The 64,051-nt window shown below is 34.5% G+C and overlaps 3 protein-coding genes across 3 annotated transcripts; 1 reads left to right on the top strand and 2 right to left on the bottom strand.

Moving 5' to 3' along the window:
* The first annotated feature begins 7,953 nt into the window (after positions 1-7,953).
* On the top strand, positions 7,954-15,322 carry LOC145587395 (protein-tyrosine-phosphatase IBR5-like). Its single transcript, XM_081644131.1, has 5 exons — positions 7,954-8,365; positions 10,273-10,372; positions 13,332-13,389; positions 13,846-13,952; positions 14,858-15,322. Exons 1-5 carry the CDS (start codon positions 8,129-8,131, stop codon positions 15,109-15,111), a joined length of 756 nt encoding a protein of 251 aa, XP_081500257.1. The 5' UTR covers positions 7,954-8,128; the 3' UTR covers positions 15,112-15,322.
* A 1,546-nt stretch (positions 15,323-16,868) lies between these two features.
* On the bottom strand, positions 16,869-25,956 carry LOC145589387 (uncharacterized). Its single transcript, XM_081645930.1, has 11 exons — positions 25,560-25,956; positions 23,745-23,993; positions 23,100-23,309; positions 22,828-22,908; positions 22,654-22,740; positions 22,442-22,537; positions 19,838-19,891; positions 18,752-19,737; positions 18,497-18,545; positions 17,414-17,453; positions 16,869-17,299 (listed from the first exon to the last, which is right to left on the bottom strand). Exons 2-11 carry the CDS (start codon positions 23,985-23,987, stop codon positions 17,148-17,150), a joined length of 1,998 nt encoding a protein of 665 aa, XP_081502056.1. The 5' UTR covers positions 23,988-23,993; positions 25,560-25,956; the 3' UTR covers positions 16,869-17,147.
* Positions 25,957-58,950: 32,994 nt separating this feature from the next.
* On the bottom strand, positions 58,951-63,813 carry LOC145587394 (putative lipid-A-disaccharide synthase, mitochondrial). The gene is made up of 9 exons (XM_081644130.1): positions 63,679-63,813; positions 62,812-63,057; positions 62,300-62,399; positions 62,079-62,184; positions 61,766-61,989; positions 60,861-60,933; positions 60,368-60,606; positions 59,717-59,943; positions 58,951-59,241 (listed from the first exon to the last, which is right to left on the bottom strand). Exons 2-9 carry the CDS (start codon positions 63,054-63,056, stop codon positions 59,070-59,072), a joined length of 1,386 nt encoding a protein of 461 aa, XP_081500256.1. The 5' UTR covers position 63,057; positions 63,679-63,813; the 3' UTR covers positions 58,951-59,069.
* Between the last annotated feature and the right edge of the window lie 238 nt (positions 63,814-64,051).

The following is a 64,051-nucleotide window of genomic DNA, read 5'->3' as shown; positions in this document are numbered from 1 at the left end:
ATGAGCAGTAATGCAAAGAAAAGGTTCGCCCATACTAGAAGTCCATGTATCACTTGTAAAACTAACACGACCATCAAAAGTACGAAATAATTCAATCAAACCACTCCTATATTTATAATAAGAAGTTTGTGTATAACGTCTTAGGGTGTTTCGGGGGACACGAGTAAATGCAGGTTGTAATGCAACTTTATTAAAATGCTCAACATTTGCATTTTCACCATAACTAAAAGGGTATTCATTAGCAATAACTAAAGTACTCATTTCATCAATCATTCTATCTTTATTATAATGGAAAGGTGTACCTCCGCCTGGTAGATGGCTCATGTATCCACCCAATTGTGTTTGGACGGGCAACTTACCCCCCGAAGGACGGGGGCCATTTTCGAACAAGTCGTGTTTATTTTGCAAATGCCGACTAAAGGTTTCGGTTCCATCTCCCGTTTTCCAACTATATGACTTGTCATTTGCACCTAGCGCCTTGCAAACTAGGCATGTATACGTGAACCTCTTTGGTTGACCGGGTTGCCATCCCGGGGGTGTGACGTCAACACCGTCAAAATGTTTCCACACCCAAGAAGTGTGTCCTCGACCTCTACTTTCACCGCCACCACCTTTCATAAATCAAATTATTGAAATTAATTTTTAAACGCTATTCATGAAAATAAGCTTTTAAATTTTAAATATTTTAATTATAATTATTTAAACGCATTTTTCATGGTAATTATAAATCATAGAAAATTGGAACTAAACGAACTTTATAATCATTAATAATAGTTTTTTTCAAATATTCATAACAATAAAAATTAAATTAGAAATTACCTTGAGATGAAGGTTGAGATGTTGGTTGTGATGGAGGTGGCATAGTTGAACTCGATGATTGGTGGGAGAAATGTTGTGGTGGAGACGTTTGAATATTTTGCCCATCTCCTAAACCATAATCTCCATATTCATTGACAAATTGGTTTAAATTTTCCGTATTAATTTCATACGAAAAATTTGCACCACCACTCCTTTGGCCACCACTTCGACCACCACTTTGACTCCTTCCCATTCCTCCTCTTGAGCCCATTTTTTTTTTTTATGATTACTAATTATAATATGGAGAAGAACTTTTTTTTTTTTTTTTTTTTTAGAATCTTAAGAATACTAATAATAATAGTAAGGAGATTTTTTTTTAACAAAAATAAAACTCTATATAACACTAAATAACACTTGAGAATTTGAGAACAATTAAGAATTTTTGAGTAAGAGAGAAAGAAAGCTTGAGTTGTGTGGAAATTTCAATGAAATGGAATTGGTATTTATAGGAAAAATTGAGGGGATGATCATACAATACAAAAAAACTAGCCGTTAACATTCTTCATCAAATTCAAAAAAAAAGTAGCCGTTAGTTTTGAAAATTATTTGGAATATGGCTGTTAGGCTAGGCGGGTTGGGCGGGTTGTGCGGGTTGTGCGGGTTGTGCGGGTTGGCGGGTTGGGCGGGTTGTGCGGGTTGTGCGGGTTGGCGGGTTGGGCGGGTTGGTGGGTTGTGCGGGTTGGCGGGTTGGGTGGGCTGGCGGGTTGTGCGGGTTGGTGGGTTGGGTGGGCCGTGCGTGATGGGTCGGGTTGGGTGGGTTCGTGGGTTGGGTGGGTCGAATCACGTGGGTCGAAATGGGTTGAACGAGTTGGGCCGAATCATGTGGGTCAAAATGGGCTGGGTCGAAATGGGCTGGCCTAGAATTTTTGGACCCATGACGCACCCACCTTTTCAAACGGGTTGTGCCGGGTTGTGCCGAGTCGGATCCGGGCTGGACCCATTTGACCCACCAGCCGTGCGGGTCAGGGTGGGCTGGGTCCAACCCGGCCCACTGGCCACCTCTAGTAAGGGGGACTACTTTTGCTGATACCTTGGCCTGCAACTTCGATACAGCTTGACGAATATCCTGAAATTTGGGGGAAAAGGCTCTCAAAGAGTAGTACACACAAAAAAAGATGAGAATTTAGCTGTATTAAGACTGGTCCGTAATGCCTCCAGTATGACAGATCGTACAGACTACAGAGTTACAAAGCTAGGATGCAAACAACAAAATGAGTGCATTTTAGAGCAAAGTTTGCAAGCTGATAGCGGGAAGAGAAATGCGACAACAAAACTGTTTTGTTTCGTATCCACCGGGCATGTTCAATAAGTTGCATTTTAAACATCAGAAAAATTGGATTTTAAAACGAATTAGCTGAATGCAACGAACATTGCTCCCTCCACTTATGGTCTGCTTTGAAATAACAAAAAAAAAAAAAAAAAAAAAAAAAAAAAAAAAATTGGTTTTAACATTCCCTCCTCCCTGTGAACTATTTACTTCTGTTATCATTTGGAGTACGATATCCTTTTGGAAATATGCATATATAGATGCTAAAAATCACCATTAATAATTTAGATCCTAGAAAAAGTATCCTGCAACATATGCTAAAAGTCTTAATTGATCCATAACCAAAGCAGGATGCTGCATACAAGTATAAACTAAACTCGAGTACATGAAAGAAAATCGTAACTAAGCAACTACTCATGAAGTGGACGAGTTTGTTCTTATATCCAATCCTGTTGAGATAGTTTCTTGGAAATAAAATCATCCTCAGAAGCCTCCAATAACACAGTCTTTCCATAGCATTTAAGGCATTCCAGTTCTTCTAACCAGATTTTCTTGTATCGCAAATAGGGATTCACCTCGAGCATACGAATAACCTTGCAAAAATCAGGAGCAGATGGAGGGGCTTGGTCATCAATACTATCACAACGTTTGAGCTCACGCAACTGAGAAGGCCTCAAACCAAGCCAGGCAATGTCCACATACTCTATCCCATAAATAAAGCTTGTATCATCAACATCATCCAAGTCTAGATCCCAGCCATAACAGTCACGTACAGCGAGAGGAGGGGTGTTGAGGAATGTTAAAGAGGTGAAGTTGGTGGGGGTCTAAATCAGTGACTGCAACAAAAGGCAGTTCAGGGTAACATAGCCTGAGCTGCCTAAGAAACGCATAGGATAATACGTCCCAACTGACACTAACAATCAAGTATTCAGACTTACGGTCGCTAGGCGACGAAGACAGCAAAGTCTTAAAAATACGGTCATTTGGAGCTAGAAGTACAACAGAAGCAGCAGTGTAAAAAGGATCGTCGTCAATTGTGTCAATCTTAGAGACAACAGGGACATGAGTCCCACAGATATCAAACTCGAGATGACCATCAAATTGCAGGCCTCCAAACTGAGCAAAAGGGAGTTGTTGATGTGAATCATAGACTTTGGGTCTCTTTTCTGTAGACGAGACCCAAAAGTCGTTGTTATCCTCCTCTTGTGCTTCCTCTTCCTTTCGTACCTGGAAGCACTTGGTCAGCCAAAGTCTCTCATCATAACGAGCCTGTTCGGATGCTGTTGTAATCCATGGAAGAACATACATATTGTCAAAACTGGGCAAAGGAAGAGATCCTAGAGTCATGTCATCCTCGAAGTGTCTCGAATCCCACATCAAATTTGCTTTGTCAGGATCAATTTTCACAATCCCTCTTAGTCTTGCTTTGTTGCAGGCCTTCAATTTTAGTTCCTTAACAGTAGTGTTATCGCTCAACCCTTCGACAATAACTGGTTCCTTGTACAGATTCGGATTCCAAGAACATGGACATACATTTACCTGCAATTCATTCATTTTTCTTTGTTTTGATCAATTTGCTACAACTCCGAGTATCCAAAAACATTATCACTAATTTTGAATGTTAATTTAATGATATGATCGATGATAAACATGCATAATCCTTCCTAACAATTATTAAATCAATAGACATACATTTACCAACAATTCATTCATTTTTCTTTTTTTTTTTTGATCAATTTGCTTAATTATCACTAATAAACATGCATAATCCTTCCTAACAATTCTTAAATCAATAGCCTAAGCATATCTAATATCTCTAGTAAAATATAAATTATTAAGTAATTTAATAGCAATAAGAAAATAAAAAATCAACTCACCTTCATCTTGATTGAGTCGTCCTTGTTCATATCCACGGTCATTTGTTTTTGATCTGATCATAAAATTTACACAGAAAAAGTGAATATCAAACAATTTTAGGCTCATAATTTGATTCGAAAAATACATTCGCAACCAAATCTGATTCGAATTATACATAATTTCAGGGATATTTGATTCAATAATCAAATTAGGCTCATAATTTTCTTTTCTTTTGGATATGAGGGTTTTATAATATTAAAATTTAGAACCAATATTTGAGATTTTAGAACCCTACACTTAATGCATTGACAATTAAATTAGATTGTGAAATTCAAAAACAAACAATATACCTCAGAAGCTGCTTCAATGGGGGGATACAAGAAGGCCTCAATGGAGAACGTTGAGAGAGGTAGGGTTGGAGGTCTTATAGAATGAGGCGCCCTTAATATTTGAAAATCTAAATATGTCAAATTTATTAATTCAATAAAATATATTATAATATTTTGTTGCCTATCATATTAGTAGCTAAAGATTCCAATAAAAAAAACTTTCCAACTCTAACTACTTATTATTCTCGTCAAAACTACAATTAATTAAATTATTTTAGAAAAAATAAGTTCAGATCAGATCAAATCAGAAAAAATAAGTTCAGATTAGATCATCATTTTATGTGCAGTTTTTTATCGCTAAATATTTTTAATTTCGTAATGAAAAAAATTCTGAAAATCACATATTAATAAAATACACATTATTACAAATCTAACAAGACCCCACTTGATATATTTTTTTCGTATAGATTATTGTATATTTAAGGTCAAAGTTTGGTCAAATCTGACATTTAGATCAGATAAGTTCAGATAAGCAAATATAAGGCGAACTAAACAGAGCCTTAATTTAACATTTCATTAGGGAGAGACACCATTATCAAAGCTTTACCGGTATTAACTATCTCTAAACTTGTTTATTAATATAATTAATTTTATTTATTTATCAAGCCCTTAATTAGTTTGTAACTGACTATTAGGCCATGTTCACTTCACCTTTAAAAAAACAATATTTTATAAAAATAATTTTAGTTCAGTAAAAGTAAGTTTAGTTCAGTAAAAATAATTTCAGTTCAGTAAAAATCAGTAAACTTAAAGAATAAATATAATAAAAAAAAATCAGTAAAAATAATTTCAGTTCAGCAAAAATAATTTCGGTTCAGTAAAATTAATTTCAGTTCAGTAAAAATATTTTAAGTTCAGCAAAAATAATTTAAGTTCAGTAAAAATAATTTAAGTTTAGCAAAATTAAGGTGAAGTGAATGAGGCCCTAGTAAAAGTGTTTTTATGTCAATTAAATATGTACTGATATTCTACATTTATTATTAAATTTTCCATTGAAACAAACTTCATAATTACTTTTTATGTGTAAGAAAAGTTTTTTTTTTTTTTTTTTTAAAAAAATAGCTTTGTTATTAACGTGGGATACTTCAATTCTCAAACTCTAATTAAAATCGAGTTGTTGGCTTTCTTAAGGATTGGTAGACTTTAAACATTGCATCTTAATGTTGTGCATGTTGTGTTTAGTACACAGTATCAAACTCGTGAAGAACTCCTTGATGTTGTTAAAAGGTGGTATAAATCAAAGGGATATGCCATCTCAATTATGGACTCTCGAAAGGACTAGACGCAGCGTATATTGAGATAGGCGAATACGAGGTATGTAAGAAACAAAATGATTGATTTTGGTTTCTTTAATTGCAAAATAATTGACATAACCACGAAGCTAATGCTGATATGTCTGGTCATCCTTCTTCTCGTCGTTTTACAAATGAAGAAATTTTAGATATTGATAATATGTGTATATCGGATAGTATTCAACCTCGTCAAATTTAAAATTCTTGGGCTTAAAGCAATAATAGCTGGAAATGTGTATAATATGAAGGCTAAGATTCAGAAACATAAGTTAGATGAACGTTCAATGTTACAAGCCTTGTTTGATGAACTTGGTCAAGAGAGGGAAGAAGATTACATAAGGGCTCTACAAATGTTTGCTAGTATAGCATTAAGGGTTTATCATGTGAGCATCTTGTTATTATCATAGATAGGGTGCTAGCTTTAATGCATGCAATATGTATTGTTTTTTCTAAGGCCACTCATATTTTATGTATGTAGCATACTAAAAAAATGTGGTCTTCAAGTGTAAAAGCTATTTTAAAGAAGTTGAAGATCGAGAAGATTTTATGTTGAATTGAAATACTATTGTATATGCCAAGACAGATGAAGTATTTGGCAATGCTTGGACTTCATTTAAAGAGTTATACATGGACAAGAAGGATGTTATTGATTACATTGGAAGTACAAGGACACCATTGAGTGCTTGGATCGAAAAACATAGTTATGACATGTAAAATTGAAAAGTTACCTACAAGTTTCAACCAGAGACTTTCGACAAGTAAGAGACAAAATCATTCTTGCTATTGATAATGAATTTCAAGAGATCGATAAAGACTATACTTGAAATTGAGAAAATCCGTGTACCTCACAAGTATCACATTCCTTTCTTCAAAAATCTTGTTTCTCATGTTTCGAGTTTTGCAATGAACATGCTCTATGAGCAATATGAAGTGGCTAAATTTGGTAAATCAAAAGCCATTTGTATAGACCATTTTCAATGTACAATGAGACTACCTTGTGTTCATATAATTCAATGCAATTTTAGTTATTTTATTTTATTTTATTTTATTTTTTAAAAATTTATATAAATGTTGGACCATTTTTTAAGTTACTGGAAGTTTTGGTTTATAATCTTTATATCCATATCAATCATCGATTCAACTTTTGATATGTTTTGATTCTCCTTATAGTGATTACTAGAATGCATTAGTGAACAAAAAAATCTATATGAACCCAAAGTAAGGCCCTGTTTACTTCACCTTAGAAAAATATTCAGTAAAAATAATTTCAGTTCAGTAAAAATAAGTTCAGTTCAGTAAAAATAATTTTAATTTAGTCAATTTCAGTAAAAAAATTATTTCAGTTTAGTAAAAATCAGTAAACTTAAAGAAGAAATATAATAGAAAATCAGTAAAAAATAATTTCAGTTCAGCCAAAAAATTTGAGTTTAGTAAAAATAATTTCAGTTTAGCAAAAAAATTTCAATTCAGTAAAAATAATTTCAATTCAGCAAAAATAAGGTGAATTGAACGGGACCTAAGAATACTCAAAAAAAAAAAAAAATTAGGATACTAATATTATAGGCAACAATATATTACAAAGTATTTTATTGGATTAATAAGTTTGAGATATTTAAATTCTCAAAGGTTATGACAACGGGTAGATAATTTGTCTTGAAAGTTTTTTTTTTTTTTTTTTTTGCCTTGGCAATATCATCGCCATATAGTTTAGTACGAGTTTTCCTAGTTTATATCCTATATAAACATAAGAGTGTTAATATCACCCCTGATGTGATGTGGATGAGCTGACCGTAAAAAATTAATGTTCAAATATTATTGCCGTCAAGTCACATCGTTAAACGTTGTACGGAGTGAAATGCCCAAGCTTTTGTCCTCAATTGAAGATACCTAAGCTTTCGTCCACCATTGAAGATGTTCAACCATGTCCACCACCACCATTTTCTGGCATTTTTAATTTTTATTAACCATACACTCTTATATTATTTTACTCTTTTGTCTCCCATCAAAAAAAATACGGAGTATTATTTTACTCTTTTGTCTAAAAAAAAACTACGCACACATCTCAATAGAATACTTAAAAAAACGGAGAAAGTATATACAGAGTAATAACTACGGTGTTTTTTGAAAAATAGGTACGAAACTATGAGACGAATGGAGTATTATTTTTAATAAAATCCTAACTATCCTAACTTAACTATAGAGTGACTCAAAAAAAAAAAAAAAAAATTTACTACAGAGTAAAATACCTCTAGTGAGGATCTTTCCAATAGGAAGACTACAAAAACATCAAACCGAATCTATAAAAAGAAACCCAGTAAATGATCACGCAATCAAACATTCAATTAACACCCTCCTAATTCCTAACCAACAATACAATTTCACAACAACAAAAACAGAGATTCTAATTTTAATTGAAGAAAGTTTAAATCTTTGATTTAGGGTTTTTGCTAAATTAGGTTGATATTATGAGAAAGAGGGAGAGAGAAAACCCATGTTTGATTTGTGGGCATTACCACAAGTATGAAGAAGGTGAAGTTTGTGGGATTTGCGGGCACCGAATGCCGGAAACTTCCGATAAAAGTTCTGTTCAATCGGGTGCTTTTCCTTCTGAGATCTTGCCTGATTTTCTCTTTCTGGGTAGTTATGATAACGCTTCTAGGTCTGAACTTCTTAAGGCTCAAGGAATTTCCAGAATTCTCAATGTAAGTTTTTATTTTTTGGATACCCTTTTGATTAATTTGTCCTTTTTCATTGATTTTTGTTTTTAATTGTATTTGTTTGCTTCTTGATTTGATGGGTAATTTGAATTTAGGGTATTCTTGGTAAATAATTATTTTTGGTTTATTGGGTGTATGATTTAAGTGTTGTTTTATAATGCTCTTGAAAATTCAATGCTAGAAGATAGACCTGTACTTTAGCTTAAAGGTTGGGCCTTTACTCGAATTAGAGGATTGGGGTTTGTATGTAGCACTTTGTAGGGCTCAGTGTTGAGGATGTAATCAATGGTGAAGGCGAAGTTTGACAATTGTTCATATTTTTGGTAGATAGAATGATATATATAATTATGTATTCGAATTGTTGCCGACATTCGTGATGGATGATGTTGCTAAGAGGGACAAAATTTGGATGAAATAGAGACCAAGATTTGGGTACATGTATGGAAATTATTTATCTGTATAGTCGTCTTATTTCACTTCTTTGACCTAATTAATGCTATCTGTGGATTCTTTAGGCTTATTATGTTGCCAAATTGATCCTAATTCACTATTACATGATATACGGTTCAAGTGCTGTTAGGTTCTCATGTCTCAAAGGCTTCATCTTTTTGTTTCAAGGATGCATATGAATTCCTGAGGATGTTATGAGATTTATTGACAATGTAAACAGGGATTGGCTGAATTAGTTGTGATCCAAGGGTACCTTGAAGGTGCCAATATTATTTGTGATGGGAAGGCGATAATTATCTTAGAGGGGGGTAGAGGTAAATAGGTTGATAAAATTAAATGCAGTATACAATTACAATGATTATGCAACTAATGAAGATGGACAGAGACAATAAAACACCTTAATCTATTGAGGCAAATCAATTGGCTACCCTTGTACCTAAGGACCCCTCGTGTGGATTGTAGAAATTTTATGATGGTTGACCCTCGTGCTAATATCTTTTTACCCAAGTAAAGACTTGCTCTTTGGCTGTCTGATAATTTAATCAATAATGGAAGTAATGAAACTAATAGCAAAGACTATTGAAATTGGTGGCATTGTGGCAATATGTAGTTCTCAAATGGATCCTCTACATTTTCCTTAATCTGAAAATAGGTATATTCACTGTTGAATTACTTAAGCTAATTTAACGGAGTGATTAAATAAAGGCTCTTTGATGATTGGCTTGTGTAACTAATCTGTGTGAAAGTTTAAGCTCAAAACTCAAGTGATGCTTAAGTGAACTTCAGCCCAATACCCAAAGGCTTCAGAAACACCTGGCCTGTGAAGGAAAATATTTGGGCCATTGTCTTTCAATTAATAAGCTGTTAATTCTGAGTTCAATACAGTGTTTGAAAAAGCGCGCCTAAGGCGCGCCTAGGCGCTGAGGCGCAAGGCGTTAGAGGGCATGCGCTTTTTATGGTCTAGGCGAGGCGACTTCAATGAGGCGTAGCTAAGGCGCACCAAGGCGCAGCTTGAGGCGCACCTTAGGCGCAAGGTACTCCAAAACGCCTTGGTGCGCCTTGAGCCTTTTTATACATTGGTTCAATAATAAGGAAATATCTTGCAGGCCATAGAAGTTCGTAGTTTTTTCTTATTTATTTTTACAGTGTAGAAAAAACGCTAATGTTCAAATAATGAACTCAAACTTTAAATCTAACATGGAGTAACTTTTTAACATAATTTAATATCCTTTTTTTTTTTTTAATGCTTAGTCAAGCTAATTCAAGATTTATTTTTATTTTTGCTGTGTATCCCTTTTGATCCAAAGTTGTTGTAGATAACCAGGACTTCCATCTCACTCAGAATCTGATCTGACTCTTTTTCTACATACTATTTGTTTGATTCTAATGTTAATTTCAAAGTTGTTGCATTTGGTAATGGGTTTTCTGCTTTGTGGATGTAGACCGTTCCTTCTTGTCAAAATCTCTACAGAAATTCGTTTATTTACCATTCCCTTCAAGATGACAAAAGCTTACAGTTTGATGATGCTATCCAATTTTTAGGTGAGTATACATCGTATCGGCTATTTGTTGTTCCTTTAGTAATTTTATGGACTATCCTGTTTAATACATGCTTTAGTATGACATGAAGTGTTCATGGCCATTTTTGCTGTTTGCCTTTGTTTAAATTGAGAGGATTGAATGTTGTTCTATAACATAAACCAAAAACATGTCAGAGAACTGCTAACCTCGGTAGTTTTAACATATATTTTGAATGTTTCAAAGAATAACTGACTGAAAAATAGTCAAACTTCATCGCTTTAATTTTTTTTCCTCCTTTTTATTATTTTTTTATTATTTTTAATTCTAACTTTTTTTGTCAGCTAAATTGAATCACCCCAGTGGGAAAGCTCCTGACCTATAAGGCCCTAGTCATGGAAAAAAAACTCGGCCGTTCCGTTGTATAACGGCCGCTTTGTAACGGGTTTTAGAGTTGCCGATCCGAAAAAGGCCGTTATATAACGCCGAATTGAAATTCACACCCAAATCGCCGAGTTGGCCGTTACGTAACGGTAGAACGCCGTTCTGTAACCGTTACATTCGCGAGTAATCGTTTTGGGCATACTGAGATGCTTGGAATAACCTTCATCTCTGTGAACCAGTGCGCCATGGCTATGGAGAAGTCAGAATTTTTTTTTTGACGGGAGGTTGAAGAAGAAAGGAAGTACAAAAAGAAACTGAAAGTAAAAAAAGTCACATGATGCTTTACAGCTGTCTCCCTTTTCCCCCTTTTATTGGTTCTTTTTTTAAATCCTTTTTATTGTAACATTTGTGTCCCATCACTTTTTTACCCCTTTTACTTATCCTTTGTGGTAAGTTACTGACTTACTTATTAAGTAGTCATCTTTACCCTTTTTCTTTTTTTAAAAAAAACCCAAATCAGTAAGAAATCAAAACCAAATTAATAAGTGCTTCAAAAAAATAAATTAATAAGTGTAATTGTCATAGCTTTAGCATAATATGGTATATTTAATTAGGCAACAAGTAAACAAGCTAAAATTCTACTTATGTGTTTTTTTTTAAAAAAATTCACGCCGCGAAATCCGCGATCCGTTCTATTTAACCGTTACAAGCCGTTTCCGCGACAACGCGACCGTTACCGCAAACGCGACCGCGACCGAGTTTTTTTTCCATGGCCCTAGTATTAATTTCTTCGGATGCTACAAGTTTTTAAGAATTTTGGAGGCAATTGGTAGTTCCCATGCTTATTACTAGCTTGTTATTTTGTTTAAGCATCAAATACTTAGGTTTCAACTTTGTAAAATGTTTTCAGGAGATTCTTTGATGGTCTTTGATCTTAGAAGAATTATCTGTGATTTTTAGAGGTCATAACATGGCAAATTTGGATATTCACATTTAAAGTATGTGGAAAGGGTCAGTAAGAATGTCTATGCCTTTAAAAATAAGAGTGAGATTGGTTATTTACCCAATTGGAAGTGTTAAGGATATGGATTTTTATAAAATAGCTAAGAGATTAAAAATTACCAATTGGGTGCTTCATTTTTTTCATTTCGACTAGTATCTTACTTAGAACTTTTAAATGGCAAATCAGTTGCAGTGTTAGATTGATGTGGTTGAAAGATCTCTGAGATTATTTGGAGGTTGAAAGATCCTTATGAAGCTGTTTCTTAAGGGTAGCTGTGAAGGAAAAGATTCCTGCAGAAGATGAACTCAAAGAAAGAGTTTTCTATATTTTTGTGTTTTCGTTGTGGCACTTAAGTGAGGTTCCAACTGGCCTAGCTAAAGATGTTTAAGTTGCTGTGAAAGTGTGAAGAGGAGTCAGGGTGATTTTATTTCTCAAGGAATTTGGAATCTAGTGCTTTTGACTACTTGATCGCTTGTGTAAATGAGAGGAATTAGGCCAAGCATTTATATATTATTAATTTAAGGTCTTATGTAGTTGGCGTTAAGTACCTTAGCGGCAAGGCTGGCTGCATCCACCTTTCTTTAAATTTTCTGTGAGGATCAAGCTTGATTCCATGGATTGAGTGCGCTAGTTATTGTCTATACTTTTTTTTTTTTTTTGCTTAAGAAATTTAATCGACTTCGGGACATGATTTTTTTTAAACCCTAGATGGCTGTCAATAGTGGGTTTGCACCCCTATGGCGACCTTTCAAATAATAATAATTCAGCAAAAAAGTGTGCCAAAAAGTGGATGGTTATAATAAGAACCGGAGTGTAGTAAAGTGGATGGTGTAAGAAAATGGCGGATAAAATAAGAGAGTGGAAAGGTGTAAACATTGTGGGTAAGAGGGGGGTAAGGGGGTTTGCCAAAAATGAAATAAATGAAAGTGTTAAGAACTTTTAGAAATTGACCATAATTGAAATTTGGAAAGTGTTAAGATCATTTAGATAAGGAGGTTATTTTAAAAAGTGTTCTTACTTCTTAAGCATGTTCATGTGCCATGTGAGCGCTCTTAATTTAGGAGTCTTTCATTTCATGTGTTAAAAAATATGAATTGTTCTCACCGATGGAAAGTTATTTTATAAGCAATTTCCATGTTTTCTTCGGGACTTTAACTAGTGAAAGTGATTACACGTTACTGGAGACTGGTGAATATTTGGCTTCTACCCTAAATTATGTATCTTCTCAGGGTGTTAACGTGTGACAAGTGTTTGCTTATTGACTTGTTTCTTTTCTTATTGTGATTCTAGTAAATTTCTCCCGACATGTCCATTCGGCCTTCTCCCAACACCTCCTTTTGCTGTACTAGATACTCCTTAGTTGAGGAGACACTAATTCTTAGTAGTTTTTTCTTCTTAGGATTGATTTGGAGCATATCTTTTGAATGATGAGTTTAGATGGCCTTTTACATCTGCTGATTATGAAGCATGATATACTATGTTGCTCACATATGAATGTCTCTTTTTAATTTCCAGTTTTTTTCCTTCTTCTATAAATAATGTATACTCTTATTTAATTGCATGATATGAAAACTAATTATTCTGTTTGTCTGGCAGAACAATGTGAAAGGGAGAAGGGTCGTGTTCTTGTACATTGCATGACGGGAAAGAGTAGGTGGGTTCTCAGAATTAACAGTATTGTATAATGATTGTATTAACCCTGTTTGCCTATGCCAGCCACACTGCACTAGAAATTGTCAATAAGAACATTTGATGAATAAGGACAATAAGATTTATGCAAATTGTGGTAACTTGTTTCTGTCATCAGTTCAGTCTTTCAGTTCCTCTGTACCTGGAGCTGATATCCAAATAAAATTTTAGAGGCTGATGAGGTGTCAATCCTCAATTTTATGCTAATCAGTTAACTTTGTAGCATGCCAATGGCTTCTATTTGTATTCTAGGCTGATTCACCATAAGTCCATAACTGAAAAATCTTGGACGTTCTCACCCCTATTGGTTCTGAATAAACGCAACCCCTTTATTTCCCCACTTCATTACACGTGCTATGCACATATTTGCGTCCCTAATTTTTTATTCGGATACTAGATTGTGAAGTTTCTCATATTGCAGGTCACCCGCTGTAGTTATTGCTTACTTGATGAAATGCAAAGGCTGGAGGCTTGCACAGAGTTACCAATGGGTGAAAGAGCGGAGGTCATCTGTTGAGCTTACTGAAGGTTAGTGCGTATCCTGGTGCATTGTTTTGCTATTTTCTATTGTCAGTATTATATTTTTGAACTTGAAAAGGAGGGAGCCCCAGTTAATCTCAGAGATTAACATTTCAGTTTATCTCCTTTCACAACTTTATCCATTAATTTATGTGCCAATTAATTATTTCACTTTTATCATTTAAAAAAAATAAAAGAAAATGATTAGGTTGTGAGAGGAGATATATTCACAGATTTATCTCAGAGAGACTTGAATTTACCCCTTGAAAAGCGTATGAGCTACTTATTTATTAGTTCATTTTAGCTTCCTGTGGCCTCCCAGTCTCCCACACTATGACTGCGAAATAATCACTTTTGGTTCATGTAGCCGACCCACTTACGGGATTAACTGATTAAGGCTTTGATTGATTGATTGTGGCTTCCCACACTTCAATTTAATTTTATAATATGTTGCACTGGACCGCTGAAAGCAAGTTCTATATAAATGTGGAATAAAGAATTCATTGCCAATGAGTTTTTAGTCTGCAACTCAGTATGCGTTTTTAATCAGAAAACCATCTAACATTTGCACTCATTTCTTAAATTTTAATTTTCTTTTCTTTTTTTTTTCGGGATGATTGTAATTATGAGGCAGTCTGGTTTTGCGTACATTACATATATATGCATGGTAGTTTAATGCTTTGTGGAGATAATATTCCTAATATGGTTGACCTGCCATAATAATTTGGTTAAGGTGATGATTAATTTATTGTAGATTCAGGCTGGGTTGGGTCGGTCTATTACTTATTGGGTCGGGTTGGGTCTAAATCAGGTCATATAATTTCTGTTACTATTCAGGTATGGATCAGTGCTTGGTCTATAGGAGATAAGCTGGTCTTTACAATACTGACATCTTTTCTTAATTATTTATTTAGCTATTTCGCAGCAATTGCAAGAGTACGAGCATAAGGTCTTTGGGTCTAATGAGAATACAGTTCCAGCCGAGTCTTTCAGCTTTGGGTTTGCAAAGAATGATGCAGTTCCTATACCAGCTTTCAACACAGGAACTGGTTCCTCTATCTTTGACCGTCCTTTAGAAGTTCCTACTCAACAATTTGCCTTTGGAGCTGGTCAGGGTATGAATCAAGCCAATCCCAGTGTCAGTGATGTTTCAATGGGTGGTCCTTGATACCAGAGCTAGATTTACCTTCTAGAACTTTGTTTTTTGTGATACAAAAGCTTCATTCAGACATCAAATACATTTTGATGTGTTACATTTGCTACCCTTTTTTTTGTTGGCATTGTTTGATGTCGAAACCTCCTGGTGTAAAGCTTGTGGTTGGTTCACTGATGCCCTAATACTATATAGATATTACCAATGTCCGAAAAGGTTATTTTCATTCCCTTAACATTGTGGTGCTTGTATATTTAACATTTGTATGATAGTACATCCAATTAGTACAAGTAATATTATCCAAAATAGGTGCTGATCCCCCATTCTTCGGGACTAGAGGAGATGAACATGGGCATTGAGCCATTGAGTTCCAAATGATCAGTAATTCAATATGGATACTATCATTTAGTATATGCAAGCTCACTCAACATAAACTATTGAGGAATTGAGGTTTTTCTTTTGGCCCAAAAGACGGTCCATGATTGTACCGACTACCGACTTTACTAGCTAACAATATTCTGCCTTTGGCCCTTACCTAATGTGATTTAACACACTTTGTATTGCTGATAAAGTGATATGAGATGCATTCTCTTGTTTACCCAAATCCGTAGTAATCAATGTACAACATCATGATAAAATGTTCACCTAAACCATAGCAGACACCAAGTCTTCTACTGATCCAACACCGACATCGGTAGCTCTTTTTGAGCTTGATGGTGTACAAATATCAACCTAATATTCAATGCTCTCGGTTTCATGTGTGAAAGCATTAAGCTTCTATTCAGAAAACCCGCATCTTTTGGAATAAAAGACGATATACTTGTTAGAAAACTCATTGCAAGTTTCATCATCTGAGGTCCAAATTACCGTGAAAGATTTAATGCAAATTAACTCTTTTACTATACTACTAAGAAAAAAGGTAAAGAATGTTTTGATGCAAGAGAACCAATCGTGGTTGACATTCAAATTTACGCATCTTTTGATAGTTTCGTTGTTTCGTAAGTAATCAGATTTTATTCAAATCTCATGTTGCAGTGAAAAAATTATATTGCATTCATGGTTTGATACATATTCATAGACATCATAGTTCTAAAACAATGCTTACTAAAAAGGCTGTAAGAATTTTGTATGGAGGGAACTAGGGAAAGCCATTCGATGCACAAGCTTTGATCGACTTATCGCATGGAAGGTGCTTGGTGTGCATCTAGAAATGAGTTACCGTCAACACAGCATTTCATCATTGCCCCAGATTGTTCCCTGCATTACATTCTGATACAATTTTGTATGCGACAGCAGTTTTGTGTATTTTGTAAAAGCCAACACAAAATCATAAGCAACTTCAGTCACTATTGCTACCCATACATAAGCATATGAAAATTGAAACATCTTGATGAACTGGAAGTTCGGTCCTCCCTGCAATTGCTACTCAAATTGTAGTAATGCAATAAGAGTTTGATAGGAAAAAAAAAGTCAGGGTTAAAACTCCTGATTGTAAGTTTATAACAGAACCTCGGCCCTTGCTTGCATCTTAGAAGTGCTGTTGATGCTCTATCCTAAAATTCAAGAGATGTATCATCACCAAACTCAGAGATCAAGGGCTCTCTCCTCAAACAAAAGATAAAAGAGCTCCAACCCAAAACAATGTCGTAGCAAGTTGGACATTATAACTTTGTATCATTTCACAAAAGGGTTGTAACTTGTAAGGCTGTCCTCAGTCTGTATTCAACACAATAATGAGTAAATGATTCGAAAATATATGAAATATACCTAAGTCACCAACCAAATAATTATCTTTTATTCAAAGACTAGGCATCTTACATACTCAGTGTTGCATCGGTTACAATAGACTCAGAAGGAACTCTGATAGGGGGGCAAGCAACTATATGTGAAATCAATAGTGAACAAATTACAGGTACATATAGCTTAACTTGTTAATAGATCAAATGTACAAGAACATGCAAGCAGGATATTTGCACAAACACTTGACAGTTTTCATGTTTTGAAACTTGTTACAAATGCTGATGTGTACATGTAGGCACGTCGCTCAACAATTACTTAGCAATGCTAGTCTCAAGAGAGGATTTTGCAAGCCACAGCAAACCTGGATCATTCCTTTTCAACACCAGGTAACTTTCAGCCTTCCCCATTTCATCAGTGACAACTTCTTCACTGAAACCAACCACTTTGAGAACTTCCATGGCAGCTGCACCCAAGACAAATACCAATTCAATATTTAAGATTATATAACAGAAACAATTCATTATAAACTTCATAGAAAACCAGGCAATAAGAAACTTAAATTTTTTGGAGAACAAACCTTCATGATATGCGACATTCCTTTGGAAAACAGGATTGGCCTGCAATATTAAGGGAGAGTGGCAAGGGAAAAAAGATTGTTAAGTAATTGAATACAAAGTATTACAATCCAAACTAGTTTAACATTATTTTTGGGTGAGGGCTGGGTGATTTTATCTCTAATCTGTCCCAATTTTGCATTGCTAGTTTTTCAGCCCAGTGATAGGAGTTTGCATCAGACCTTCCTTTCTGATGTTTAGAAAGCCATTAAAACTATCTACATAAACGCTGGATAAAAGGATCCCCCTCCTCCCCCCCCAAAAGAAAGGTAACCCTTTGGAGGTTTTGAGGTGGTGTAGTAGTGGAATCCCTCCCTGCCTCAGATCCCTATGGTCTAGAGATCAAATTCCTTCATCAACATTGTTAATCAACATATATACTTGCAACAGCACCACATACGCATATATCCAAAGGTCACTAAGTCTATTAAATGTTATGTTTCAGCACCAATGGCCAGTTGGCCACTGACAGTAGAGGAAGAAAAGGAGAGTAAAGAGAGAAAGAAGAAGAGGCAAGTAGAAATGTTGGGTCATGGCAACTTAAATCCGTTCGAGTATTTCCATTAGAGGGAGAAGTTATAATATCACATGTCTAGATTTAATATATTTATGCATGGGCCTCACAAAAAAAATCTGGAATTTCATTTCTTAAAGTTATCGATATAAGCCTCATTTATCTCATACAAAAGACAAATAAATAAATGAAATTTGAATAGAAAGAAAGCTTAACACAAGAATTTCTCAGAGATTGATTGATACCATAATCCTACTAAGTTAACTAGATGATGGAATGACTAATTCTTTTGCCCTTAATATATATATTTCTAATCATCCAAGATCATTTTCTTCCTTTTAAGTTCAAAAGCTGTTATAATTCTTATTAATCAAATTGCTTTCAGATGTCATATTTCATATAAACAGGTGATGTTCAAGACAATTCCGTCAATGGTTCATACACATGAGTTCCAAGGATTACACTAAAACTCAGAGTGCCTGAAAGGAAAAGGAAAGAGAATAAGAATATTCACAGTATGAAGGGACCATACCTTGCGAAGTTTTTTGTACTTCATTTCATTAGGATTTTCAGATACATTTCTGCAAATGAATAACATCATTCAGTCAAGCATAATTCCTCTGCAAGCATGAAAACGAGTGAGTCAATATTAGTTTTGATTGACTCACTCGGTATCTTTTTTTTACCAATAAATTAATTTGGATAAGATCCTTCCCATGTTCTCCATTAAGGATATGGGGCCTATTGGGACATGGATGATATCCTTCTTACAAATAAAAGACGATACCTGATTATTTTAAACAGAGTCTGTAGGACTGCCACAGCCTCCAAGGGGTTCAGTTCAGTACGCAGCAACTCAATGGCTTTGTTAAGTCGATTGAAAAATACAGCTGCAGGGTCTTGGATCCTCCTTAATTCATCATCTGGATCTGACTCATCAGCCGTGACTTCTAAAGGTTGCAACAGATGGTCAACCTTATCATCAGATTCAGGTTGGGTTTGCCCTGTAATGTTTTTTAGACAATCATCTGGATCTGGTTCCATATGAACCTGGATTAGTTGTGATTGATTAGGTGTTATGACATTTCCTAAATCATGTTGTGCTTCAGAATCATCTGGATCAGGTTCATCATTATTCCCCAGTATCCTATTTTCATTGTTATCTATCTGCATTGACGTGAGGGAAATAGTAGAAGCAGCCACTCCTTTTTCAGTAACTTCTGAATCATCAGGATCAGGCTCCTCACGTGGATTTGCATTATCAAAGCTTCTCCGTGCAGTAGATTGGGAGCCAACTGCTTCCAGTCTAGTATCATCAGGGTTGGACTTCACCATAGGTATCCCTACCAACATTTCAGTATAAGGCTCTGAATTCACAGTTCCTCTCACCTCAGAATCATCAGGATCAGGTTCCAGCTCATCTTGATGAGAATAATCATCATGTTGATTCCAAATAAACAACTCTTCCTTATTCAAGGTATCAACCGGGCTTGGGATCCCAGGAGCATTACCTGTATAATCATTAGAATTTTGCTGCCCATTTGCAGATCCATGAGAAATGGAAGAAGGATCTGTCAAACGATGAAAGGCTGCAGCCACAGAAGCCACACGAGCACCAGCAGACATAAGAGAAGCTTCTCCTCCAAGCTTGTGAGGCAAATTGCTATCCAAATCAAAGTCCACATCCATATCATCATGCCCAGAAAATCGAGAATCAGCCAAGGTATGACTCCTTGATTTCGTCCAGTCTAAAGCAAAAGCTTCTTGATTCAGCTGCAGAAATTAAATTTTTGCAAGAACAAATCTCTTATGCGAAGCTGCAGAGGACCACCAATTCAGCAAATATATGAAATGCATTGAAGAAAGACTTTACCTGTTTATCAAGAGCATAAAAGTTTGCATCATGTTCAGAGTAGACCATGTGAGCCTGTAATAATGTAAAACATAGTAACATCTAAGTTCCATGCATTAAGGTACGACAGCAAGTATGCAACTCCAATTCAAACTACACATGCAAAAATTGCAGTGGAAAAATTTTTCTTACTAACGCATTGAACAAAGTGAAAGGAGACATTGCACAATTAAAAAAAAAAATCAGAAAAGTCACACTTCAAAAAAGACTATTGCAGCTAAAACTCAATATGGAAGGCCAAAACAATCCAATGTCTGCACCTGTGATTACTAAACTCCAAATATTGGACTGAATTGCAGAAATTGAGTCTAATATGAAGCCAAGCCTTCAAGGCCCATCAAACTCCAATTGATCATGAGCTTGCCAACCCAGGTTTATGCCTTTAGGCAGAATAATTGAGGTCAGGAAACTTGCACCAACTAACTATTTCAGTAGAATGTTCTCTGAAGTACTGTTATAGCCCAAGAGACTCCTAGAAGGCAAATGGAAGGTCTTGAGATAAATACCTTAGGAATGCAGAGAATAGTATAGGTGTGCTTTAAGTTAGAGGCAAAAGTTATTGACATCCATTGCATAAATAAAATATCCACCTCTACGTAGTAAGGCTATATAAATCCCAAAGTTATGTTATCTCTATGTATCAACAAATAAAGTGAAAAGAAAGAAAGGGGAACATCATACTTTAACCCCTTCATAGCCCCAAATGAACTTCAAGACTGCCTATTCCCAAAGACCAAAAAGCAAATCCACGACAAGCACCATGTACTATTTTTCTACATATAAACCTAAAGGTTTACATCATCTAAGAAGCATTGATTCATCATATTGTAGGCTTTCTTGAAGTGTAACTTAACCTTATAACTCTAAACTCATCTAGACATCTAACACAACAATCACGATATTCAAAAACTACATGATGAATTTCCAAAATATATCCAACAGTCACAAACAGACTCTGGTTCATTGAAATCCCCTTTAAAAAGTAAATAAAAATTACACACTAAAGAGCCTATCATAAACAGCAGTGAGGAAACTAAAAGGCCTAAGATCCCAAAACTCTGAAGACATCTAATTAGAGACAATACAAGAGTATTGAAAAGATGGTTCCATACTTCTACACTTCTGCCACAATCCCAATCACAAAGATTTATGAAAGACCTTGAGTAAATCAACCCTCACTCTCTAGACTCTACACTAAAGAAAAGCTATTAATCAATGGAAAATTCTAAAACAAAATTTAAGTAAAACTATGGTGACTTATTGCCCACTACAATAAAGATAAAGTATAAAACTCCTACTCAAAGGTCTCTTATCAAGTGTTGTTGACAACATAGTAGGAGAACTACTCAAGCCCCTCCACCATTAGCTTCCTTTACCTCAATCAAAACACCTTCAAAGAAAGACATGGTCTCTAAAACAAAAATATCTTGGTGTCTAACAGCCATATATCACCTTCAATTAATATATGAAGCTCAGTCTTCATCCTAACATTGACTAACTTAAAAGAGAGTTAACATTGTCCTTGCTTTCAATTGTTAATTCAATCTCCTTTCAGCAAAATACAACTCTACTAAATACTTACAAAGTTAATAGAATCACAGTTCTTAAATAGTAAATAAGTTTTTCTTTCCAGGCCACCAGTCTCTATACTGTCATCGCTTTTCAAGGCTGTAATATCTCCAAAATCCAAAGACCTTTTGTACCAATCCTTAAGCTCATCTTTCAAATTTCAACTTTTGGATAAACATTTTCTATCTTTACCATATAGGATATTCAAACATATTTCTTTAAGCAGGGAGCAAATTATCAATTTCATATAGATGAATAACCCACATGTTATAGAAACAAAAGTGCATAGGAACCAAAGAAAAGATTACACCCACATATAACTCATAATTGACGAGGCAAGTCAGACAACCCTATCACCTATATTCTTCACCAAGCTAAAGATCTCCTCAACCCAATCATAAAGTAAAAAGAGTGGGTTAATCAAATATCTGCATACCTTGCCAGCCACCATTCAAGTAAGCTGAGTATTCTCAAGAGGTTGAAAAAGAAGGTGGAAAACAAAGAATCTAAAAGATAAAGTCAGTTACCCTTAAGCAGAAGACCTAGATCACGCCTACTTTATCACCAAGCAAAATACCCCTTCAAACAAGCTAAGTAGAACACATGCCCTTCAAATCTAAGATCTTATTAAGGAGCTCTAATATTAACAAGGATTAGAAGTGTTAGGACCCACTAGTTGTTTACAATTGAAAAAAAAAAACATAATATAACAAATAAATCATTAGAGCTTAAGCATCCTTTTTAAAAAAAAAAAAAAAATTTGACATGGAGAAAAAGATTTAATCCTAGAAAAGCTTCTTCAATTCTTACAGCAGTACAGGGAATCCAAAATATAGTACTGACGTACGTATATGAGAAAAGAAAGAACTGATTTTGCAACCTCAATGCCTGCTTGCAGGATAGAATAAAGTGTTCAGAAAACGATAATTACTGCAAATCTTAAATATTATAATTTTTTTTAGCAATGAAGCAATAATTCATGAGAAAAGTGCTTACAAGTTCGTGCAACAAAGTTTTCTTGATACTTTGATATTTTCTGAAACCCTTTAGATCATCAGTGCGTAGACGAAGAGATATTTCCTCTCCTTGATTCTGCAATCAAATAAGCAACACATTAAGAACAAAAGAAAGACACAAGCTAACAAAAGCAAAGACCTTTTGATGATCAATTATCAACACATAATAAACTAGTTGAGGTGTTCATATACCTTGTTTAAACCAAGAACACATCTAGGGCTAACACCAACATAACCAACAGGCGCCATCTCTGTCATGATCCCCACTCGCCAACGATACTTCAAGGAACCACAATCACATGTGAAAATAAAGTCCAAAAAGATAAGAGCATTAGCAAAAATCTAACCTCATCACTAAATCACTACCTTGTTCATGATGGCAACAATTCCTGGGTCAGCTGCAAGCATATGCATTCTCTTCATAGCCTCTGAGGGAGGAGGATTTAACTAGTAAAAGAAAAAAAGGAAATAAGAAATATGTGAAGTTTCTCAAAAAATATTCATTATATACTTCTTTGCATTTAAGATGACTATTGCTGTTTGACGAAAGTTTTTTTTTTTTTTTTTTTAAACATTAAGTCTGTAACTACCCATACTTTATCTGCACAAAACAAGATAATATAGGAAAAAATAAGTACCACAACTCCAGGCAGTTCAAGTGTACGAAAATTGCAGAAGATGTAAGGTCCTTGCGGGAGTTTCAATGAGGAATGGGATCCCCTGGACATCCGTTGTTTCATCCTCTTTTCCTCTTCCTCAAATCCAGCAATTCTTAGGTTTGCTTCAGCATCTTTAAGAACATTATCAATCTCATCTTTGGAGACTCCCATCATTCTTAACGGCTTCCCCTGACAGCACATATACATATGAGTCCAAGTCCTGCTCAAAATATTTTGCACCAATGCTTCATCCATAGAAAGAAAATACTTCCTCTAATCTTTTATCATTGCAACATGTAGGGTATGAACCTATTTAAGGAGCTCATGGGATGAAGAGAGGGATATAGAAAAAGGGGGGGGGGGGGGGGTGAGATGTGATGAGAAGAGAATGAAAAGAAAACATTTGCAAATAAGGTAATCAATTAATATTAAACTTCCACAAAAAGAAGAATACTGAAATTTATAAAAGAATGACGGAGCCAGTCTAAGCACTAGCATTATCTATTAGCCATAATTGACATATTAAACAACATTAAATAATATATCTATCTAAGACAAGAAATAATCTATACACTTGTATAGTTGTATGAATAAAGGTATAAGAATCAAGATGTGAGTATAGACCTCTACAATTCCAGTATCTCGTAGCCTTAGACTGGAATGCTCGTCAGAGAAAGGCGTCAACAATTTCGAGCTTTTGGTGGAAGGCAGAGAAATAATCAATCTAATTGTATCAGCTTTAACATCAGTCAAGGTCTGCAGTTCCTCCCCCAACTCCTTGAGAGAGGCCTCTGAATTAATTTTTACCTCAAACTTCTTTCCCCTCCATATAACAGGAACAGTAATAACATTTTGATGCAGCACCATAATTTTCTGTAAGGAGATGGAATAGTAAGTCAGTGAACAAAACTTCCTATGACAGACACTTGATCAAGAAAAATAAAAAAGTAGTTAAGCACTAAGAATACTTTGAAGTGCATGCATGATAAACCAGCAAACAATACTGTAACAAACACGCAAGCAGTCCTAATTTTCAGACTGCCAACACGTTGCACTGAATGATATTTGGTTTCTTTCAATATAAAATCACGACAACATGATCCATTTAACACCAATGTCGATATATCCCCATCTATCATGGAACAAGGACAGCAAATTAACCAGTTCTCAATATATCAACAACAAAGCCTGGAGTTAATTGATTCCATCAATATAAAACAAACTTCCCATCAATTTAAACCTCAATTTCCATCATGTCCCTGGTTTCCTTTTTACATGCTATATGTACTTAATGAGGGGTGCAAGATAGAAATTAACCACACCGACAAATCTGTCATTCACTCATTAGGCATGACTGCAAGGGCTTTGACTCCGAGATGTGCCATCTAATAATTGGTATCTTCTGGTTGCAAGCTACACTATAGATTTGAATTTTGATCATAAATGGCATTACATAAAACTACATAAATTCAATAACTTGTGGCTAAAATTAATGCCACTGCAAAGTTCTCCTGTATATTCCTGCAGTCCAGCATATAAGGTAAACAAGTTTTTGATACTTGCACCAAGCACATGGAGGAAATGCCAAGAGTTCAACACAAATTGTTGCAATTGGTCTGCTTATCAAGTGCAATTGATCGTTTCAACCGCTCTTATCAGTGCATTCTTTATGGGAACTGAAAGCTTACTAGCATTCTAACAGGACTGTAACAGTCTAACATTATGCTATGTACATGTAAAGCATGAGCAAACGGCAGCACAAACTCACAGAGGAAAAGGGATCGGCAAAGTGCCACCCCATGGGCAAGAGCGCATCAGCAATTACCTACAACTGCATAACCCTTTTTTTACTTATACATGCATCACTTCAAACAAGGAACTAATTTCTACCTACAAACAACTATAAACCAACCAGGTGTCTACTCATCATGGTTTACTGTGACGAATTGAGACAAAGTCGATTATACACCTGGGCGTACCATGCACACTATTCCTAGCACCAAGAACAAACCTCCCCAACCTAAAGTTCTATACTTCTATCTTCTATGTATAGACTACAAAACAAATCAACAGTTCATAGGAATCCCAAATAAACTCAACCCCTCAAAATCCCTAATTCCCTTAATACCCACAAATTGCAATCTCAAAGGTTCATAATTCAAGAAACCTTGCACAAGAAGACACCCAAAAATCACCCATTTCAAATTACGCAATGAAACCCACTAAACAATCAAACCCAAAAAACATATTGAAGCAGATGAAAACGACAAAATTAAAAATACCCAACTGCAAAACAACAATTAATTGTCCATAATTAAGCGCAAACCAAATTTGAAACAGCGGAAATCACAATTTATACAATGATCATCATTTTTGAGAAAAAAAGATTGGAACTTTGAAATAGAAATTAGATAATTGAGAAGTAAAAGGAGCAGATACCTGTAAAATTAAAGTCGGTGAGACTGAAAATTGAGACTTCGATAATTTGATGAGAAAATTGAGGAATGAGAAGATTGAGAGTTGAATTGAATTTTCCTACAATATACAGTGTTTGCTCTTTTACTTATTTGAAGTTGTTTAAATATTTGGGTTAGATTTCTCAAAAAAAAAAATATGTGGGTTAGAATTAATTAGATAGGCGGTTAAGGTGGCGGTTGTGGCGTATGAGTGATAGTCAGCTGTGATGTCATTGGTGCTTTTCTACAAACTTCTGTTTTATTTGGGTGGTGCTCATAATTCCAGATATACTTCAAGTTTCAACAGTAAATTTGTGTTCTCGAGGATTATCGTGTTCATATCGGATCGGATTATATAATCGGGAAGCTAAAAGGGTTGTGGATTATGACATTATGTAATCTCAATTGGTTATTTCGTATAAAGCAGATAGCCATTAACATAGTAATCCTTTTTAGACAGTAAATTTTTATTTTCATTATGATAGATTAGGCATTAGTCTTGAGAGAATACATGTCTAATTGTAATTGTATACTCTTGTATCTTCTTTCTTTAAAAAATTCAGTATTCAATGTAACCATATTTTTGTTGTTATGCTGTACTAAATTGGTGGAAAGTTTTAACGTTTTACTGTGAGAGATTTACCAATAAGTATATTTTTGTATCAAAATATTTGGTTTTGATACCATACAAAAATGTGCTTGTTTGGTATTGCGAGAAATTTATGCATCTTTTACTATGCGACGACTCGTCTTACTTCTAAACTAGGTAATTTCTAAGTCATCATGCTTAGATTTTTAATACTTCGTACATACATACACTATTACATTTCACTATACATGCACAACTCACATAGACTTTGTTTTATTTGTGCACTTTATTTCCGCGAAAATTATTCTGATAAAACTTGAAGTACTCTGTAACACCCCAATAATTCTCTCTTAAAAACCTGTGAGAAACCTGTATAAAACCTGAACAAATTCAAGAGAATTACTGGTGTGCTACCGCCACGTGTTCAAACGTTAAGGCTATCTCAGAAATTAGCAGCGGAAAACCAAAACAATTTTAAATAAACCTCAAAACAAAGTATTTAAATCAAAATAAGTATTACAAGTTGGAACCATTAAGGCCCTTATTCAAAACCCAAAAGAAATAGTAAGTGATTAAATTCAGTGTTTAAACAAACTTAAACCAAAAGAAATAGTGTCAAATAAAATGGAGTCAAGATAAAATCAAACTTGCAAAGGAAATGAAATGCAAGCAACCAACTCTCTACTCAAGATCCCACAACCCTGATGAATGCTGAATGTGAGAGAACCTGTGGTTATTCTGCTCCCCAATATTACAAGTGTAAAAATTGGATCGTCACAGGGTCATTGAAAGGCGAAGGCCATGACCAAAGAAGGACACACACACAAAAGCACGCAATCAGCAAAGCTGAGTACATACAAGCTGCAAAGTAAATTAAGGAAATACTTAACATGCTACTAATAATCAATCATACGCATCATTAATAACAAACTCAACACACGACTCGATTATCCAATTTCTTAAGACTTCACTAGTTAATAGTAGCTAACTCATTTCAATTTATTCATTGGATTTAGCAATAGACAAGGTTGTCCAACCCATGTCCCATTTGGAACATCAATAAAGAAAAACCCCATGCCTCCTTTCGGAAACATCAATAAACATCCAACGACCACGGGCGCGACTCCGTGACCGTAGTTAGTATGAGATCTCACCTAACTCCTAGTTTTAAGAAAAATATTTGAAATAAGAGACTCGTAGATCAGACGGCCTCGAGAAAAGTACACGGCTAATACCCCATGTACCCCAACCCCTGATTGTCATTACTCCAGAAGTGCACCAATCCAGAGTTTTATTGCTCATCCATCTTGCACTTTACGTGATTTACAGGTTTAGACTTGGTGATGACTCGTATGCATAACAATACAATCAATCCAATATCAATTCAATCAAGTAAAACAACTTTTCAATTTCAATTCTTGATTTATTAGTGGCAAGCAACATTTATTATTTATTCCTTACTACCTCGGTGTATAAACACCTTGAGTGCATAAGGCACCCCAAACTCTTAACCTTGTCTTATAAGACATGAACCATTCCTTTACTCATCTTATTTCATTAAATCATGAATGAGTAATAACTAAGTCATTTCACCAATCACATACCTTTGCCTCTAAGCGCACCTTGCATAATTAGAACATAACCAATAATTGCAATAAGGAATAGTGCACATCAAATGAAATTCACAATGTATAACCAAACAATTTAACCCAGTCATCCCTAGACATGATATTAAGTTCTCGATCCGTCCTTAAACATGCACCTAAAAGCAAGGTTTTGTAACTTGTACGTACCTTGAGTAAACAATTCGATTGGCCACTTTAGAAACTAGAAATCACCTTCTACAAAGTCCTCTCCTAAACCAAACAATAAGAAATAAATCAATACCAAAGCAATTAAAATTACAGCAATACTAAAGCATTTTAAATCCTCTCAAACCATTAAAATAAAGCCTTTAAATTACTCCTATTAGCCAAAACTAGTAGTACAACATCCCAACTACAAGTTTATGTGTTAAAATCATGAAAATATAGTGTTTTATATCAAATTACAGCAACTTTAAAGTGGTTAAATAAATCTGAAAATTTGTTTTAAGCATATAAAATAATCCCATAAGCATAATTATTTGAAATAGTCATTATATAGCAAATTAGTGTGTTAAAAACCCAAAAATATATCAATTCAATGCAATTAGAGGCTTCAAAATAAAAGGTATAAAATCTGAAAATTATTATTAAGATTAGAATATAAGGTTCAAAGCTTTTTCAATCACAAAATACCCACAATAAATAATTTATAGGTTTAGAAGCATAAAAACATGAAATTAACACTACTAAACCATAAAAATTGAAACTTTATTAAATCTGAAAATTTATATACAATCAAAATAATCATACTTTGACATACTTTGAATATAGAATAATTAAGTAACTTGTTTAGTACGTTATTAAGCCTTTAAACATGAAAAATCAACACTTTAATACCCTAAATTCATACATAACCAAATCTGAAAATTAATATAATAATTTAAACATACAAAACCCATAAATTTATAATCTTTTGTAATTTATACATAATATCAAAGCCTAATAACAATAATTTTATAATTGAAAACCAATAAAAATTGAAGCTTTAATTAAACATAACAAGGAATAAGAGAAGGAGAAATAAGGGGAAATAAGGGGAAATAGAAGGGAGGAAGCGAACTGCGGTGGCTGCTGGGCGGAGCGGTGGTGGCTGCTGGGCGGCAGGGGCGGCAGCAACTGTAGCAGGTTCGTTTTTTTTTTTTTTTTTCTTTCTTTGCTCGTGAAACAGTAGGAAGAAGGAGGAAAGAAAATATGAAAGCCTTTTTTTTTTTACGTGAGAAGGAGGAGGAAAGTGAGGGTTTTTGAGGGTTTTATTTGGGCTTTGGGTTTCCTAATTAGATTAGGAGTAGTATTTGGGTTTTGGGCTATTGTGTTAGGATTATTTGTAAATTAGTAAAAACACACTAGTTTATTTAAATCCTTTCATAAAAATAATTTATTTAATGAAATTGCCATAAATATAATTGTAAGAATAATATATAAATAACTTATAATTAAATTAAAATATGGGGGATTACAATCTACCCCTCTTAAAAGAAGTTTCGCCCTCGAAACTTAACCCAAAAACCATAATTTTCCAAAATCATTCAAACTTTTTGTGTTTTGTATTGCTGTAAATTGCTTGCTTCTCAACAAACATACTTAACAAATCGGACTTTGTACTCAATGAACTCATATTTGGCTTAAGTTTACATACTTTTATTGTATGTAAACGCAATAATAATGCATAATGATAACCAAAAACATGCAAAAACGTGCAAAATCAAGCAATAAATGGTATAATTGAGGTAAAAGCGCGAAATTACATCGCATTCTCCCCCCCTCAAAAGAAAAGAGTTACGCCCTCGTAACTCACCTCGTCAAATAACTCGGGATACTTGTTCCTCATCTCTTCCTCGGCCTCCCAAGTAGCTTCTTCATATTCCTGATTAGACCAAAGGACCTTCACTATCTTCACATCCTTGTTTCTAGTACTACGCACTTTGTGATCTAGTATCTTTACCGGTCTTTCTTCATAAGTTAGAGACTCATCTAATTGAATAGTCTCCGGTTGCAAAACATGGGTTTCACTAGGCACATACTTCTTTAGCTGGGAAATGTGGAACACATCATGCATTTTCTCAAACTCCATTGGCAAAGCCAATCTGTAAGCCACCTTTCCCACACGTTGGAGGATTTCATATGGCCCCACATACTTGGCACTAAGTTTCCCTTTCTTGCCAAATCGCATCACACCTTTTGTTGGAGAAACCTTTAGAAAGACCTTGTCCCCAACATTAAACTCATCATCTCTCATCTTCAAGTCAGCATAACTTTTCTATCTATCTTGTGCTGCCTTGATACGCGACTGGATTAGTCTCACCTTGCCCACCATATCCTCAATAAAATCTGTACCCAAAGTAACCCGTTCACTGTAATCATTCCAGCAAACTGGACTTCTGCACTTCCTTCCATACAATGCTTCAAAAGGTGCCATCTTGATGCTTGCATGGTAACTGTTATTGTAGGAGAATTCGATCAAAGGTAGGTGATCCTCCCAATTTCCTTGGAAATCTAAAGCACAAGCTCGCAACATATCCTCCATGGTTTGGTTTGTTCTCTCAGTCTGACCATCTGTTGCAGGGTGAAAAGCAGTACTCATCTTCAATGTTGTCACAAGGTTCTCTTGCACTTTTTGCCAAAACTTTGATAGAAACCTCGAGTCTCTATCTGACACTATGTCCTTGGGAACTCCATGCAACTGAACTACATTCTTCACATAGACACTTGCTAGCTGCTTCTTTTTCCAGGTCTCTTTGATAGGAATGAACATCGCTGACTTAGTAAGTCTGTCCACAATCACCCAAATCGTGTCATTCCCAGAACGAGTCTTGGGTAGGCCTGTCACAAAGTCCATGGATATAGAATCCCACTTCCATTCTGGTATCTCCAAGGGTTGTACTTTTCCCATGGGTCTCTTGTGATCTATCTTCACTTTCTGGCACGTCAGACACTTGGATACAAACTCAGCTACCTCTCTCTTCATATTTGGCCACCAATAGAACTCTTTCAAGTCCTTATACAACTTATCTCCCCCAGGGTGAACTGAATAAGGTGTATTATGGCACTCCTCCATGATTTTTCTTTTAACATCCTCACACTTTTGTGGTATACACCATTTCTCCTTATATCTCAAGCTCCCATCCTCATGAATCTTGAATTCAGTCTCCACACCACTAGTCACACGATCCCTAATCTTCTGAAATGACTCATCCTCCAGTTGCCTTTCTCTAATCTCCTCAAATATTGTACGTTGGATGGTTAAAGCACTCAATAATCCCTCTAACTCTCCTTGATTGATAACCTCAAGGTTCAATCTCCTCATATCTTCACACAACTCATTGGCCACAATTAAAGCATTAACATTATGACTCGACTTTCTGCTAAGGGCATCAGCAACTACATTCGCCTTTCCCTCATGATACTGAATGTGGACATGGTAGTCTGTGAGGTACTCTAGCCATCTACGTTGCCGCATATTCAAGTGATCTTGGGTGAAGATGTACTTTAGGCTCTTATGGTCTGTGAAGATCTTATAAGAAACACCGTAAAGGTAGTGCCTCCAAATCTTCAAAGCAAACACAACAGCTGCAAGCTCCAAGTCATGGGTAGGGTAATTGACCTCATGTTTCTTCAGTTGTCTCGATGCATATGCGATCACCTTTCCATTCTGCTGTAGGACACATCCCAAACCATGCTTCGAGGCATCACTATACACTTCGAATCCTTCTCTCCCATTAGGTAATACCAGCACTAGTGCAGTGGTTAATCGCTCTTTGAGGGTTTGAAAAGCTGACTCACAACTCTCATTCCACTCAAACTTGCTCTGCTTCTTCATAAGGGTGGTCATGGGTCTAGCTATCTTCGAAAAATCCTTAACAAACCTTCTATAATACCCAGCTAATCCCAAGAAACTATGAACATCAGTCACATTCTTAGGTGTGGGCCACTCACTTACTGCCTTGATCTTCGCAGGATCCACAGATACACCCTCTTTCGAAATATAATGCCCCAAAAATGCAACTTTCTCCAACCAAAAATCACACTTAGAAAACTTAGCATACAACTTGTTTCTTCTAAGAGTTTTAAGGGTAGTTCTCAAGTACTCATCATGCTCTTCCTCATTCTTCGAACACACCAAAATGTCATCAATGAACACAACTACAAACTTATCCAAATACTCGTAAAACACTCGGTTCATCAAGTCCATAAATATGGCTGGTGCATTGGTTAACCCAAAAGGCATGACAATAAACTCGTAATGCCCATATCGAGTTCTAAAGGCTGTTTTTGGAATGTCTTTATCTGCAACCTTCAACTGATGATACCCCGACCTCAAATCAATCTTCGAAAACACACTTGCCCCCTTTAGCTGGTCAAACAAGTCATCTATCCTAGGTAAAGGGTACTTATTCTTCACAGTCACATTATTCAACTCTCTGTAATCAATACACAGCCTCAAACTTTCATCCTTCTTTTTCACAAATAACACAGGTGCTCCCCAAGGTGATGCACTAGGCCTAATGAACCCCTCCTGTAATTGAGCCTTTAGCTCACTCATCTCAGCTGGTGCCATTCTATAAGGTGCTTTTGAGATAGGTGCAGCTCCAGGGACTAAGTCAATGGTAAACTCAAGTTCCCTCTTAGGTGGCATTCCCGAAATCTCTTCTGGAAAAACATCTAAAAACTCATTCACAATGGGTACATCCTCCATCCACCTACTCTCACTCATACTCAAATCTTGGACACAGCAGAAGTACAATGGACATCCCTTACTCACTAGCTTCTTGACCTTCAAAGCAGAAATAATCCCAAAACCCTTAGGCTTTCCTAAACGTCTATATGACACCGTCTTACCCAAAGGATCTCTCAATTGCACCCTCTGCATCTCACAGTCTATCTTGGCCTTGTATGAACTCAGCCAATCCATCCCCAGAATTACATCTAAATCCCCTAGATTAAACTCAATAAGATTCGAAGGAAAGATAGCTTCTCCTATTTTCAAAGGCAAGCCTTTGAATATTCTATTACAATGGACAAGTTTGCCTGTAGGCAGACTGACCGACACATCAACATGACTCGATTCAGTTAAGTTTAATTTGCGCACAACAGAAGTAGAAATGAAAGAGTAAGCTGCTCCAGAGTCAAACAAAGTGTTGACAGAGACAGAATAAATAGAAAAAGTACCAGTAACTACATCTGAGGACCTCACAGCCTCTCCCTTGCTCATCACAGTCAAGCGTCCGGGAGTGTTGTTTCTTGCCTGGTAACCATTGTTTTTATTGTTACCTGAGTTGTTGCTGCTGTTGCCAGATCTGTTGTTGTTGTTGCTACCATTTCCAAACTTCCCATTCTGACCATTTCCCCTGTTCCCTGGTTGTTGAAATTGTTAGGCCTCTGTTGGGTGTTCCCACCATTTCCACCATTTCCCTGTTGTTTCTGTTTGGTGTAACACTCATATTCCCTGTGCCCCTTCTTATTACAGAACCGACAAGTCACTAAATTCCCATCACAGTCTCTCCCAGGGTGGTTTCTCCTACACCTCTTACAATGGTAGGTTCTCTCTCCATTGTTAACATTAGAAGAGTTGCTAGCAGTTTGGTCACCTCTATCAAACGAGTTCCCATTCCTAGGCCTCTTATAGCTACTTTGGTGCTCGGGTCTCCCAAAGTCCTTTCTTTTCTCCCCGGCCTTGGTAGTCTCTCCTACACTCTTAGAATTTAGGTGGTACATGTGGGCAGCTCTCTCATATACCTTGTCTAGAGTTTTAAATACCTTCCCCGCTAGGTCTTTTTGCAGTTGGTTAGTTAACCCTTGCTCAAATCTCTGAGCATTCAGTTCCTCAGTGGGTACTACCTCAGGGGAAAACCTAGCAAGGGCCATAAACTTATTATAATACTCGGAGATTGTTATCTGCCCCATTTCCAGGTTTATGAACCCCTGAGCTTTTTGTTTCTTTAGGAAAGGAGGGTAAAATTTGTCTCTTAAAGCGGTTTTGAATACCTCCTACCCAAAGTTAGGCTTGGCTTTCACTAGCTCACAGTTATCTCTCCACCATATGTCAGCTTCGTCCTTAAGATACATGGCTGCCTGATCCACCTTCAGATTATCAGGGCAGTTCAGTGCCACGAACAATTTGTCAAACTCGCGTATCCAGTTCTCTAAGAAGGTGGGGTCAGCACCTCCCTTAAACACTGGGGGTCTTACTTGTGCTAGCTTCTTGAACATTTCTGCCTGGGGGTCGAGCTGATCCCCTCGGTTTTGGTTCAGATTCTCTGCCAACATTCGGATGGCCTCAGCAAGGGCGGCGTTATTAGCCATGGTAGTTTTACGCCTGAAAATATAGGGACATCATACTCTAGTTCAAACACCATTCTCATATATTCACAGAATCATCATAATACATATCACATATATTGGTTCAAAAGGGCACCTTGCTTTGCACCCCTTTGTCCCAAGTAGAATCATACAAATATAAACACAATTCACACGCAAAATAAAGTAAAGTTAAGAAAATAATCCCCATACCACATCACTCTTACTAGCTTAATCATAACCAAAGGAAATATCTTAAAATCTTTATTTCACAAACTTTAACTTTCCTTGGTTCACAAATATTAGTAAAATGAAACTTCTAATATAAAATAATGACTTTATCATAACTTAAATAAAAGTATGAATCCCAAAGAATAATAACTCTATAGCTCTAGCTATTTATTTAAATCAATCATCTAAAGCATACTATAATAAAGTTCTAATAACTATTATTAATGGCAAGTTGCCTTATTCATGCTAACTCTACCCTAAAAAAAAAAATCTCAAGGTATCACATTGCTGTTCCTATCTTTCTTTTCATCATAATTATTAACATCAAAATCGGGATCCTTCTCATCATCTGAGTCTTCAATAGTTATATACTTGTGAAGTGGATTAGGATTCCTAGTAGCTCTCTTTCCCGCATTTGGATCTTCCAGTGGTGGTTGTAGCCATTCAAGGTTATTCTCATCTGGAAATTCAATAAGAGTATAGTCATGGAACATTCTTGTATAGGTTTTAATCTTATGCTTTTTATTCTTCGCAGTTTTAAACTCATGTATATACTGGTAGTCTTCTTCATCAGGATTAGCTGGCGTCATAGTCTTTTCAAACCTCTCTAAGGTATCTTCACTTCGCGCATCAATCTCATCCTCAGACACAACAACGGGGTTGTTCCTAATACCATTATTCGTGCTTCCAGACGTGCTTACTGAGTCACTCATCTCCTTTCTACGTCATCCCAACGCAACGAACATACAAAAGCATAACACAAGCACATCATAAAACACATCAATTAAGACATTAATTACTACATGTTAAAAAATAAGAAAAATGACACTTCAAGTGACAATAAAATATAAAGATATGTATGAAATATGCATGCATTCCCTTCTTAAGTCTACCCAAAGCTCACCAAGTAGACAAAATAAACTTCAAAATCATTTTAGATAAAAAGTTTCAAACATATTAAGTTTCGAAAAATCACTTTAGCCTTTGAACTTAAATCCTCAATGTTAGTTAGTTAGGCGCCTAAGACATATTAAGCTAATTGGCTTTAGTGGTAATTAAATCTAACCTAAGCTCCCAGAGACCACTTTGTAACACCCCAATAATTCTCTCTTAAAAACCTGTGAGAAACCTGTATAAAACCTGAACAAATTCAAGAGAATTACTGGTGTGCTACCGCCACGTGTTCAAACGTTAAGGCTATCTCAGAAATTAGCAGCGGAAAACCAAAACAATTTTAAATAAACCTCAAAACAAAGTATTTAAATCAAAATAAGTATTACAAGTTGGAACCATTAAGGCCCTTATTCAAAACCCAAAAGAAATAGTAAGTGATTAAATTCAGTGTTTAAACAAACTTAAACCAAAAGAAATAGTGTCAAATAAAATGGAGTCAAGATAAAATCAAACTTGCAAAGGAAATGAAATGCAAGCAACCAACTCTCTACTCAAGATCCCACAACCCTGATGAATGCTGAATGTGAGAGAACCTGTGGTTATTCTGCTCCCCAATATTACAAGTGTAAAAATTGGATCGTCACAGGGTCATTGAAAGGCGAAGGCCATGACCAAAGAAGGACACACACACAAAAGCACGCAATCAGCAAAGCTGAGTACATACAAGCTGCAAAGTAAATTAAGGAAATACTTAACATGCTACTAATAATCAATCATACGCATCATTAATAACAAACTCAACACACGACTCGATTATCCAATTTCTTAAGACTTCACTAGTTAATAGTAGCTAACTCATTTCAATTTATTCATTGGATTTAGCAATAGACAAGGTTGTCCAACCCATGTCCCATTTGGAACATCAATAAAGAAAAACCCCATGCCTCCTTTCGGAAACATCAATAAACATCCAACGACCACGGGCGCGACTCCGTGACCGTAGTTAGTATGAGATCTCACCTAACTCCTAGTTTTAAGAAAAATATTTGAAATAAGAGACTCGTAGATCAGACGGCCTCGAGAAAAGTACACGGCTAATACCCCATGTACCCCAACCCCTGATTGTCATTACTCCAGAAGTGCACCAATCCAGAGTTTTATTGCTCATCCATCTTGCACTTTACGTGATTTACAGGTTTAGACTTGGTGATGACTCGTATGCATAACAATACAATCAATCCAATATCAATTCAATCAAGTAAAACAACTTTTCAATTTCAATTCTTGATTTATTAGTGGCAAGCAACATTTATTATTTATTCCTTACTACCTCGGTGTATAAACACCTTGAGTGCATAAGGCACCCCAAACTCTTAACCTTGTCTTATAAGACATGAACCATTCCTTTACTCATCTTATTTCATTAAATCATGAATGAGTAATAACTAAGTCATTTCACCAATCACATACCTTTGCCTCTAAGCGCACCTTGCATAATTAGAACATAACCAATAATTGCAATAAGGAATAGTGCACATCAAATGAAATTCACAATGTATAACCAAACAATTTAACCCAGTCATCCCTAGACATGATATTAAGTTCTCGATCCGTCCTTAAACATGCACCTAAAAGCAAGGTTTTGTAACTTGTACGTACCTTGAGTAAACAATTCGATTGGCCACTTTAGAAACTAGAAATCACCTTCTACAAAGTCCTCTCCTAAACCAAACAATAAGAAATAAATCAATACCAAAGCAATTAAAATTACAGCAATACTAAAGCATTTTAAATCCTCTCAAACCATTAAAATAAAGCCTTTAAATTACTCCTATTAGCCAAAACTAGTAGTACAACATCCCAACTACAAGTTTATGTGTTAAAATCATGAAAATATAGTGTTTTATATCAAATTACAGCAACTTTAAAGTGGTTAAATAAATCTGAAAATTTGTTTTAAGCATATAAAATAATCCCATAAGCATAATTATTTGAAATAGTCATTATATAGCAAATTAGTGTGTTAAAAACCCAAAAATATATCAATTCAATGCAATTAGAGGCTTCAAAATAAAAGGTATAAAATCTGAAAATTATTATTAAGATTAGAATATAAGGTTCAAAGCTTTTTCAATCACAAAATACCCACAATAAATAATTTATAGGTTTAGAAGCATAAAAACATGAAATTAACACTACTAAACCATAAAAATTGAAACTTTATTAAATCTGAAAATTTATATACAATCAAAATAATCATACTTTGACATACTTTGAATATAGAATAATTAAGTAACTTGTTTAGTACGTTATTAAGCCTTTAAACATGAAAAATCAACACTTTAATACCCTAAATTCATACATAACCAAATCTGAAAATTAATATAATAATTTAAACATACAAAACCCATAAATTTATAATCTTTTGTAATTTATACATAATATCAAAGCCTAATAACAATAATTTTATAATTGAAAACCAATAAAAATTGAAGCTTTAATTAAACATAACAAGGAATAAGAGAAGGAGAAATAAGGGGAAATAAGGGGAAATAGAAGGGAGGAAGCGAACTGCGGTGGCTGCTGGGCGGAGCGGTGGTGGCTGCTGGGCGGCAGGGGCGGCAGCAACTGTAGCAGGTTCGTTTTTTTTTTTTTTTTTCTTTCTTTGCTCGTGAAACAGTAGGAAGAAGGAGGAAAGAAAATATGAAAGCCTTTTTTTTTTTACGTGAGAAGGAGGAGGAAAGTGAGGGTTTTTGAGGGTTTTATTTGGGCTTTGGGTTTCCTAATTAGATTAGGAGTAGTATTTGGGTTTTGGGCTATTGTGTTAGGATTATTTGTAAATTAGTAAAAACACACTAGTTTATTTAAATCCTTTCATAAAAATAATTTATTTAATGAAATTGCCATAAATATAATTGTAAGAATAATATATAAATAACTTATAATTAAATTAAAATATGGGGGATTACAATCTACCCCTCTTAAAAGAAGTTTCGCCCTCGAAACTTAACCCAAAAACCATAATTTTCCAAAATCATTCAAACTTTTTGTGTTTTGTATTGCTGTAAATTGCTTGCTTCTCAACAAACATACTTAACAAATCGGACTTTGTACTCAATGAACTCATATTTGGCTTAAGTTTACATACTTTTATTGTATGTAAACGCAATAATAATGCATAATGATAACCAAAAACATGCAAAAACGTGCAAAATCAAGCAATAAATGGTATAATTGAGGTAAAAGCGCGAAATTACATCGCATTCTCCCCCCCTCAAAAGAAAAGAGTTACGCCCTCGTAACTCACCTCGTCAAATAACTCGGGATACTTGTTCCTCATCTCTTCCTCGGCCTCCCAAGTAGCTTCTTCATATTCCTGATTAGACCAAAGGACCTTCACTATCTTCACATCCTTGTTTCTAGTACTACGCACTTTGTGATCTAGTATCTTTACCGGTCTTTCTTCATAAGTTAGAGACTCATCTAATTGAATAGTCTCCGGTTGCAAAACATGGGTTTCACTAGGCACATACTTCTTTAGCTGGGAAATGTGGAACACATCATGCATTTTCTCAAACTCCATTGGCAAAGCCAATCTGTAAGCCACCTTTCCCACACGTTGGAGGATTTCATATGGCCCCACATACTTGGCACTAAGTTTCCCTTTCTTGCCAAATCGCATCACACCTTTTGTTGGAGAAACCTTTAGAAAGACCTTGTCCCCAACATTAAACTCATCATCTCTCATCTTCAAGTCAGCATAACTTTTCTATCTATCTTGTGCTGCCTTGATACGCGACTGGATTAGTCTCACCTTGCCCACCATATCCTCAATAAAATCTGTACCCAAAGTAACCCGTTCACTGTAATCATTCCAGCAAACTGGACTTCTGCACTTCCTTCCATACAATGCTTCAAAAGGTGCCATCTTGATGCTTGCATGGTAACTGTTATTGTAGGAGAATTCGATCAAAGGTAGGTGATCCTCCCAATTTCCTTGGAAATCTAAAGCACAAGCTCGCAACATATCCTCCATGGTTTGGTTTGTTCTCTCAGTCTGACCATCTGTTGCAGGGTGAAAAGCAGTACTCATCTTCAATGTTGTCACAAGGTTCTCTTGCACTTTTTGCCAAAACTTTGATAGAAACCTCGAGTCTCTATCTGACACTATGTCCTTGGGAACTCCATGCAACTGAACTACATTCTTCACATAGACACTTGCTAGCTGCTTCTTTTTCCAGGTCTCTTTGATAGGAATGAACATCGCTGACTTAGTAAGTCTGTCCACAATCACCCAAATCGTGTCATTCCCAGAACGAGTCTTGGGTAGGCCTGTCACAAAGTCCATGGATATAGAATCCCACTTCCATTCTGGTATCTCCAAGGGTTGTACTTTTCCCATGGGTCTCTTGTGATCTATCTTCACTTTCTGGCACGTCAGACACTTGGATACAAACTCAGCTACCTCTCTCTTCATATTTGGCCACCAATAGAACTCTTTCAAGTCCTTATACAACTTATCTCCCCCAGGGTGAACTGAATAAGGTGTATTATGGCACTCCTCCATGATTTTTCTTTTAACATCCTCACACTTTTGTGGTATACACCATTTCTCCTTATATCTCAAGCTCCCATCCTCATGAATCTTGAATTCAGTCTCCACACCACTAGTCACACGATCCCTAATCTTCTGAAATGACTCATCCTCCAGTTGCCTTTCTCTAATCTCCTCAAATATTGTACGTTGGATGGTTAAAGCACTCAATAATCCCTCTAACTCTCCTTGATTGATAACCTCAAGGTTCAATCTCCTCATATCTTCACACAACTCATTGGCCACAATTAAAGCATTAACATTATGACTCGACTTTCTGCTAAGGGCATCAGCAACTACATTCGCCTTTCCCTCATGATACTGAATGTGGACATGGTAGTCTGTGAGGTACTCTAGCCATCTACGTTGCCGCATATTCAAGTGATCTTGGGTGAAGATGTACTTTAGGCTCTTATGGTCTGTGAAGATCTTATAAGAAACACCGTAAAGGTAGTGCCTCCAAATCTTCAAAGCAAACACAACAGCTGCAAGCTCCAAGTCATGGGTAGGGTAATTGACCTCATGTTTCTTCAGTTGTCTCGATGCATATGCGATCACCTTTCCATTCTGCTGTAGGACACATCCCAAACCATGCTTCGAGGCATCACTATACACTTCGAATCCTTCTCTCCCATTAGGTAATACCAGCACTAGTGCAGTGGTTAATCGCTCTTTGAGGGTTTGAAAAGCTGACTCACAACTCTCATTCCACTCAAACTTGCTCTGCTTCTTCATAAGGGTGGTCATGGGTCTAGCTATCTTCGAAAAATCCTTAACAAACCTTCTATAATACCCAGCTAATCCCAAGAAACTATGAACATCAGTCACATTCTTAGGTGTGGGCCACTCACTTACTGCCTTGATCTTCGCAGGATCCACAGATACACCCTCTTTCGAAATATAATGCCCCAAAAATGCAACTTTCTCCAACCAAAAATCACACTTAGAAAACTTAGCATACAACTTGTTTCTTCTAAGAGTTTTAAGGGTAGTTCTCAAGTACTCATCATGCTCTTCCTCATTCTTCGAACACACCAAAATGTCATCAATGAACACAACTACAAACTTATCCAAATACTCGTAAAACACTCGGTTCATCAAGTCCATAAATATGGCTGGTGCATTGGTTAACCCAAAAGGCATGACAATAAACTCGTAATGCCCATATCGAGTTCTAAAGGCTGTTTTTGGAATGTCTTTATCTGCAACCTTCAACTGATGATACCCCGACCTCAAATCAATCTTCGAAAACACACTTGCCCCCTTTAGCTGGTCAAACAAGTCATCTATCCTAGGTAAAGGGTACTTATTCTTCACAGTCACATTATTCAACTCTCTGTAATCAATACACAGCCTCAAACTTTCATCCTTCTTTTTCACAAATAACACAGGTGCTCCCCAAGGTGATGCACTAGGCCTAATGAACCCCTCCTGTAATTGAGCCTTTAGCTCACTCATCTCAGCTGGTGCCATTCTATAAGGTGCTTTTGAGATAGGTGCAGCTCCAGGGACTAAGTCAATGGTAAACTCAAGTTCCCTCTTAGGTGGCATTCCCGAAATCTCTTCTGGAAAAACATCTAAAAACTCATTCACAATGGGTACATCCTCCATCCACCTACTCTCACTCATACTCAAATCTTGGACACAGCAGAAGTACAATGGACATCCCTTACTCACTAGCTTCTTGACCTTCAAAGCAGAAATAATCCCAAAACCCTTAGGCTTTCCTAAACGTCTATATGACACCGTCTTACCCAAAGGATCTCTCAATTGCACCCTCTGCATCTCACAGTCTATCTTGGCCTTGTATGAACTCAGCCAATCCATCCCCAGAATTACATCTAAATCCCCTAGATTAAACTCAATAAGATTCGAAGGAAAGATAGCTTCTCCTATTTTCAAAGGCAAGCCTTTGAATATTCTATTACAATGGACAAGTTTGCCTGTAGGCAGACTGACCGACACATCAACATGACTCGATTCAGTTAAGTTTAATTTGCGCACAACAGAAGTAGAAATGAAAGAGTAAGCTGCTCCAGAGTCAAACAAAGTGTTGACAGAGACAGAATAAATAGAAAAAGTACCAGTAACTACATCTGAGGACCTCACAGCCTCTCCCTTGCTCATCACAGTCAAGCGTCCGGGAGTGTTGTTTCTTGCCTGGTAACCATTGTTTTTATTGTTACCTGAGTTGTTGCTGCTGTTGCCAGATCTGTTGTTGTTGTTGCTACCATTTCCAAACTTCCCATTCTGACCATTTCCCCTGTTCCCTGGTTGTTGAAATTGTTAGGCCTCTGTTGGGTGTTCCCACCATTTCCACCATTTCCCTGTTGTTTCTGTTTGGTGTAACACTCATATTCCCTGTGCCCCTTCTTATTACAGAACCGACAAGTCACTAAATTCCCATCACAGTCTCTCCCAGGGTGGTTTCTCCTACACCTCTTACAATGGTAGGTTCTCTCTCCATTGTTAACATTAGAAGAGTTGCTAGCAGTTTGGTCACCTCTATCAAACGAGTTCCCATTCCTAGGCCTCTTATAGCTACTTTGGTGCTCGGGTCTCCCAAAGTCCTTTCTTTTCTCCCCGGCCTTGGTAGTCTCTCCTACACTCTTAGAATTTAGGTGGTACATGTGGGCAGCTCTCTCATATACCTTGTCTAGAGTTTTAAATACCTTCCCCGCTAGGTCTTTTTGCAGTTGGTTAGTTAACCCTTGCTCAAATCTCTGAGCATTCAGTTCCTCAGTGGGTACTACCTCAGGGGAAAACCTAGCAAGGGCCATAAACTTATTATAATACTCGGAGATTGTTATCTGCCCCATTTCCAGGTTTATGAACCCCTGAGCTTTTTGTTTCTTTAGGAAAGGAGGGTAAAATTTGTCTCTTAAAGCGGTTTTGAATACCTCCTACCCAAAGTTAGGCTTGGCTTTCACTAGCTCACAGTTATCTCTCCACCATATGTCAGCTTCGTCCTTAAGATACATGGCTGCCTGATCCACCTTCAGATTATCAGGGCAGTTCAGTGCCACGAACAATTTGTCAAACTCGCGTATCCAGTTCTCTAAGAAGGTGGGGTCAGCACCTCCCTTAAACACTGGGGGTCTTACTTGTGCTAGCTTCTTGAACATTTCTGCCTGGGGGTCGAGCTGATCCCCTCGGTTTTGGTTCAGATTCTCTGCCAACATTCGGATGGCCTCAGCAAGGGCGGCGTTATTAGCCATGGTAGTTTTACGCCTGAAAATATAGGGACATCATACTCTAGTTCAAACACCATTCTCATATATTCACAGAATCATCATAATACATATCACATATATTGGTTCAAAAGGGCACCTTGCTTTGCACCCCTTTGTCCCAAGTAGAATCATACAAATATAAACACAATTCACACGCAAAATAAAGTAAAGTTAAGAAAATAATCCCCATACCACATCACTCTTACTAGCTTAATCATAACCAAAGGAAATATCTTAAAATCTTTATTTCACAAACTTTAACTTTCCTTGGTTCACAAATATTAGTAAAATGAAACTTCTAATATAAAATAATGACTTTATCATAACTTAAATAAAAGTATGAATCCCAAAGAATAATAACTCTATAGCTCTAGCTATTTATTTAAATCAATCATCTAAAGCATACTATAATAAAGTTCTAATAACTATTATTAATGGCAAGTTGCCTTATTCATGCTAACTCTACCCTAAAAAAAAAAATCTCAAGGTATCACATTGCTGTTCCTATCTTTCTTTTCATCATAATTATTAACATCAAAATCGGGATCCTTCTCATCATCTGAGTCTTCAATAGTTATATACTTGTGAAGTGGATTAGGATTCCTAGTAGCTCTCTTTCCCGCATTTGGATCTTCCAGTGGTGGTTGTAGCCATTCAAGGTTATTCTCATCTGGAAATTCAATAAGAGTATAGTCATGGAACATTCTTGTATAGGTTTTAATCTTATGCTTTTTATTCTTCGCAGTTTTAAACTCATGTATATACTGGTAGTCTTCTTCATCAGGATTAGCTGGCGTCATAGTCTTTTCAAACCTCTCTAAGGTATCTTCACTTCGCGCATCAATCTCATCCTCAGACACAACAACGGGGTTGTTCCTAATACCATTATTCGTGCTTCCAGACGTGCTTACTGAGTCACTCATCTCCTTTCTACGTCATCCCAACGCAACGAACATACAAAAGCATAACACAAGCACATCATAAAACACATCAATTAAGACATTAATTACTACATGTTAAAAAATAAGAAAAATGACACTTCAAGTGACAATAAAATATAAAGATATGTATGAAATATGCATGCATTCCCTTCTTAAGTCTACCCAAAGCTCACCAAGTAGACAAAATAAACTTCAAAATCATTTTAGATAAAAAGTTTCAAACATATTAAGTTTCGAAAAATCACTTTAGCCTTTGAACTTAAATCCTCAATGTTAGTTAGTTAGGCGCCTAAGACATATTAAGCTAATTGGCTTTAGTGGTAATTAAATCTAACCTAAGCTCCCAGAGACCACTTTGTAACACCCCAATAATTCTCTCTTAAAAACCTGTGAGAAACCTGTATAAAACCTGAACAAATTCAAGAGAATTACTGGTGTGCTACCGCCACGTGTTCAAACGTTAAGGCTATCTCAGAAATTAGCAGCGGAAAACCAAAACAATTTTAAATAAACCTCAAAACAAAGTATTTAAATCAAAATAAGTATTACAAGTTGGAACCATTAAGGCCCTTATTCAAAACCCAAAAGAAATAGTAAGTGATTAAATTCAGTGTTTAAACAAACTTAAACCAAAAGAAATAGTGTCAAATAAAATGGAGTCAAGATAAAATCAAACTTGCAAAGGAAATGAAATGCAAGCAACCAACTCTCTACTCAAGATCCCACAACCCTGATGAATGCTGAATGTGAGAGAACCTGTGGTTATTCTGCTCCCCAATATTACAAGTGTAAAAATTGGATCGTCACAGGGTCATTGAAAGGCGAAGGCCATGACCAAAGAAGGACACACACACAAAAGCACGCAATCAGCAAAGCTGAGTACATACAAGCTGCAAAGTAAATTAAGGAAATACTTAACATGCTACTAATAATCAATCATACGCATCATTAATAACAAACTCAACACACGACTCGATTATCCAATTTCTTAAGACTTCACTAGTTAATAGTAGCTAACTCATTTCAATTTATTCATTGGATTTAGCAATAGACAAGGTTGTCCAACCCATGTCCCATTTGGAACATCAATAAAGAAAAACCCCATGCCTCCTTTCGGAAACATCAATAAACATCCAACGACCACGGGCGCGACTCCGTGACCGTAGTTAGTATGAGATCTCACCTAACTCCTAGTTTTAAGAAAAATATTTGAAATAAGAGACTCGTAGATCAGACGGCCTCGAGAAAAGTACACGGCTAATACCCCATGTACCCCAACCCCTGATTGTCATTACTCCAGAAGTGCACCAATCCAGAGTTTTATTGCTCATCCATCTTGCACTTTACGTGATTTACAGGTTTAGACTTGGTGATGACTCGTATGCATAACAATACAATCAATCCAATATCAATTCAATCAAGTAAAACAACTTTTCAATTTCAATTCTTGATTTATTAGTGGCAAGCAACATTTATTATTTATTCCTTACTACCTCGGTGTATAAACACCTTGAGTGCATAAGGCACCCCAAACTCTTAACCTTGTCTTATAAGACATGAACCATTCCTTTACTCATCTTATTTCATTAAATCATGAATGAGTAATAACTAAGTCATTTCACCAATCACATACCTTTGCCTCTAAGCGCACCTTGCATAATTAGAACATAACCAATAATTGCAATAAGGAATAGTGCACATCAAATGAAATTCACAATGTATAACCAAACAATTTAACCCAGTCATCCCTAGACATGATATTAAGTTCTCGATCCGTCCTTAAACATGCACCTAAAAGCAAGGTTTTGTAACTTGTACGTACCTTGAGTAAACAATTCGATTGGCCACTTTAGAAACTAGAAATCACCTTCTACAAAGTCCTCTCCTAAACCAAACAATAAGAAATAAATCAATACCAAAGCAATTAAAATTACAGCAATACTAAAGCATTTTAAATCCTCTCAAACCATTAAAATAAAGCCTTTAAATTACTCCTATTAGCCAAAACTAGTAGTACAACATCCCAACTACAAGTTTATGTGTTAAAATCATGAAAATATAGTGTTTTATATCAAATTACAGCAACTTTAAAGTGGTTAAATAAATCTGAAAATTTGTTTTAAGCATATAAAATAATCCCATAAGCATAATTATTTGAAATAGTCATTATATAGCAAATTAGTGTGTTAAAAACCCAAAAATATATCAATTCAATGCAATTAGAGGCTTCAAAATAAAAGGTATAAAATCTGAAAATTATTATTAAGATTAGAATATAAGGTTCAAAGCTTTTTCAATCACAAAATACCCACAATAAATAATTTATAGGTTTAGAAGCATAAAAACATGAAATTAACACTACTAAACCATAAAAATTGAAACTTTATTAAATCTGAAAATTTATATACAATCAAAATAATCATACTTTGACATACTTTGAATATAGAATAATTAAGTAACTTGTTTAGTACGTTATTAAGCCTTTAAACATGAAAAATCAACACTTTAATACCCTAAATTCATACATAACCAAATCTGAAAATTAATATAATAATTTAAACATACAAAACCCATAAATTTATAATCTTTTGTAATTTATACATAATATCAAAGCCTAATAACAATAACTTTATAATTGAAAACCAATAAAAATTGAAGCTTTAATTAAACATAACAAGGAATAAGAGAAGGAGAAATAAGGGGAAATAGAAGGGAGGAAGCGAACTGCGGTGGCTGCTGGGCGGAGCGGTGGTGGCTGCTGGGCGGCAGGGGCGGCAGCAACTGTAGCAGGTTCGTTTTTTTTTTTTTTTTTTCTTTCTTTGCTCGTGAAACAGTAGGAAGAAGGAGGAAAGAAAATATGAAAGCCTTTTTTTTTTTTACGTGAGAAGGAGGAGGAAAGTGAGGGTTTTTGAGGGTTTTATTTGGGTTTTGGGTTTCCTAATTAGATTAGGAGTAGTATTTGGGTTTTGGGCTATTGTGTTAGGATTATTTGTAAATTAGTAAAAACACACTAGTTTGTTTAAATCTTCATAAAAATAATTTATTTAATGAAATTGCCATAAATATAATTGTAAGAATAATATATAAATAAATTATAATTAAATTAAAATATGGGGGATTACATACTCATTATTTCAATCTCAAAGAATTACATATTTAGCTATACTTATATATTAAAAAGCGTTCCTAAAATCGTTTATGTGCCACGTGGCACCCTCGCTGTGTCATCTTTCAAATATGAGCATATTCTAATGAAAATCTAGATATAGATGTCTATTATGAGATTCGAACTCACAAGTTACAACCACAAAAATGCGCATTAGATGTCTTACCATCTCACCTAAAGAGTAATCATGCTTTTGTATAATTAATCAATATTTGTTCCATAAATAATTTATTCAAATGTTTAATGAAAAACTATTATAAATAAACAAATAATGAAAAAATAAATAATAAAGAATGAACCTATCTATTCAATTACAAGTGTACATTCAAAGCAACAATGCGAAGCATCGTCCGAGCTACACACTAATTTATACTTAAAATACAAGATTTTATTTGCATGGTAGTCTCTCCAAATTAAAATTAGAATTAATTTAAGACCAAGGATAATTATGATGAATACTCAAGTGATTTTTGGTTGTATCAGTTTAATACTTTGGTCCAATTTCGGTCAAGGCATACTGGTCTAATACTATGTAAAGTGAAATTCGGATTCTAGATCTAGTTTAGTCTGACTTTAGATATGATCATTGAATATCCAACATTGCTCTTATTTGAGAATTGAGAGATTGTTATATACACTTGGGTGCACGATACACTAATGAGCATTTTGTTCATATTTTGATGATTGTTTCTCGTTTAATAGAGCAAAAATTAACTTAATTAAGGTTAGTTTGGTGCACGGTATACCCAAGTGTGTAAAATAATTTAGAATCGAAAATGATAGAGTAAGAACATCAACATATAAGTACATTATATATTACATTTACATGGCTTTATTAATAATTGTATGAGTCATTAGACCAAGATGAACTATTCAGGTAATTATGCAACTTCTTGTCTTCTTATAGTTTTAACAACAATGAGGGTCTTCATACTGCTTAAGCTTCTTTGAGAACAATATTTCCTTCTTGTTGGAGAGTCTCATGCCTGAAAATCAAATATGCTCAAATAAGTATACATAAAAATCTAAATCGCACATGGAAGGAAGAGAAGTTAGTTTAGATTTTAGAGAAGGGGAAATGCTTGGAATTACACTATTCTAATTTTTAATATACCACCTCCGTTAACAGTTATTTGCAACATTTAGCAAAAACAGGTGCTAACTATTATTTGCAACAAAACTATTTTTTCCTAATATAGTAACTTTTTTCTGGTAAAATGACCAAAGTACTCTCATTTAAAAATTATTAACACATAATACTACACATAATTACAAATTATTATAACTCTAATCTAACTCAATTATCTAACCTTTTACACCAAAAAATCTGATTCACCCCTAATTTCATCTCCCCACCATCTCTCTCCTCCATCTTCATCTTCTTCCTTCTTCATCTCTCATTTCCTTCTTCATTTCTCATCCTTCATTTCTACTTATTTCGTGGGTGAGATCAGAAGATCTAGTTTGTGGGTGGGTTTATGATCTGGTGGTTGGTTATATATTTAATTTCGTGGGTGCTGGTGGTTCGTGGGTATTGGTGGTTCGTGTGTGGGTGTTAGTGGGTCGTGTGTGGGTGTTGGTGGTTCGTGGGTGGTTATTTCATGGGTGTTGGTGGCTTTCGTGGGTGGTTCGTGGCTTGCTATTTCGTGGGTTTTGGTAGTTTAGGTGGTTGTTTCGTGGGTGGGTTTGGTTTTTGGGTTTCAGATCTGGTGGCTTTTAGCCTTTAGGGTGGTTTTCGTGGTTCTTAGGTGGATTTTGGTGGTTTGTGGGCGGTTCGGTGAGTTGTGGGTGGTCGTTCATGGGTTTTGGGTGGCATGGTTGGTGGTTCTGGGCGGCATGTGGTGGTGGTATGGGCGGTTCTGGTTTGATTGCAATTGCTTTTTTTTTTAATAAATTTGATTAATAATTAATTACATGTCCATAACTTTCAATAATCATGTTTAAGAAGTTTTGCCTAGGAGTCTGCATAGACCCCCTTTGTTGCAAATAACTGTTAAAGGGGGTAGTATATTCTATTCATATTTATACCACCATATTTTTTTTTGGTGCAATCTTTATACCACCATATGTTTTCACAAGAACTTATATACCCTCTTGCTCCTTGCTAGCTAATGATATTAGGTCATTTAATTGTTTTATTTTCAGTTACGTTATTATATTTAGGTGTAAAGAGTTGCATAAAGCAGTAATATAGACTTTATAAAAAAAAATAGTGATATAAACGAGATTTTATCTCACATCTTGAATTTCACCCCTAAGCTTTAACTAAATAAGCTAAGGTAGTTAACAGAAGCTCCTTTGCTTAGCTTGTTGGGAGACTCACCCATATGCTAGGTGTGTAAAACGCTTTTGAAGATAAAGTTGATGGATGCCATGTTTTTTTTCTCCAATATAATCATGTACTTCCTCCGTTATTTTATTATTGCATCATAGGGGTTGTGCACTAGTTTTTTGGTAGTGGAAAAAAGGATAAGAGAGAAAGGTAAAAATATAAACTTGTCCATGTGAATATGTGATTGTATCATAAACAAATAAATCAAGTGTTCAAAAGTAATTAAGGGTATATTAAGTATATGCAATGTGAACATAGATATTTATTTTCCTAAAATGGATATAGTGCAACATATGTGAAACTTCCTTATAAAGACAAGTGGTGCAATACTAGAAAAACGGAGAAAGTATATGCTTTATAGAATTTGGTGTTTAAGGTTGCTCATCAATTCATCATCTTGCTTCAAAAATGAGCAAATAGCTAATTTGAACATTGAAGATTGTGGTTGCTCTCAAAGGGAGTACTAGCAACAATTCAAGAGGTAATAAAAAAATAAAAAGGGTTTAATTACGCATTATGAGTCTTGTGATTTTTTAGTATCCTTGAGTTACCAAAATCTTAACACATGTAATAATTTATCAAAAACATTTTACTATAAAACCAAGGTTGAGAAATATATAATTTTATTTTTTTAGTCGGCAAGATAAGGAGGTCCCCCCATCCTATCACAGGAATGAGGGGATGTGGATCGAATCCCCAACAATCCCTCTATCTTCTATGTCCTCCTTGAGAGGTATATAATAGAAAATACATAAGAGCATGTATATTTATAAAAAAAGAAAAATAAATTAAAGTTAAACTTACTCATATTTGCGAATTAGTTGATATGCTCCTGTTACCACCATTGCAACACTCACAGAAAACAGTGACCAATTTTTCTACAAATTCAAAAACAACCATGTAACTCTTTCAAACATTGTACAAATTTAATTCAAACCCCTCGAAATTCAAGAAATTTATAGCTAATCATCTACTTAAATTATGCTTACCGGTGTGATTACAGTGCTGTATTTAGCCCATATAGCTCCACTTGTAACAATAGCTAATCATTTTAAGATAAAGATATAATAATTAGTCATATATATAAGTTCAAATTAGTCATATACTACCTCCGATTTTTTTTAGTTGTAACTATGGAATATTTTATATTTACAATTAATACCCCAAAGTTACAACTAAAAAAAATCGGATATAGTATGTAAGTTCAAATTACAATAAAATACTCACCCGCTTGTTGTGGATAGGAAATTTGATCAGCTGGCTTTGCATAATCAACAACGTTAGCTATTGTCACCCCCCATTTAAAGGCAGGTGCCCAAAAATGAACTGCAAAAAAGTAATTCTTAAAATCCACCATTGTCATATACTCAGAATTATCTTCTATTAGTTACAAAAAAATTGTCATACATACTTTTTTTGGTCTAATGAGTCACCAGCGCAATATAATTTACAAATAGGGGTGAGGGATTTGAAACTGCGACCTATTATATTATTTATACGCAAACTTGATCTTAAACCTAACCGCTAGACCAATATATCACATTGAATTGGTAATATGATACATCATATACTCCATATGTGTGACATGATATGCTAGCACGAAAAATTATGGCATGGCTTAATTACTGGTGAATTGACTATATATATATATATATATATATATATATATATATATATATATATATATATATATATATATATATATATATATATATATATATATATATATATATATATTTATTTATTTATTTTTGAGTAAAACATATCTAATCAAATTCATTACAATTTAAATAGCATGTAACATCATTATAAAAAATTTACCCCTAACCAAATATGAATCAATTTCACATTTATGTCATTGATCTCAGTATTATACTATGGTATCAAACATGCAATAAAGACGTAATATTGGCACTTGGATCCAACAGCCAACACTCTAATAAGTCATCCTCGAGGACATCTCTGATTCAAAATCTAATTAAACATTTGTAATTACAATAATAACAGATTATTGATTATTATAAATAATAATTGATCAAATGAAAACATTATATTAGCAAGTTTAGATAATCGGATTAAAACATGATTATATAATTAAGATGATAATCAAGGTTAATAAAAAGGCTTACTTGTTTTTGGACCAGCAGGATGGTTCAAGAAAGCTTGAAACTTGGTTGCTGCCATGGAATTTCTCTTTCTTACCTATTCTTAATCCTCCTTTCTTTGTATAATTATGTGATGCTTTATTATTTAATTATTATACAATAGTAGCTAGACTTCTAATTTGATCACGTAAGATTATTATATGAACTAGTAGTTAACTTTTTTTAAATACCTAGCTAATATACTAGTAATTTCTTTTTTGGGATGATTCCTGGAAACTTTCATGCACAATCACACCTTCCTTGGAAGAGTACGTGATCAGTATGACCTTTTTTTTTTTTTTTTTTTTTTTTTTTTGGTGACAACGGCCCTATTGTGGACCAAATCCTTTCACGGGTAATATATAAGTTCGACTAGCTACATAGGTCAAGTTATTGGGCATTTGGGTATGGGAGGAGAAAATTGGAAAAGAAAAGGGAATCCTCGCTCAACTTCAAAAAATCATAGTGGGTAGAGATCAAATTTATGACGACAAGGTTACCAATTACACCAAGTACTACTAGCATGGTACGTAATGGTCTGACTAATAAGCATGTAATTGTGAATGATCATTTTTTTTTTTTTTTAATATATTTTATAAAAAAAATCTTCTACATTCTATGCAGGAATAACGAAAATATATTGATAAAATCATACTAATATTATACTTCGGATATCTTTGATTCTTTGTCCAAGTAGTATATTATTTATTGAAGTCTTTGTTTATGATGTAGAATAAGAAAAATAATCATGTTGATGATGATAAACAATATTTTTGTGACCAGGACAAATGGACTTTATTTTACAATGATTATACTCATATAAGGTTTGGTTTTTATTTTTTTATTTTTTATTTTTTTTTATTTATTTTTTTTTATTTTTTTTTTGTTTGACAAGTGTTATACTCATATAACTAAGCTAGCTAGTTTATGTAAATATAACTTCCAGGCCTTTAAAAAATACCAATCATAGTTTACATTGATCAATATAACAGAAAATTAATTTAATATTTGTAGCGCACCAAAAAGAAAATGCAAGAGATTAAGCCAGTTAGGATAATTCCTCAAAAAATCAAAAATAGCATGAACATATTAAAACTACATACATTGGTGATTGGCCTATGTTCAAAGGGTATAAATAGTGAAATCATGAATTAAAGGTGCAAGAAGACATATTATAAAGCCGGTTGTACATAAAAAAATGTCTAGGATATAAAAAAAATATATTCATATCACCTCTATAACTAGAAGAAACTTGAAAAAAAAAATACTTTGTACAATAATTTCATTCCTTATTCTAATAAAAATAATTAATACTCAACGCCACTATCAATTATTATAAAAATTTTCTAAAAATTTATAAATACTTAGTTACATTAATGTATTTCAAAAATATCATACACAAACTTTTTTTTCTTTTCTTTTCTTCAACTGATGTAGTGATACAAATACAACAAATTAATTAAATTAATTTTTTTTTAAAAAAAAGGGGGTAGGATTAATACAAACAAAGGAAAAAAAAAACATGCAAAATTAGAAATATATTAGTGTCCCATAACAATCGTCCTAGGGGTATCATCGGAGGCATCATCACCTTCAAATTTAGTCTCGGTACTTTCTTCATTTTCGTCGGATGAAGGGTCGTCTGTAAGGTCTACATTCCACTGTTTCGCGCCATCGACGGCCGCCACCTTCTTTTCTTTCCCTGGAGCTTCAGCTTCATCAGAAGCATCCATCCCTTTCATTAGGAGTGAGCATACTAAGACCAATCCAAAGCAAATAACCATTGTTCTTCTTGTGATCGCCATTTTTTCGACGTAAAATGGTGAGAATAATATTCAAGTTTTGGTATTGCTTAGATGGGAAAAATGATGTGTTGCTAATGTTTGTGATTTTATAGAAAATATTAGCGATTTGGAAGGAGAGTTTTTAGTTCCTTGACAAGGATTTTTTTTTTTTTTTTTTTAATTTCATTGAATGAGCTTATTTTGTGGAAGAAAATATATTTATGGGAATAAGTTTTCTATTAATAAGCTAAATTTTCTAACAATTACAACAATGCATTTTTTTTAAGAGGTACAACAATGCGATTAAGATTACTTTTCATCTAGGAAGAAAATGATGAGTTAGGTAAAGGAGAATTTATGAAAAATATTGAATTAGGTAATTTACGAAAAACATTGAATTAGCTAATTTATGAAAAATATTGAATTAGGTAATTTAGGTAAAGGAGAATTTATGAAAAATATTGAATTAGCTAATTAGCATATATGAGTACTTTACATCACTGTTGAATACTTGAATCAGGTAAAGGAGAATTTATGAAAAATATTGATTAAACGGCGACAACCATTTATATACTACTAATTTGACCTTATATATACAATTGGATTTTTACTCTAATCTCACTTTTTTTTTTTTTTTTTGAAAGAACTTTTAGTTTTTTTAGTAACCTCTTGATGCGGGAGCAATACACCAATATGAGTATTCTTGAAAATTCATGGAATTTTAAGAAAGCCTACACTATCTTTTAGTTATTATTAATTATTAGGATTTTTGCCTATGGGTTTTCACCTTTCACTTGAAAGGATTTTTCCTATTTTTAGGCTTTAAAAGTTTTAGCCATTAGGATATTTATTTATTTAATTTATTTATGTTAGGATCGATTTAGTAGTTGGTTAAAATATGATTAGTAGATATATTAGGATTAGGATTCTTAATATTTTATCTTATTTTAGGATATAATTATTAGTTTCCTATCTTATCTTTGTACGATTTGTCACCGGTGTATATCAATAATAGTTTATGATTGAGAGAGTTTTATTTTGGGAATTAATCCGTTTTGAGCGTTGCTCGTTTGATTGTTAATAAAAAAACATCACTTGTTGTGACTTGTGATCATCTTCTAGTTGCGACTAGGAAGGGATCCTCTATTCTTGTGAGAATTAGAGTACTATCCATTTACTTTCATCCATAATAACCACATTTTTCATCACTATAATTCACAAAGCCATTAAACCACAATTGTGGTTGCATTCTACAAAAAATCGAACTAAAATTCGCATCACCTCTCGAGACGCTCAATAGCTTTTGTCAATAACAATAAAGTAATGATTTATGATTTTCATTAGTACGAGTACATATTACTCGTATAGAGAAAATTTGTATTTGTAATACCTTTTGTTTCTAATGAATGTAACAGTTTCTGTTAGGTACTTAACTTGTGCTTAGATGGTACCATCTTGCTGATCATGGTATCAAAATACTTCTTCATTAGTACTGCATGAATTTTTGCTTTTGTTGGTATCGATATATTTTTTAGTTGGTATTAAAAAGGTATCATCTAAATAAAACTTTATATCAGCTAGTTTACTAATTAGCTTATAGTTATTAACAACAAAAGTTATTATAGGTATAGAATTTTCGTATATTTATCCAAAACAAATAAATAAATAAAAACCCCTCAAATGTATTCATGTAAAATTTTGTTTAAATAGTGTTAGTATATACTACCTTCGTTTTTTTTAGTTGACACGTTTTGACTTTAGCACTATTCACAAACCTCCCTTTGACCGTGTTTTGTGCTTTATACGTAATGAAAAATATAGTCATGTGAGATCTTGTTAAATTCGTCACGTTATATACTTTCAAAATATCAACTTTTCATAATTTTTGCTTATCGAGAATTAAAGATATTAATGATTGAATAAGTGCATTGGCAAACGTGACTAAAGAAACGTGTCAATTAAAAAGAAACGGAGGAAGTATATTTTTTCATAATACGATTAATACCTACTTTATTAATTCTTGTATTGTATATTTTCATATATTAATGGTCAAACTTATGCATATATGAACTTATGAACATGGTATGTCAATATTTTTAACCAAGAGAGTCTTTAAAGTATTCATAAATTGTACATAATTGATTATCGATATGTTTTGCTTTAATCAATTTATTTTCTTCATATAAAAAAAGTAAGATTGTTGTATTACCATCACTACAAAAAAAAAAAAAAACTATCGAGTCGCCTGTAAATTACCAAATGAGTCGTCTTAGAGGCAACTCTATAGCCAATGACGTGATAGCTTTCGACTTTAGGAGTCACCTCTTGAGGCGACTCAATAGCTTTTGTATAAGTCGCCTATTAGTTGTCAAGCGACTCTATATGTTAAGCTATTGATTCACTTATACTAGATGAGGCGACTCCATAGGTTAACCTATTGTTTCGCTTGAGTCGCTTGAGTTGAAAGAGTCGACTGGTAAATTGTATTTTCAAAGTCACTTGTATATAAGGTGCGTCTCATTAACTTATCGAGTCGCCTTATATATATTAGGCGACTCAAAAGGTGATAGTCAAAGTTTACAAAACTCACATAATGAGTCGCCTAATATGTATAAGGCAACTCAATAGGTTTTCGAGTCGCGCCTTATATACAAGTGATTTTGAAAATTTAATTTAAACCACTAAATAAGTCAGGTTATAGAGTCGTGTGCATATATGGTGCGACTTGTAAACCTATCAAGTCACCTTATGTATATTAGGCGATACGTTAGGTGATTTGATAATTTTAACCCCAACTTAACAAGTTGTCCAATAAGTATGAGGCGACTCGAGAGATTTATAAGTCATACCTTATATACAAGTGACTCAAAAAGTCTGACTTATTAAGGATTTTTTTTATTTTTTTATTTTTTATTTTTTTGACATCGAGGAATTTTTTTGTAGTAATACGTGTATTAGTGTATTGTCATTTCCAGAAAAACTATTAAAATAATAGATCTATTTATATTGAAATCTATCATAAAAAAAAAAAAAAAAAAACTTATATTGAAATCTCAAAATTTCAAATGGGACTAAATATAAGATTGGAGTAATATATTCATCTTTAATCTGTCAAACCCTTTATTTTTTTTTAAAATCAATCAAATCTCATGTCTATATTAATTCTTTTATTTTTTTTTTTTTTTTTTTTTTTTTTTTTTTTGTCTTGTTAAAATTGAATCAATATATATTTGCAGATCATTAATAAATATGAAGTATTGATGATCAAAGTTTTATATTTGCAACAATGAAAGGTAACAAAATAGTAAATAACTAGATTAACCACGTGCGATGCACAGTTTTAAAATAAGAATCAAATTATAGACTTTTAACACGCACTGAAAGAAAATAACTTCCTCATTTTTTCCTAACTATTTTGAGTAATTTCTAATTAAATATGAATATGCAATTCCCAAAAGTGCATAATTTTATTTTTAATTAAGAAATTTCAATTAAATTATATTATTAACTATTTTTAACAACTCGTAAATAACTAAATAGAATAATATGTATAGAAAACCCAAAAATTCAAATGGAATATATTTTCAAAGCTATGTTAAATAGGATAGCATAAAAAGGAAAAAAATATGACTTCATCCTTGCATTTTGAAGGGAAAAAATTAAATAAAAAAGTGACACGTAAGCAATGATGACATCAGTAGTTGTTATTTTAGTATATATATTAAATAAAAAAGTGACACGTAAGCAATGATGACATCAGTGGTTGTTATTTTAGTATATATATAGATGAAAGTATTCAATATCAAAAAATATTTCATTAAAAGTTTAAATATATGCATATCGAGTTGAGCTCTTAAAGCATCCTTTTCATGTCACCATAAAATTTATAAGCATCAATTAATTTAACAGTGATCCACAAATCAAGTGATATAAGTGTACTCCCCTCGTGTATTTATATATATTCATTTGCTTATTTACAACTCTCAAATCACACATTTGATGATTTGATTATATTTCAATATTTCACCACTTAAATTAATCATGTATAGTGAGTATTAAGAAAATCATATAAATTAAAACTTTCTTTCAAAGAAAAAAAAAAGAAGGAAAATCATATAAATTCATTATTTTAAAACTATCAACATATAAGATTTTAACAGGAAAACTTCTCGTGAATAGGTTTTTGCTGCCTTGGATGTATTAGTGACTATTCATGTTCAAAATTTTGGCTTTTTAACCGAAAAACTCCAGATGAGAACATACATAAAAACATAGTGATTTTTAAACCAACCATTTTATATTTTAAGTATTAAAGTTTGCCTATTTTAAGATTTATTAGTTGTCTTACAAAGAGTTCAATGCACAAAGAGCTCAACTCGATATGCATATATTTGAACTCTTTGTAACACAATATATTATCTAAGTCACCAAATCTTACATGCAAGGCACAATATTTTATCTAAGTCACCAAATCGGGTACTAAGGAGAGGAAATTCATTATTTATTTTAAAATAAAAATATTAAATAATACATTACATTTAACGAATAAAGTAACAAAATTATCACATAATACAAAAAAATATTTGCTTGATGTAATTAAAACTATGGCATTAGCCTATAATATAAATCTTTTCTTTTGTCTTAAAAAAATACAAAAAATAACTTGGTTTAATAAATAAAAACAAACCATGCATTGCAAGAGCTTCATCTAGTTAAATTATAAATACATTTTTTTCTCTAAGATGGGATTTACTTTTATGGAGTGGGACTATGTGACAACGTCCCTTGGAATGGTAGTAATGATCTAATATCCCATGACATTGCCCTTGGGAATAGGATCATCACCAGTATCGGGTGTTTGATATTCACCATCTTGATCTTCTGCTAAAGATCTAGCAACGCCTAATGATCTGCCATTGGCATGATCACCGACCGTCAGTGTTGCTACCCCTGCATCTACTTGATCAGCGTCAATAACATTCATCAAGACCGAGCAAACTAAGATAATTCCCAAGCAAACAGCCATTGTTCTTGTTGCCGCCATTTTGTTGCTTTTTCGAGGACAGAAAGTAAAGCCAGGTTAAGGTTGATGGTAAGATGGGAAATTTGTCATGTACATGAAATAGATGATTTGCTGATGTTGGAGATTATATAGAGAACAACAGTCAACAGCAACTTGAAAGGAAAAAAAAATTGTGGTCCAAGGGATGATTTGCTTTCTTGGTAAATGCCATTTTTCTCTACCATTAGATATTTAGATGATGAACTAGTATTCTAGGATAAAGTTTTCTAAGAATAACCACAAATTCCTAGGCAAATATAACAATGGAAGAGAAAAGCATGAATAATGGCAAATCAAGGAGCACAAAAGAGGGAAAGCCTAAAAGGAAAAAATAATTAATTTTGCATATTTGTGTTTAGAGACTAGAAAGCCACAATGAACCGCGATTATAGAAAAAAAGAAAACGATATAAGCGAAATTACCAAACAAAACACCCCTAAAGAAAAATTTTCTTACTATGAGACGTTTGAAGTGAAAATTTATAGAGGCTTAAAGCCATAGAAATAAGAAACTTCTCAATCGAACAAAACGATAATGGGACCGGATAAATAGGGGGTAGAGTACATAGAAATGAATATTACGGCTAAAGGCACCTTCTGTAATGCAATAAAGTAGATGCAGCAATCATACTAGGTTGTGAAGTATATTCTGATTCATCTTGTAGATAACTGTTTGCCGGAGGACTTAAAAGCCTGATAACAGTTCCAGCAGACTTGATTTGTTGTTCTCTTAGGCCCTCGTCTTGGATTAGTTTTCTGCAAAAAGAGATTAAACAACTCTATCAAATGCTTCGTAAACTATGTAAAATCTTCTCAAGAGTAACAATTTTGAGTGTAGGGACTGTAGCCTATACGGAATACATCACAAGGATAATAAGCCCATGTTTGACAATCAGCAGTCAAAATAAACCTCTAATCTCCAATTTCAGAACCCTGCATACTCTGTAGAAAAAACTGTAAGTGCAATTGCAAATATGCATGATTAATGGCTCTCTAACACCTAGATAATCCGTGCAAAGGAAAGTTTTGATAACATCAAAATCAAATGAAATAAGTAGAACGAGAGATCGAAATAATCACTTCAGAAATTATAGTTAGCAAAAGGTTTATGATTCAATTCAGCCACAAATTAATTACATAGTAGTTACAGTCCTCAAAAAAAAAAAAAAAAAATACATAGTAGTTACAAAAATAGAAATATCACTGACATGACAGTGTTCAAGAACCTTACGTAAGAGTAGATGCCAAATTTTTGGGAGTACATGTGTCGAAGAGAGCTTCAGGAATGACAGGTGAATCCAAGAGGATGTTAGGAAGGGATATGTATGGCACTTTGGCTTTGTACCGGATTAACCATTCTGTTAAGATATGGGCTCTGTAAGCAACAAGGCATGGCAATCTAGCAAGTTGCAGCTCCACAGCAACAGTTCCAGAAGTGCATAATGCAGCCGTGCTCGCCTGTGAATGAAATCATAAACATTGTAAACCGTTGAGGAAATATGAAAGTGGAGAGATGGGAGGGGGGGGGGGGGGGGGGGGCGGGAGGTACATAGCTAAGGCTACTGTAGCCAATATATGGTAGCTGTTGAACCAAAAATGACAGATCGAATGCAACATAGATCCTAATATCCTATATCCACAGCATGAGAACATGTATTCAAATATTCAATATAAATGAATTTTGGATAGTTGTCCATACAGATGCTCTTCCCATCATTCAATCCAAGTAGGGGTAATCATTAATCATGACAATCTTACAAAAGGAGAAAAGTTACTTTGGACACCCCAGATTAGTATATATGACTATTATTTCCAACGGAGGCAGTAGTAGAATAATGACCCTACTAAATTTTCCACAACAATTAAAGTTAAGCATACTTACATTGAATGCATCATACTTTTGGTCTATTGAACTCCCAGGAATCAGTATGACAGGCACAGGCCAATGGTCAATCAATCTACTAAGGTAATCTTCCACGTGCTGATTAGAAGCGGCAAGCATGACTGTTCTCAATTCAGGAAAAGAGCCCTTCAAAAGCTCCATGGTCTTCAAGAAGATTGGAACCATACGTTGTACCTCTTGTAATCTGCTACCAGGAAGCAGTGTTATAACCTTGGCTCCTTTAAAGACAAAAACAAATGTTGCCAACAGTCACTAACATTGATTACAAAGCCATTCCAGTAAAACAGATCACACAAGATAATATAGCAAATAGTAAAGGTTTTTTATTTTGGTGTTAAAGATGTAAAAAATAAAGAAATGCAAATGGAAAAGGCAAATCCCAGAAGTATGGAGATTTTCAAACAATGCATTAATCAGGCAATTAATAAACATCTGCAAGGACTGCAACAACTACTACCACCAAGATTAATACCTGAAGGAATTTCAAATTTACTTCTGAAGTCTTGACTATTTGTGTGAACCTTCCAGTCAATAGTGTCTTTCCCCTGAAATTCTACCACTATATTAAAACTAATAGAACAGTAGCTGCAACAGGTTGGTGCAAAAAGGAATATACATCATTTTATTAGAACAAAAAAATTAAGAAAAAGAAAAGACCTTCACGGATCATTTAAAGCTCAAAACACCAGATGTTAAGTTCGTGAAATAACAGAAACAGAATCATATAAAAACACAAGACACCAACATTGGTTCTCAATCAAGTAAATGAACACTGTTGGGCTATTGCCTAACATCATCTTCAAGGCTTCACTGTTGGGAGGACCTACACTTCAGCAAGGAAAGAAAATAGTTCTGCCCAGAAGATTTTGATGCTAATCATGGAAACTCTCTATTACAAGCAGAAATATTCTTCATTTTAGAATATCATATGGAACAATTCCATGAATTTAATCCCAAATAAAAATCCGTGAGAAGGATTTGCCTTGTGACTTGAACAAAGTAGAGCTGTAGTCTCTATAGTCTATACCAAATAGAAAACTTATAACGTATTCTAAACCTAGAAGGAAAGAGAATGAAGAGGGAAAAATAAGGGAGCATACAAATGGCCAAGCATAGAGAGAGAGAGATAAAAAAAAAAAAAAAAAAAAAAAAAAAAAAAAAGACAAACCACACATAGTACCACTTTGGAAGTTAAAGCTTAGCAACTAATTACAGAAACCAACCAACAAGATCCCAAAAAAGTTGCCTACTCAAAATCTGGAATAGGATTTACTCATTTAAGTAAATCCTCTACATCAATATAGAGCACTAGGGAGGAAACAAGGATAGGCTCATTAAATACATGCATCCACAATACTGAGAGGTCAAAAGACATACTAAATTCAGCTCCAAACAATCTTCCAGCACAGGGTGTCCCACAAAAGTCGCGGCTAACCCGTTTAGTTTGCAAACTTCTTCCTCAAATGGCAAAATACATAAAATGTGGTCTATAAATTTAGAAATCCCCTTGAGTCTTGCTTCACCACCTCTCCAAGCCCAGAATGATGGTGCAACATAATGGAAATGGATAGGACTATCTACATGTTGCAGAATATAGGAAGCTGCAAAAGGCATTTGTCTATTTTTCTATTACAATGGTTATTAGGAGAAATAAATTAGAAAATTTGAACTCCGAGTGACTGGTCAATACCTCTTAGCTCTTTGAGGAAACGGAAAGAGAAACCCTTTGCGTCCACTGTTACAACAACATGTGGTTTAAACAAGAAAGCAGCTTCCACTGTTTCCTTCAACCTTACCTGAATAATTGAATATGATAACCAAAACTTCAGAACAATATCAAAAACCCACAAAGTGAGTGGGTTTTCATTTGCTGAGCAGACACAACAACATAAAAAAGTATTATATACATACTCTAATCTTATAAAGATGTGGCAACAATTCCCAAATTCCCATTACAGCAAGATCTTCCATAGGAAACAGAGATCGCAATCCATGTTGAGACATCATTGAACTGGATAAAAGAAACTGTATAAGCTAGAATCGAGATTGAAGACATAAGGCAGACCAGCTGCTGGAAAAAACTCTAAAAGCAATTTTAACAACATTTTTATGGGAATATAGACCATGGTTCATCATAGAAATTAAGAAATATTACAAAATGCACACATACAAACACAAGAACGAGGATGAGATTGAAAACATAACTGAGCCAACAAAGCATTTTTAAAGGCACTTTTTTTTTTTTTTTTTTAATATAACTTAAATATGAAAGGGTAACAATTAGTTCTTCACTTCTCATCATAGCAAAATGACTTACAGAAAAACATTTTTTTTTTAAAAAAAAAAGTAAGACCCTCGCCTGGTAAAGAAGAGATCATGCAAATAAAGGTGTTATAATAATGACTGAAAGAACATAGACTTACCCACCTACACCAGAAAACTTGACTGGAAACGGTGATAACCTCTTCAATGAAGTCATTAGGCGCGCACCTATTATATCCCCAGAAACCTCACCAGCAACTACAAACACTCTGAGCTCCCCATCTTTAGCAGCAGAATCAACAACAGCCCCACTTGAAACAGACATAAATCTCCTAATCAAGCCAGTGTTCCTAAGCACTACTTCTCTGCTCGAAACTTGGCTTGCCTTCGCCAACATCAAAGACATTCTGTATAACATGATAATAGAAGAAAAAAAATCATAAACCAAATAAAGTACAAGCCACTGACCCTATTATGAATATAGAATTCGAAAAGGAAAAAATCATCCCACCCCCAAACACACACTCGAAACACATAAAACTAATTAAACACCAATTCTTGCAAATTGAACAATGAAAATTTGCCATGTAAGAAGACCAGAAGAACAAAAATACAGCTCAAGCACGGAAAATATTGCAAGGCCGAACAGGCGAAAACAATTCCCATCAGCAAACATGAGTCAGAACTCACCATTTTACAATCAAACAATGAGGGATAAAAATACTGTAAGAATCAACACTTCAAAGCATTGAATACATTCGACATTTGATAGACTAATTAATATCGTTGATGCATCAAATTGTGCATATTCCAACCAATATTGTCATGAATTACAACCAACAAAATTGACAACTTTATCATTGCATACATTAATTTCGAGCAAACCCTAAAGAAGTTTAGGTAATCAAGTTCAGAAAAAAAAATGCACAAATTAGGGTCACATGTTTTGAAAAAAATTAAACAAATGCCATTTTAAAATATTAGCAAAATGAATGAAAATTTGAGGAAAAAATCTGCAGAAATTGTACCTTGAATGGCTGACTGATTGGAATTGGATAATTGAAGCATCTAATTATTCAATTTTCTCTTGCCAATTTTCAGCGTATGAAATTAGTGAAGTTTTTAGGGGTTAGGGTTTAAACTTTGGTAGTGATTTCAGGCGGGATATGAATATCGTTGATTGTTCCGCGAAATCAAAAATTAGAATTAGACGTTATTTCCACCTTTTTGCTTAGATTTTGTTCACATTTACTGAAATGAGCTGAATTGAACTGATTGGAGCTGAACTGAACTAAACTGAGTATTTTATGAGAGAGGGAAATTAGGAGCTGAACTGAACTGATTGGAGCTGAACTGAACTGAACTAAACTGATTGGAGCTGAACTAAACTGAACTAAACTG

Source organism: Chenopodium album, chromosome 17 (genome assembly GCF_948465745.1).
Source record: "Chenopodium album chromosome 17, dcCheAlbu1.1, whole genome shotgun sequence".
NCBI classification, from domain to species: Eukaryota; Viridiplantae; Streptophyta; class Magnoliopsida; order Caryophyllales; family Amaranthaceae; genus Chenopodium; species Chenopodium album.
Note: the sequence above shows the minus strand (reverse complement) of the source record. Positions and strands in the feature narration are given on the sequence as shown.

Bases quoted from the DNA above. Each gene is read 5' to 3' on its own strand.
- LOC145589387 (XM_081645930.1), bottom strand. From the start codon at position 23,987: ATGGTGCTGCATCAAAATGTTATTACTGTTCCTGTTATATGGAGGGGA. The intron at 23,310-23,744 runs GTCTATACTCAC...ATGTGCTGTCAG, and splicing joins GAGATACTGGAATTGTAGAG to GGGAAGCCGTTAAGAATGAT. The intron at 22,538-22,653 runs GTATATGAACAC...ATTTGATTGCAG, and splicing joins GTGTTCTTGGTTTAAACAAG to AATCAAGGAGAGGAAATATC.
- LOC145587394 (XM_081644130.1), bottom strand. From the start codon at position 63,056: ATGTCTTTGATGTTGGCGAAGGCAAGCCAAGTTTCGAGCAGAGAAGTA. The intron at 60,607-60,860 runs GTATTAATCTTG...TTGTCTTTAAAG, and splicing joins TAAATTTGAAATTCCTTCAG to GAGCCAAGGTTATAACACTG. The intron at 59,242-59,716 runs GTAAGGTTCTTG...CTCTTTTTGCAG, and splicing joins AATTTGGCATCTACTCTTAC to AAAACTAATCCAAGACGAGG.
- LOC145587395 (XM_081644131.1), top strand. From the start codon at position 8,129: ATGAGAAAGAGGGAGAGAGAAAACCCATGTTTGATTTGTGGGCATTAC. The intron at 10,373-13,331 runs GTGAGTATACAT...TTTGTCTGGCAG, and splicing joins TGATGCTATCCAATTTTTAG to AACAATGTGAAAGGGAGAAG. The intron at 13,390-13,845 runs GTGGGTTCTCAG...CTCATATTGCAG, and splicing joins TGCATGACGGGAAAGAGTAG to GTCACCCGCTGTAGTTATTG.